Source organism: Nelusetta ayraudi, unplaced genomic scaffold (genome assembly GCF_046127955.1).
Source record: "Nelusetta ayraudi isolate G7.1 ecotype Tasmania unplaced genomic scaffold, CSIRO-AGI_Nayr_v1 ptg000043l, whole genome shotgun sequence".
Lineage (NCBI taxonomy): Eukaryota > Metazoa > Chordata > Actinopteri > Tetraodontiformes > Monacanthidae > Nelusetta > Nelusetta ayraudi.
Genome location: NW_027466093.1, coordinates 1,130,904 through 1,202,992, shown reverse-complemented (window position 1 = coordinate 1,202,992; position 72,089 = coordinate 1,130,904).

The following is a 72,089-nucleotide window of genomic DNA, read 5'->3' as shown; positions in this document are numbered from 1 at the left end:
AAACAGTGTTTATAACCTCGGCTGGGAAGTCATGCTGATTGTCGTCGAATGAAGCACAGCTTGGGGATGACACTGCCCCAAAGATGTGGACCAGCATCCTGTGCTCTTGTAGGTCCTTTGTAATGTCCCCATCTGGCCACCAGAGGAAGCGTAAGAAGTTTACATCCTGGTTGGAAACTCTTACTTGATGAAATGTTCCCTCAATGTCAGTCATGAATGCTACAGGGCCTTGGCGAAAACGAAGCAGCACACCTAGCAGTGTACTTGTCAAATTGGGACCCTGCAGGAGCTCTTTATTTAATGATGTTCGCTCACTTTCAATCTCACAGCCACTAAAAAACCTGATTGTGATTGAGAGGTCCTCAGCAGCCAATCACTGTTGGGAGTCCAGCCTTCAAACACTCCTCCTGAATCCACAGTCACATCTGTGAGCATCTGGAACTTTGGCCCTGATCCTCCACACCACACAACTTGGGATGACAGCGCCACCTACCTGTATCCTTTCAGCAGCCAGTCCATGCTCTGACCCGTTTCCACTGTGGCCTGTTGTGTCATCTGGACCGGAGTCTGGATCATCAGTGTCCAGGTTCATGGAATCTGTCAGAGTGCCGCCGTCCTGTGATGTAATGATAGAGAATCTATTTATCTATTTATACTAATGTGCAGAACCACTAGAGTGTCATTTCTTCACTGCTGTCAGCAACAAGCATTTGGTGTCACACTGGTGTACAACACTTATGGGCTAATTAATAAGAAATGACATATTTATGAATCACCCGCAATGCCCAGATTGTTGCTGCTTATCTGCTGATATGAGACGTCAACTGTTGCAATATAGAACCACTGGCAGGAAATTACAATTAGTGTAGAGTGTATTATAATTTAAAAGTTTACTTACGGTAGTTCTTTAAAGAATTTAGCACTCCCAAGCCTCATTAATTTTTCACTGCAGTTGGCAGTTTCAACAAAAAACATTTTATTAATCAGTAAATGAAATAAACAAAACAACTTAACCGGTGGGCAGCAAAGGCTTCAGGGTGGGCCCAGGCCAAAATAATAAACCAAAGTCCAACTAGCTCGCCTTAAGAACTAACTAAAGAAAGAAAGAGAACCCAAATACAGAAAGGCTAACCTCCCTACATACTTAATAAACAGGAGAAAAGAGGGGACAAAGAAAATGGCAGCCCACCCCTACGGCTGCGTGCTCTAACACCATTTCAGAAGTGACTAACTGCAGAGTTGGGAGCGGAGGAGGGATGACCGTCAGGCTGGTTCGACTGCTCCTCCTTCTCAGTCGTGGCGCGTCCAATCAGCAGCCGACATCCAGGACCGCACCTGCAAGGCGTCATCCAATCTCTCACACACAGACACACACACAGACACAAAGATAGAGGCACCTAGACCCACCTGTGGGTCATAACACCCCCTCCCTGAAGAACTAAACCCTCTTAACATACCTACAAATAAAACTAAACAAGAAAAATCTCACTTCCCCCGAAATAAGAATTCCGCAGCTAGTCCACATGTACACGTGATAATGCACCTGCCAACACATTATCAACCCCCCTTCCTGTGGCAAATCTGGAGATTGAAGTCTTGTAAGAGCAGAGACCACCACATCTTCGAGGGCATTATGGTCTGTAAAAACCTGACCCCAAACATCAAGCTGGGCACTGTCAGAAGGAGCGCCAAAGCGTCTTTCTGAACTTCCCAATATTGACTCTGTGTGCGTGCTGCTTACTTGTGGCATGTCCCTCTACTTTATGTCATGGTGCAAAACTGACGTACGGCGGGGGTGGTCAGAAAACAATAGTGGGTGGCTCTCAATTAATTTAACAATATCATGACGGGCTGATGCAGGCAAATGGGACAAAAACGAGCTTAAATTATTCATAATTTCAGAGTTTCCCAGGCGCGCCGAAGGAACACCGATTTTTTTTTTTTTTTTCAATGAGCCCTCCCTCCGCCAATGGGCACGGAGGGGGCGGAGCCCCAGGCGAAACATTTTTCCGAGCAACGTAACGCCCGGTTCAAACTGGACAGGGAAGCACCACGAAGCGCCGAGCGCTTCCATTCGGCGCCCACGTTAATCAATGTGGTGGTTCACAGTAGACGCGAACAAGCACGCGGCTCGCGGCATGCATTTGTTGTTTCGGCGTCTGCTCTATTTCGTGCGTGAGCCGCGAGTGATCCTCGTCTACAGTACAGGAAGTCGCTCAATAAAAACGAGAAAATCCGGTGAATTTTCAAAATAAACTAATTTCAAAATAAAAACCGAATGACAAATTCGATCATATATCATATTTGTATGTTATATTTGTCAGTACATTGTATCAGAGTGCGAGAGAGATTAAACACACACACACACACACACACACACACACACACACACACACACACACAGGAAGACTTGATCAAAATACGTCTGTTTGAGCCTAGAGATGCCAGTCAATGATCATTATGAAAGAGGTCTTGTCTTGAGATGGACACCTGAGTGCGTGTTTCTATTTATTTACACACACACACACACACACACACACACACACACACACACAAAAGTAAGCTACGGGCTGGCTACGGGGCGAGGGGGGGCGATGATGAAAATGATTTTTTTTATTTTATTTTTTTTAAAGAAAAAAAAAAGAAGCTCAAGTGGGACTGAAAAGAAGACTGCAGCTGAGCAGAAGCGCTTGTCGACCGTCGCGGAGCTGTTGTGAACCAGTTGGAGCCTCGCTCGCGAAATTCGTCGGCGCTCCGCTTCGCGGCGCTTCCGCTTCCATTGAAATGAATGGCACGAGCCGCGCGCCTGTTCGCGTCTGGTCTGAACCACTACATTCAGTGTGTTTACATGGCACTAGAGAAAATCGAATTATTGCCTTACTCCGATTATGATTGGAGTTTGAGAACTCCGATTGGAATCGGAGAACCCCGACTGAGACACCCAGATAATGCGATTGGAATTCAAATTTCTCTGCCATGTATACGCCTTAATCGGACTATTAACTGGACAATGCGAGTGCGCATGCGCCACGCCTCGCTCTCGCAACTCATGACTGCACAACTACGTCGTCTAACAAAACAGACGGCGCGAAACAACCTGGCAAACGCGAATAAAAATGTTGACATTTGGAGAGAGGATGAGACCGGGGCGATGCTTTCTCTTCTAAAAGAGATGGACATATTAAAATAACGCGCAACGGAGACCTTTTTAAAAAGGGTAGCGCAGCAAATGCAGGGCTCTGGCTTTGCGCACCCCTGAACAAATACGTATTCCTTCGTATTTATATTTCTACCTTTTTGTTCACATTTTTTGTAAGTTAGAAGAATTTTAACTTTGTAAATAAAAGCACAGCAAAGACATGTTTTCCTGATTTCTTTTTATTTTGGTAATTTCGCTGTTATTCTTCTGGAAGACACCGTTCCTTTGCAAAACCTGTACACAAACTCTCCCACCAGTCTGCTCCGAACCCGAATCCAACAAGAACGAGAGTTTGGGGTCCGTAGCGACGGCACAAAGCGTAGCATCGAAGTGTTGTTGTAGCCCTCCAACAGCAAACAACGTTCTTGTCTGCCTTTTAAAATAACCAGGAGCACAAGAAATAGGGTACACCTTATCTGCAAAGCAAGTAACACGTACATTATGAACTATCGTTCCATATCATAATAGATTTAATATGTCAACTGAAAGCAGCTGACTGTATATATATATATATATATATTAATTAACCTCTGTCATTGAACTCCAAAACATACATGGTCAATATCCATACTATTATTATGTTGTTGTTTTTTTTTAAATGCTCATACAAAACAAAAAAAAAGTATGACATCCATATGTAGTGCATTATTTTCGCCAGCAAGCTTCTCATGTTACGACTGACTACATTGACCCATATTTTCCATATACTCAACTGAATCAGATGCCCTGCACATCCCCTGCAAGGGTCCCAAGGGGTGACGCACAACCAGCACGTGACCTCTACCATGTGCTTCCACCCACGGAAGTGCCATAGGAGGACACGGCTTAAATAGTATGGCTTGTCCACCAGAAGGCTGTATTATGGTGTACATAATATAAAACTTCGGCCCAGTTCTGCTTGTATTGCAATGGTTGCTGTTCCTGAAGTTTCATTTTTTCCTTTTTCCCTTTTTCTTTTTTACATCCATGTTTGTGATGAAATAGTATTGTGAATCGCTAGCTCGCATTGCATGCTGGGAAACAGCGTCAATCAAGGAAGTTTTCGCTTCGCTGACACGGTCCTGAAGGGAAGTGGGTTTTAGTGCACTGGAATGGGATGAATGTGTTCAATCAAGCAGTACAAACCTGATTAATTGTCTTAATACTTCACTTGGAATGGCCATATTGTTTAGGATTAAAATTAGATGACAACTTCTTCACAATATTTGCAACGATTCAATTTGACCAGCTGGTGTCAGTAGAGGACGAGATTTCATGTTGACTATTTCCTAATGGAAGTGCTCTCTTTACGTTGGATTTTTCTCATAATTATTTGAAGTGTAGGCCTGTAGTTGATGAGGAATCACGGTGTGCTAACGCTACTCAAACAGCTTAGATGAAAAAAAGGGAGTGTGATTTGGGTTTGTGGTACATTATGACAATCTCGGACTTGCAAGACTGAGTCAACGGTTCAATTCCCATCAATGTGTATTATATATGTGTTATTTAGCTCATCTATTCTACATTTTAAATAGATCACATTTGACATCTGACCCACTGAACACTTACTATTGAACATATTTTTAAACTATGGGCTATTTAGTCTTGTTTTAGGATATAATATAATTCATTGCACAAACTGTCAGGCTAAGTATAAGAGCTATAGTCTACTACAATCAGTCGTGCCAAAAAAGAGACATTTTTACATCTTTATTTTTCATTTTTATTTTATTGTGTCAGCATTGAACCATACAAGCATGTAGTGTTGTCCAACAAAAATGCATGGCGAATCAAATCCCAAACAATCTATGAAACAATGAACACGTTTCCATTGCACTTCATTTTATTGAGCACTAGATGACCTCCTCGAGCACTGTGTCATTGAAGCCTCGAGTAATGAACCATTTTTTGAAACAAGTGTCGAAGCTTCAACAAAGCCTCGATCGGCCATCACTACCTACGGCTGCGTGCTCTAACACCATTTCAGAAGTGACTAACTGCAGAGTTGGGAGCGGAGGAGGGATGACCTTCAGGCTGGCTCGACTGCTGCTCCTTCTCAGCCGTGGCGCGCAAGGACCGCACCTGCAAGGCGTCATCCACTGTCAGACACGCACACAGACACAAAGATAGAGGCACCTAGACCCACCCGTGGGTCATAACACTCCGTGTGGATCTTTTCACTCTGGCATTGAAAGGGGGTGCTAGCGCTAGCCATTTGCTAAGCTATGTACAGACAGCACCACCAGCATCAACATTTAAAAATAAAAGGAACAAACAGACCAACACTTAAAACGGAGCTACTGAGCTCCTTATTCTTGGTGTAGAAACTGAGGCTTACCGATGAGGGGGCCAAACGGGGGAGGAACCAAAGAAAACAAGGAACACCCCACTCACACGTGACACACCTGCAAAGAAAGTGAAGTGCAAAAAAAAAGAAGAAAACAACCACAATCCCGGGTCACAGCACGCGAAGGGGCCCACCACCCGGGACACCGCCACAACCAGCAGCTCTCAGCGACTACAAAAGAAAAGATAAACAGTTGGTTACAAAAAGTTCCCTAAAATCTGTCACATGTACTGAAATAGCAAGAAAAACAAACAAACAATGCAATTACACACACACACACACACACACACACACACACACACACACACACACACACACACACACACACACACACACACACACACACACACGTTCCCACCAACCACGCACACGCATACACGCACACACACCACTGTGGCTGGACCGGCGACTTGATAGTGTAACTGTTGTGTCGTAGACAGTAAATAAGTACGAGTAGTCGGGCGAATTCAGGAACACGTTTTTACTTAGTTTTCTTCTCAGGCTATTCACCAGCACAGTCTATATGTTAGATTGCCACCTCAAGGTGGAACACTGTCAATGCAGGCAAATACCACATATCCCCCTTTTTAAGTAAAACAAAGGATATCCATTATGGAACTCAAAGTTAATTTACCCATGCCCATATTACTTAACACGTTAAGTATAAACTGAAATTACACATTCACCTTTTTGCAATAGGGGAACTAAACAACTGTAACGTATTGCATTTATTTTTCTTTTAGTAAACTTGCTGGGCAAACTGGTTGAATGTGAGAAACAGAAATTGAAGAATATAGATTTATGCAAAATATTTAACAGAATGAAAACCACAGTACCAATCAGATAAACATTTCACACTCTCCCCCCAAACCTGCTAGGTTTCAAAATCACCCAACCAAACAGGCGGACGAATCTGCCTGCGACACCTCTGGGACCTGGCAGGTAGTTCAACAGGTGGAAGTGTCTGAGGGGGTACATAAATGTCCTCGGCCCGGACACCATCATTGTCTGAGGGGCCCGCACAAAAAGGAAAATTAGCACGAGACAGGTGTATGGCATTCCATACTTTCCCATCAGAAAGTTCAAAGGTTGCAGGACCTCTCTGAGCAACCACCTGCAGGGGCCTTGTGTATCGAGAGTGTCCTTTCTTTATGATTCCAGGCTTTTTTACCCTGACATAGGACCCACACTGGAACTGGGGAGACTGTGCTCCTCGATGCTTATCGGTGTAGTGCTTGACTTTAGCTTGTTTCAGAACCACCCGGTCTTTCAACCCAGCACGGTGAACAGTAACAGGAGGAGAAGAAAAGTCTCTAATGTTCAACTTAGTGCGGAACGGGCGTCCATGAAGCAGTTCAGCAGGAGAGATTTGAGTCCGGGCGTGAGGAGTGGCACGATATGTAAAAAGGAAATTGGAAACAAAAGATTTCCAAGGTTGACCTTCTATGTCAGCAGTTTGTAAACAGTCCTTCAGAACCCTGTTCCATCTCTCTACTTCACCATTGCTTTGTGGGTAAAGCAATGGTGAAAACTCGGCAGACACAAATGAAGGGCCGTTGTCAGTCACCAACTCCATTGGATTACCTTCTCGACTGAAGACAGTAGACAGAAATGAAATTACAGTAGCAGATGAAACATTGGATGTGAATGCAACCTCGGGCCATTTGCTGTAATAATCCACCAAGGTAATAGCAAAACGGCAGTCTGGCGGAGCAGAGTGGAATGGGCCCACAATATCCATGGCCAGCTTCTCCCAGGCCGCATTGGGCAACGGCACTGGTTGCAGTGGGGCAGCTCGAGTTATTGCTGTCTTGTCATGCTGGGAACAAGTAGTGCAGGATCGAATGGCAGCTTCAACATCAGTGTCCATACCAGGCCACCAATAAAGCTCTCTCAGTCTTTGCTTAGTCCTGACCATACCTTGGTGTGTATCATGGGCTAACTGAATGAGGCGTGGTCGCAAAGCCCAGGGAATCACAACTCTATGAGGACCTCTCACCAAAAACCCCTTCCAGCTCAGCCAGTTCATGTCGGTATTCTGTAAAAGGGCAGCAGGGCAGGATCCAAGCCTTTGGCTGCACGGGGCCAGCCATTTCTGAGATGCATGAGCACTTTCTGCAGAACTGGGCAATCTTGGTAGGCGTTATGTAGCTGGTCAGGAGTAACAGCTGTCAGTTCCACAGTCACCATCGCAATTTCGTCCTCCTCCAACTCCTGCGGTTCAGAAGATGGCAGGGGTAGACGTGACAAACAATCTGCTACAACGTTTTCTCGACCAGGCTTGTACTCCACAGTGTAGTTGAAGCACATTAGACGAGCAGACCATCTTGAAATCCTCATACCTGCTCTTCCGAAGCCTTTTGTGGACAGCAGGGTGGTGAGAGGGCTATGGTCCGTTCGCAGGGTGAAATGCCTTCCCCAGAGGTATGTGCGCCAGCGTTCAGCCGACCACACACACGCCAGAGCCTCTTTTTCTATAATGGAATACTTTCTCTCGCACTCTGTGAGAGACCTGGATGCAAATGCGATAGTTTTTTCACAGTCACCATGCAGCTGAGTTAACACTGCACCTATCCCGTGGTCACAGGCATCTGTAGTGACCAGAGTTGGGAGAGCAGGGTCGAACAGTGTCAGTGCAGGACTTGAAGCAATCAATTCTTTTACACGAGAAAAAGCTACTTGGGCAGCATCAGTCCACGTAAATCCAGAATTCCCTCTGAGCAGCGCACGAAGAGGTTCCACAACAGAGGCATAACAGGGGATGAACTTGGAATACCAACCGGTGAGGCCCAGGAAGGACTGTAGGGCCGTAGCACCACGCGGAGGTGGAGCCTCTGTAATGGCAGTGACATGATCTGGGTTTGGACGGATGCCTGAAGCGGAAACAACGTGGCCCAAAAATGAAAGTTCATTTTGTCTGAACAAGCACTTCTCAGCATTCAGTTTTAGTCCACGGTCATTCAGTCGTTGCATCACAGCTTGAAGTCGAATCTCATGCAGTGCAGGGGTGTCAGCATACACAATTATGTCATCCAAGTAACACTGCACACCCTCCAAACCTGCGAGAATCTGAGACATCATCCTCTGAAATGCACTTGGGGCAGATGCCAGACCAAAAGGCACTTTCGTAAATCGAAAAAGTCCCTCATGAGTAATGAAAGCAGTGAGGTCCCGACTCTCTAGGTGAAGAGGTACTTGGTGATAGGCATTTTGAAGATCAATAGAGGAAAAGATCTTTGCTCCACGAAGCTCATGGAACACTTCCTCTATATGTGGCAGTGGGTGGCTGTCGATTACGACGGACTTGTTGGGCTCACGCAAGTCTGGACATATCCTGAGCCGGCCTGACTTTCGGTTCACCACCACAATTGATGACACCCACGGGGAGGAGTCGATTCGCTCAATAACACCATCCTGCTCAAGTCTTTTTAATTCCTGAGACACTGCATCACGTATGGCAAATGGCAGGCGGCGTAACTTCTGCTGCACAGGCTGTATATCTGGTTTCACCATCACTTTATGTACAAATCCAGAAACTGTTCCAGTGCCTGATTTTCCTGCCACATCAACTGTGTACTGCACTGAGATAGCAGGAGCTTTAGTAGTAACGATGCCATCCCTTATCTCGAGTTGAAGAGCATTAAAAAGATCCATGCCTAAAATCGGTGTGCCTCTTGGAACAATATGAATGTACTCAGATGTGCTTTTTGTCATGAACTTTACTAAAAGTTCCAAACAAGCAAGAACAGAAATTGGTTCCCTTGTGTAAGTAGCCAGATTTTTTCTGGGACTCAGGAGAGGTGTATGGCTAAAATGGGTTTCATACAGGTGCTCTGGAAGAATGGAAACACCTGAGCCAGTATCCACAATCAGGTCAACAGTAACTGGAGAGCCAACAGCAGCCATCAAGGAAACTGTGCATGACAACTTACTGCTTCTTGTATTAGTGTCATTCTCGTCCACCAGCAGCACTGTGACATTTTCACCAGAAACTTCTCCCACGCTGCTAGAAGCATCTCTGCTTTTACACACCCTGGCAAAATGTCCATGCTTAGTGCACAGTCTGCAAGTAGCTGATTTAGCTGGGCACTTGGGGTGATTTGCAACATGTGATGACGAACCACATCTGTAGCAAGTCTTACCAGCAACCTTCTGTCCAACACAGAGAGTAGCAGCTGCCGTCTGTGGCGGCTTGCAATGATAGCTGGAATACCTTTGCTGCTTCTGTCTCCCGCCACGAAAAGTAGTTCCACGGACAACGCCGACGACAGACTCCGCTCCTCCACCTGAGGAAGCGATCGTCTTTGCTTCAGCAGCAGCATTCTCAATCTGGGCAGAAATCCTCAGTGCCTTATCCAGGGTTAACGAATCCTCCAGCAACAGGCGTTCTCTGATCCGTGCATTTGACGTCTTCTCCACAATCTGGTCCCGAATCATGTCTTCAGATAAAGCGCCGAACTCACATGTCGTAACGAGCTCCCGAAGAGTCGCTGCGTACTGAGCCGTAGATTCGCCGGCACGTTGGGCTCTCTGGCGAAACTTATTCCGCTCCGCGACAACATTCAATTTCGGCACAAAAAAATCCTTCAAAGCTTTCAGTGCATCATCGTATGAATCACCGATCGCTGGCAGCGTGTAGAAAATGCGCTGTGCTTCCGCGCCGACCGTGTGAATTAGCAGTGCACGTTTTCTCTTGTCTTCGATTCTGTCGGCCAGAGCTAGCACGTAGTTGTCAAACATGCAAAGCCACGTCTCAAAGGGTACCGTAGGCTCACCCGGGTTTTGCAAAAACGCCGGAGGTGGCGAAATCCCATACAGAGCCATCCTCGTCGCCAATATGTTGTGTCGTAGACAGCAAATAAGTACGAGTAGTCGGGCGAATTCAGGAACACGTTTTTACTTAGTTTTCTTCTCAGGCTATTCACCAGCACAGTCTATATGTTAGACTGCCACCTCAAGGTGGAACACTGTCAATGCAGGCAAATACCACAGTAACGTCTGCTGTCTGACGGTCAGCAGTGGCGACGTAAGCAAACGAAGAAAAACACAACGAGAACGGAAAAACAACAAGTAAAACCAAGGCGGGACGGAAGCAACATGCACCGTCCACCGTCTGTACGGGGCGGCTAGCACAATCAAGTGCGGGCGAAGCGGCAGTGTTCCTGCACTTATCTTATAGGACCGAGTTTTGGGCCACAGGTCTTGATCACCAAGCGTCCTCCAGGTGAGGAGAACAACGAGGAGGCTCTGCGCAGTTTTGTGCTCGCAGGCGGCTGTAGGGTGCCGGTGAGGTGTTCAGGAAGCACTGTAAAAAGAACGGACAGGTGAGGTACTACGTACCTATGCTAATAAGCCATAATAATTTAAATGCTAAAATGTCCGCACCTGATCCTCTTAAAACTCGGGCACACAAAGCGGATGTTCAGTGTCCCATTGACCACGATGGACCACTAAACGAAGCTTTTAAGAAAAATGCGAAATGAAGCCACTGAGAGCTAAAACAACATGCAAACAATGCCACAGTGCAGCTTTTCTCAAACGGGTCAATTTTGAAATCATTTTAATCAACTCTGTCTTCATTGATCAGAAGGTTTTTGCAGATTTGGAATTAAAAAAATTTAACTGCAGGAATCATAAAATCGTCTCATCAGTGACGTTTATAGAGCCATTAAAAAATTGAATATGTGCTGAACAGACAAACGGAGGTGTAAGAGGCCTGTGTGACCAGCAGGGGGCAGCAGAGGACCGACAGCCGCAAGTTCCTCCTCAGAGAGGCCTGAGAAGGTTCTGCACCTTCAGCTCCTCCAGGAGGTCCTCAGCAAAGTGTCAGAGTTTGTTGGGTTTTTTTACCTCGGTCGGCAGAGTCAAAGTATTAAACTTGTAGCCAGGGGGCGCTGCAGCTCACTCAACACCTACAAGGTTTGAAAAGGATATTGAGTGGAATTCATCTGGAATGAAAAGAAAAGCACAACTACAGTAGAAAAACTGAACACAAAGACGCACAAAGTTTGAACTACACACTGATTTTCTTCTTCTGTTGATTCAAATGAATTTGACAGAAATAATATCTGAAAAAATAGAAACCAAATGTTAAATTTCGACATTTAAAAAATGGACAGATTAATTTACACCCAGTAAGATAAGAAGATATTTAGCTCTCAGCCAATTAGAGCTGCTGCTCCTGTGTGTGTGTGTGCGTGCGTGCGTGCGTGCATGCGTGCGTGTGTGTGTGTGTGTGTGTGTGTGTGTGTGTGTGTGGATGTGGTGGTGTGTGTACCTGAATGTGGGAGTGGGTGTGTTTAAGTACGTCACTGGAAGTAGGCTGCCAATTAGTGCGGCCTCCGAGGCCGCAACCGCCCCACGCCAGCGACAAGCCCAGGGCGGGGGGGCCCGGACACGGCACACCCGCCGCAATGCCGGCCAGGAAGAGGCCCGAAGCAGCAGGCCCCCGGACCGGAGGGCACCCGCCCCACGAGGAGCCAGGGCAAGATGACAGGGAGGCAGATACCCCAAGGAGAAGGGACACCACCCGGGGCGAACAGACAGCAGAGCCCGTCCTCTGGACAGTGGCCCCCCAGGGCAAGCGAGACCGGACTCATCCCCATGACAGGACCCAGCCCCTTCACCCACCGGGAGGATCGGTCCCCAAGGCAGGCCCGGGCACCCAGAGGCCCCCCCCTACGGACCCAGTATGGCGCATCGCCGCAAGTGGCGAGGTCCCCATAGGCCCAGCCGGTCTCGCACCCCAGGGGCACCGGACTGCACAGGGCCCATCCAGGGTGGGAAAGATGTCGGATCCCGCCCCCGCTAGCAGGCCGACCCCACTGTGTGTAGGGGTGTCAGTGTGAGCAGGTCTGAGAGGCGGTCATGCCTATCTGAAACATCCGCTGTCCAGTGTCGTGGATCCTGTGGAGTACTTTAAAATGTATTAATTGTAGAATAGGTTGTTTTATCAGTGAAAAGGTGTTCAGGCAGATTGTTCTCCAGAAATTAGAGTGAGGCTGGAGAGACAGGTCTCTTTCCCAATTAACAATTGGGATAGAAATCGTGCGATCTGTATTTGTAAGCAACTCACTCCAATAGAACTGCACTCGTCCTTCTCTCACATTACATTGGATCACAATGACCAAACAACACAAAAAGACAATGATGCCACTGTGCTGCCACATCCAGACTCTGTGTAGGTCTGTAGGCCTCTTGGACCTTCATGTGAACCACTGCGTGTTGACTGGAGGTGAAACATGACTGACTGCTGTCCTCCTCCCTGGACAATGCAATCTCACTTTCAATCTCACAGCCACTAAAAAAACTGATTGTGATTGAGAGGTCCTCAGCAGCCAATCACTGTTGGGAGTCCAGCCTTCAAACACTCCTCCTGAATCCAGAGTCACATCTGTGAGCATCTGGAACTTTGGCCCCGATCCTCCACACCACACAACTTGGGATGACAGCGCCACCTACCTGTATACTTTCAGCAGCCAGTCCCATGTTCTGACCCGTTTCCACTGTGGCCTGTTGGCTCATCTGGTCCAAAGTCTGGATCATCAGTGTCCAGGTTCATGGAATGAGTCAGTGTGCCGCCGTCCTGTGATGTCATGATAGAGAATCACTCTATTTATACTAATGTGCAGAACCACTGGAGTGTGGAAGCAGACAGTTACCATAATCCAAATGAAAAAGCAACAGCAGAAATGCTTTTTCATTTTAAGAACGTGGCTGCATTATTTGACTCATAAAAAAAATCGTTAATAAATAATCCAAACTGCATTTTCATTTTCTTATTCATGACTGCTCATTCTTGTACTTAATTCAAATGAAGGAAAACACATTTGAGATTTAATTTTCAAAACATGCACCAGCAAAGAGTTACCAAAATTCAATATGAAATGTAAAATTCAAAAATGAAAAAGCAATAGCAGAATGCTTTTTCATTTTAAGAACGAAGCTGCATTATTTGACTCATAATTAAAATCATTAATAAATATTCCTATATGCATTTTCATTTTCTTATTCGTGTCGCACTTTTTATGACACAATCAAAAAGAAAACTGAGGGCATTGCTTTTTCATTTTCGTGGTCCTGCCCTGCACAAGAGTTACCACAACTCGAAAACGAAATCGCAATCTCAAAGTTTGATTGTGTCATAAAAGGTGCGACACGAATAAGAAAATGAAAATGCATATAGGAATATTTATTAATGATTTTAATTATGAGTCAAATAATGCAGCTTCGTTCTTAAAATGAAAAAGCATTTCTGTTATTATATTCTTATTTTAATTTGGATTATGGTAACTGCTTCCATATAAAACAAATACATCCATAAATATATACAATGTGAGAATTGTTTCTTGCAAGAGCTGTACTTCAACCCATGACCATCGATAAAAGTGTACACATCAAATCGTAAACAATCTGCTGCAACCTGAATTTCCACTTCTGTGTCTATAAACCAGTCACAGCTTGACTGATGGCTCTGAAGAAGCAGTTTCCATCAGCCTCTACATTCTCATTTGTACACGGCGAACCTAATGGGCCATTGCAATCAGAAATTGGAAAACTTGCACGGTCCAAATGAATCTTCAAGTTCTTGCTAAGGTCTAAACAAACATCAACATCAAGGGGAGAGAAGTTACACTCTTCATTGGTCACAGCACTGACAAACTCTACGTCAGAATTATCCATGTCAAAGTGAGGAGTTTTGCTCTTCTGAAGTGACTCACTGTTGCCAGCTGGTGCTGGAATTTTAAACCGTGACCGGTTTCGCCTTGATGAAAAGAACCATGCAGAACCTTGGCTAATCTAATACCAGTGCCATGATCTGCCACTGCATCTTCACTAGTACTAACTGATGATGGATCACAAATCACATGTGCGAGGTGTAGAACGAGCGGAGCAGTCAGAGGCAACAGAAGAAGAAAGAAAAGCCTCCTTAGCTTAGTTGATCTTCTGTGTTGCCTCCTGGACGGTGCTGGCCTCCTCTGGCTTGGTGCTGGCAACCACGGGAGCCACAGGAACCACGGGCACAGCTCTGGTCATCTGTGGCGTCGCCTCCACCTGATTAAAATAAGAAAGATGTGATTTTATGCCAATAAACATAGAAAGGAAAACACTAGGCTTTACACGATCACGATTTTTGTGCCGATCACCGATCAGTGAGTTTAAATAAACAGATCACCGATCACCGATCCAATCACGTTAGGGGCAATAAATACTTGTTTCTGTACACCCCTTGCCTTCTCACGAGCACCGTCTAAAGTTGTTTGCTTTAGCATCCGTTTCAGAGTTTGCTTTTCTTTTTCTTTCTCCGCGTGTTTCTTAAACTCGACATGCTCCTCCGTGTGTATCTTTTCCAAGCGCCTGATTAAATTTGTGGTGTTGAAATTTTTTGCCAAAGTTCCCCCGCGAGGTACTGTAGCGTTGCATATATTGCAGATTCAAAGAAACTTTATTGTCCGTCACATAGCGACAGTACTCAAAACAGGAAGAGGCACGAAGATGAAAATGAAGGTTTTTGAATCATGAATCATTAGCTCTCGGTGTTATGCCCCGGCCTAGGGGGAACCAGGACACAACATAAAGGCTCCCCCCCTTCTCCCAGCTCTCAAATTAGACAAAGGTGCTTCGTCCACAGGATGGTTTTTATTAAACGTCACCATCATTGCACTGGCGTCAGGGAGGGCATGGCCAAAACAACAAACAAAATGGCTCTCTTATGGATCTTACCTATGAAGAAAACAATCAAATAAATGACAGTCAAACTAACCTCCTTAACTAAAACACAGGAGAAAAGGGGCACAACACAAATGGCTTCCCTCCCCTACGGGCTACGTGGACACAAAGGGAACTGAAATAGATTACAAAACAGAATTGATGGCTGAACACAGAATGCTGCTGCTGCGGCACATGGCCTCTGGTTGGGAGCTGGGAGAAGGACAAAGAGACCGAGGTGTTGAAGTCCTCCTCCTTAAATATTGGCACCAGCCAATCACCTTTCCGCACCTGGAACAAGCAAAAAAAAGGGAACACAGGATCTACTGCGCCATCTAGTGCCCAAACGGACACACAGCAGACAAAAGGAACTGACAACAATGTAAACCCAAATCTATACATTTACATAACACTCGGATACAAACAAATAAACATGTCGATGCTGTGAAACTACTTTGGAGGAAATGAGACAGATTAAAAAAGTTTCAACACGACCATGACGTCATTGATCGGTGATTCATGACATGACGCCCGATCATGAACGTTTCAAAAAATGCCAAATATCGGCCGATCCGATACAGCCGATAAGATCGGTGTAAAGCCTAGAAAACACACACAGGTGATGAAGTGGAAATGAATAAGTACAAACCTGCTGCACTGCTGTGACATTGCTGGAGGCAGACTCAGTCATGTGGACAGTTGAACGTGTTGCCCACACCTGCAAATACAAGGACACAAAGTATCGTTTAAAGAACTGCATTTATTGTCCTATCACAAAGATGCACACAATGAAATACACATATCCCAAATACCAACATGTCACTTGTTTGTTTTGGTTTTTGAGGCAACGCGTGCTGATCGACGTCTCAGGCTGGACATCTGGAAGAACATAAAGAAATTAATTCATAAACAAAGTAACACACTAATTAAACTGTACATGTACTGTACATATGTGATCTTGTGTTGATAATAGGGGTGGGGCGATACGGCTAACCCGCGATTCGATACTGTGACGATATTTGGCCCGCGATAATGACAACATCACCACACACTATATCTTCGATATCTTCGAAATTTTGCAGACGATATGTGACTGAAAAAGAAAAAAATACCCATAAAAAGGAAAATGCCTGTGATCTTGCATTTATTCCAAAACTTTGTATAATGTACAAACAAACGTGCACTGCACAAGCAAACATATTAAAGTGCATGAACATTAATAACTTTCATGTAAACAAGGACAGTGCTTTCTGGTAATGTAAAGTCAGTAGCAACTTATCTTATCTCAACTTGGGGACTTGGGATATACAAACCGACGGGAAGATGAGAGAGGGAAAAAAATCCTTTCACTGCCCCGATTCTGAAAATCAATAAAAAAAAAAAAATGATGCAGACAAAATAAATAAATAAATAACCGCGTCCCCAAAATATACGGGACCAAGTGAAGTGCGTCCCCCATCAGTTCATTACGGGACAGGCTTTTTAGTTGCCAAATATGGGACAATCGCGTATTTTACGGGAGGGTTGGCAACCCTATCTAGACCACAGACGGAAATTAAATGAGGTTTTGTCATTTTCCATAAAAAACGGGACAAATTGTGTCCCGGGAGAGATTTTATCTTTCCCGGGACAGGTGGTGAAAAAAGAAAACAATTCTGGGAAAAACGGGACGGGTGATAGCGAACGAGGCAGCTCTGCAGATTCGTAGTGTTGCCATTGTATTTTACGTTCGCAAAACAGTTGTTGCAGATTGCATATTCTTTATGAAGTTTCCTCCCGTCATCCGTCTCGTAAAAGCCAAAGTGGGTCCACACTTTAGAGTGGTAACTTGCGGGTGGGTCTTTGATTTGTTTTCCGTTGTTGGTATTTTCCGCCGTTCTTGCATGTGCTCTTCCGTTGTTAACTTGTCTTATTCACCGGCCGCTGCTTACGCCTACTTGACTCTTACGGGATTAGCGCCCCCACAAACAGGACAGGAGAGATTAAGCCTTAGCCTAACTGAACCACACGGGATTGGACGGGATGTCTGTGTAAAATGCAGTCTCAAAAGCTGTTGGTACCGTCTATAAAAAAAAAGAGGAGAGGAAATCAGAGTCAACTTAGGATAAGTGTTCATTTTTAAAATAAAAAGTTGCACAGTTTGACAAATACACGAATGGGGGAAAAAAAGAAAAAAGAGGGATGAACAGGTTACCTCAACCTCCTGTCCAACAAGAGTCCATTCAGGAGCAGGTCCATACACTGGCATGTGGACAGGACCTGTCACAACCACTCTGGGAGACACCCTGGGCGATGATTGGTTGTGGCACAACACCCCTGGCCTAGGTGAAGGGGGTGCGAGCTGATGGAGCATGCAGCATGCAGACGCTCCACCAAAATCAGTCCTGAGGTGCACCTAAACAGAAAACAACATGTTAACACATATTTGTCATATCAAATGAAGAGCAAGTAAGGCTGAAGAAGGAAGAAACTTACACCATCATAACACCACCATGTACAGCTGACGAAGGGGGAGGTGATCGGCCATATACACAAATGTTAAACCTGGAAGAAGTGTCACATAATCAATTATGTAATCACACAATTCTAAGAAATATCTGTTAGCACAGTGTCACTGAAGAGAAAAAAATACAACAAAAATATGTATTTTACACACCCATGCGTGCAGCAACACGATGATATACTTGACGTAGCGCTGTTTGTAGTTCTGGCTTGACAGTCAGGCGAGGTGGAAAGTCAAGCACAAACACCTACAAAATAGTTGTATAAAATAAAAAAACCCAAACAAACATAAAAATGCAAAATAAATTCATGAATATTCTTGTTATTGAACTATGGATCATGGAATTACTTGATATTGATAAAACAAAGTGGCGATGACATTCATGTGTTCAAATTTGTTTGTCACAGCAGATAAACAAACCTTGGGCCAGCGGTCCAACACAGTTGCCAGTAGCGCAGCAAAATCCTGGGCAGAGTCTGTTACAAGCCCGTGTTCAAGGTTGTTGCCCGGGGCGAGAACACAAAACCATCCACAAGTGGACAGAGATGTGAGTCTCCCACCACCAGAACAAAAACATAAAGAAACTCGTGGCTTGACAAAATCACGACCCATACCTTCTTGTCTGGTTGCTGGGCCTTAAGAACGAACTTGCACTGTTTTGTCAGTCAGGAGCAAAACGGGCCATCTTCGCACCCAGGTCGCTGACCAGTACCGCGCCCTGTGTAAATTGACAAAAAAGAAAAATCTAAATATGTTTTTGTAAGATTTATTTGGAATACAACATAACAACACAGGCAGAACATGAAATCATGAACGTGGAAGTACTCACGACGTTCAAAGTCCTTCCGAGGCGGAAAAGGTGTCCAATCCCGTTTTTGCTCCAGGCGTCGTTTCATGGCCAGAGAGCGACGGAATGCCTTGGTGTTCGGCATCTGAACAATGAAATGAAAGATTGTGTCATTTTCAATGAAGGACAATGATAACACAAGTTTACAGAAAAAAGTGATGTTTTCTCACACACGACATCAAAACACAGAAAGGTTTCTGTACCTTTGCAGCTGGAGACGATGAGCTTAAATCAAAAAAGCAAAAGAAAATGTGTATGTGTACTCTTGGACCCTAACCCTAATGCCATACAAGTCTATGGGGTGAAATTTCAACTTTGTCCTACAGATATGGGGCCACTTGCTTTTTCATCAGGAGCCCCCAAGAAGCGCCCACGCCAAATTTGGGGCTTCTAGTACTTGAGGAACCCCGAAACCCTAACCCTAATTTCAGCTAACCCTAACCCTAACCCTAGTTTCAGCCTTATTGTTAACCCTAATTCAATGCAAGTCTATGGGGTGAATTTTCAACTTTGTCCTAGAGACATGGGGACACTTGCTTTTTCATCAGGAGCCCCCAAGAAGCGCCCATGCTAGATTTGGGGCTTCTAGCCAATGAGGAAAAATTTGGAGCAGACACGACAGGGTTACAGCTGAGAAGGCACTTAAGATCCTCAAAGGACTGTTGCCACTCACTAGACCAAACAAATGGTTTCAATGGACTGGTTAATTCTTCTCTCGTGGCCGGCAGCTCCACTGCCTTAGTGCTGGAGATGAACGCTCAGGGGTGCCGCCAGGAATTTTGGGCCCCCTGAAAAAAAACAAAAACAAATGGGCCTCCTTTGCGCAGCGCTTGTCAAAAGCTTCACATCACTCAAAAAATACAGTATAGTTCAATAATAGTGCTTGAGTCCATCTTTGACAGTGTCAATGTATTTTTATTGTGAATTCTCCTAAAAAGCAAACTCTTAACATTGATGAATGATTCATGAAAAAAACACTTGATGTTTCTCGGACAAAGTTGAGCTTTGACCTTCATAGACTTGCACTGCATTAGGGTTTAGCGATAAGGCTGGAATTAGAGTGAGGGTTTCGGGGTTCCTCATGGGCTAGAAGCCCCAAATTTGGCATGGGTGTGTCCAGGAGGATCCTGATGAACCTGAAAGTGGCCCCATGTCTCTAGGACAAATTTGACCTTTGACCTCCATAGACTTGCATTGAATTAGGGTTAACAATAAAGCTGAAACTAGGGTTAGCTGAAATTAGGGTTAGGTTTTTGGGGTTCCTCAAGAACTAGAAGCCCCAAATTTGGCGTGTGCGCTTCTTGGGGGCTCCTGATGAAAAAGCAAGTGGCTCCATGTCTCTAGGACAAAGTTGACCGTTGACCCTCATAGACTTGTATGGCATTAGGGTTAGCGATAAGGCTGGAATTAGAGTGAGGGTTTCGGGGTTCCTCATGGGCTTGAAGCCCCAAATTTGGTGTGGGTGTGTCCAGGAGGATCCTGATGAACCTGAAAGTGGCCCCATGTCCCTATGACAAAGTTGACCTTTGACCCTCATAGACTTGTATGGCATTAGGGTTATCGATAAGCGATACAAACCTGGTGAGTTTAAGACTTAGTGACTCTACGTACATGAATGTATGGGGTACCCCGTCCTTACTTTGTTCCAACCTTCCCTCCACAAACCTGGCTGTCCGGTGCAGAAGTCAAAGTGAGAGAGAGAACAAAGAAGGAGGAGGGCCTGTGACGCCGCTGCTGATTGGCTCGTTGGTCGGTTGAATGAGCCAATTCTAGAGCTCCCCTCGGTGTCCACACACTGCAAAATATATCTAAGAAATAAACACTTAAATTGAGAAAGAACAGGCTAGAAACAAGTCAAATTATCTGCCAATGCAGTAAGATATTTAGACTTGGTAAGATTTCTTAAAATAAGACGATATATCTAGGCATTTGAAGAATGGACTGTACTAAGTCAAATAAACTTGATACTAGCTTCTCAATTCTTTTTTCACGTTCGCTTCTTTCTTAATTTGAATGAAAAGATCTTAAAACCAGACCTACTAACAGTGCAATTCTTCTTAATTTAAGTGTTCACAATATTAGCTTTTTTTTCTCAAAATGAGACAAAGCATCCACCCCCCACGCCCATTCCCCCCCCCAAAAAAAGATAATTCAGCAAACAGAATTAATATTGTCAACAACTATTTATTCACTTAAATTGCTGACAGTGCCTTCACTGCCTTGTAATAAAAATGTCACTAAGGCATTGCATCTTAAAACAACCTCAAGCAATCATTTCTAGAACGCAAGTAACAATTGTTACAATATTCACCGTCATCATTATTGAATATTGATTCAGATTCCCTGACACTCAGTTACACAAAAAAAAAAAAAAAACAGTATGGGGACAGCATATAGTGTTGTGTTCCTATCACCACTGATAACATGTTTGTTCCAACAGACTCCCACCCACCCTCAAGTTACAACTACCAGGGGAGTGTATCACTACCTATGCCTAGTACACAGCTCTACTCCCCAATAAAATCTTTCCATTCTGCCATGGTCTTTTTTGTATGAGGCTGTGGTGTCTCACTCATGGATAGTGTCCTGTAGCACTTCTGTCTGAATGACAGAGAGAAGGGTTGCCACACACTTTTGAATATGTGAGGTGCAGGGCATAGTAGTAACCCATCAGATGAAGCAGACCGTCACTCAAGTCTTCCTTGGCAAGCGTGGTGGCGGGAGTGGCTCCAAGACAGATGAGACAGCGGGTCCCATCAAACAGCAACACAGGGGTGCAGAAAGACCTCTTCTGCGAGTACATTGTGGGATCTTCTGTTGGCTAAAGAAAAAGAAGAAGGAAACGCCACATCCATGCATGGAACTATGAAGTGTTGAATGTGAGAAAATGCGAACAAACTTTCACCTGAATGACATGAAGCAGTGCCTCACTGGCATGTCCCAGCTTCTTCGGTGGTGGACTTGGTGAAGGAAAGAGTGTGGGGAGTGGCCTGAGCAGCGCAATGGAATATTCCACTGGAATAGAACAAATCAACTTTGAGTTCAAAGTTAGTCTTCCTAAAAATGAGTCTTATTAGGTTTGTGTTGATCACAAAAAAAATCTTATTTTTTCAGCATGAAGAGTATTACCATTCTGCATCTATTCATTCAGCGCAACATAAACCATCCTATGTCCAAGGAAACAGCTACACAGTCAATTAGAGACACAGCAAAATGACTCACCTACATCCAGCGTTATGCGTGGCTTCATCACTTCATTTTTTTTCCAAACACCATAAAATTACACATTGGTGCAGAAGTCTTCCCATCTCTTTTTTTAGTTCATCAATGAATTTTCTGTTGCCCTTATCCAGAATGCGCCGCAGCTCATTCATCGCCTATAATGCAAGTCAATGTTAAAATCTGCAAAAATGCTTGCTTTTCATCATAAACCAAAACAAGTTAATCACTTACACGATAAAGATCCTTGACACATGAATATGCATCCAGGATCTTTGTTGGCCTTGTCCTGTTCTTTCAGAACATCACTATCAATGAAGGATCTTCTTGCTTGAAACTGCAGGTCAAGAATTTGGGAGACAGCATCTTGGTTGGCTTTTGGTTTCTTGTACAGCTCCTGCAGGGTCTGATAATGTCTGGCCTGTGCTGTCAGACCATCTTTGGCTGATGAAATGGAGGAGACAAATCAGTAAATCAGTCAAATGGATGCAGAATGAAGACACAGTTCCTGGCTTCATTCGGTGCAGTCTTGGTACGGTGGAATTCTCAGCCGAGAGGAAACCAGATCCAAAACATTATGAACAAGAGAGAAACAATAGACCCAATTAGGAAAAAAGAAAAAAAAAGTGTTATGCTCGATGTTTTCAGAGCAAAGTAGGTAACCAATCACATCTACACTAATAAGGGCCCAAATCCATTTCCTCCTGAGAAAGTGTTCTGGTCCAGGAAAAAGGTCTCTCAAATCATCACGATGGAGGGTGTGGAGCAAGACTTCATCGATGTTGGCAGCTATAAAGACAGTCCAATCATTAACAAACCTTTTACACTTAACAACTCATACATTTTTTTAACTAATGAATTTAATTCAACTTGACAAGTCAAACCAAGTTTGTTTTGTGCCAATTTCTGTTATCAGAATTAATTGTAAATGCAATTCAGTTTAGACATTTTGTCTCAAATTTGTAAAATACTTCTTTTTGAAATCAGTGTCAGCATACAGTTATTTTAATTACTTAGTGGACAAATCACAGTAATGGAAATTTTTTCATACCTACACATGACATACCATTTAAAATTGATACTGTGACATCATCCAGCTCATCCATTATTGGCCCCGGTTTGGATGTCCATTTAATTTCTCCTCAATCTGGCAGGGAAAAAAAATCATCATATTAAGGTCACAATTAGGACAAGCTGGCCTTCCGGCTCAAGATCCGTTTTTTTACAATGCCCATCTGCCATGGATCCCAAAGTTCCCATGCAATTAAAAGTTGTGACACCTTATCTGAATGATAACCCTAGACAGCTCAACGGATTGCTAGTCATACAGACAACAATCAAAATTGGAGTGAAACTTGTAACCACAATGCCTGCAACATGGTGGTACTTATGGTAATAATCATCAAATACCAGTGTTCTTTGTGACCAAATGACAACATCTGATAGGATTGTGCCACCTTGAACTGCAATCAACTTAAATTTTGATAAAAACAAGCAAATTGTACCTAAACTACATCTTCAATCAATCCAATTTGAGCACCCTCTACCCCATAAATTGAAGAAACTGCAATACAAACTTGGTAGTACAGTATTTCGTCATGCCACATATAACTAGGAATGATAATTGCTTGTTCACATGACTAGAATTGCAGTACATCAATCCAATACAAAATACACACTTGTGACACTTGTCATCAAGCTCATAAATCCATCGAGTCGAGATGAGCACGTGCAAGGAGTCGGACTCCGTGAGTTCATGTAAACAGAGCATTGCGTTTGCATAAATTATGCACGGCTATCGAGCTAGAAGCCGAGTCCGATTTGGTGCACACAACCACACTATAATGCCTCTCAATGTCCTAACCCATGCCACGCAACACAAATGTGAGGGACCGATTTGAGTTTCTCACGGGACCAGCAGTGAAGTCACAACCGTCGCCCCAAATGAAATGTCGCAGTAGGAGCCTGAGGATTTTCTGACTCAACATGCTGATCATCAGGTAACGTAATGTTGGCTTCCTTGACGACATTAGACAACTCCCTGTTTATATTTTATCCATATTTTAGTACAAAGCCTCCTTGTTTTCTGATCTGCTCCTGTTTGACTTGTTCGGTTTTTGTTTTGACATTATGCTGTTAGTGTTTATTTCAAATTAACAAGAAGTACCGGTACGGATAGTAGGAAATTAATATAACACTTGCGTCAAACAAAGAATAACTAACTGTACATATCATGTCTACAGGAAGGAGCTGGTACATTAAGTGAGAATATTCAAGAATATTAAGAGAAGATATATTCAAGGTTGTCCTGAGGTCAACTGTACCAACCATTGCCAGAGCTTATGGAGCAATTTGATGTTATTGTACAGTAAAAATGGAATATTGGAGCTGTTGGAAAAAAAAAAAAAAAAAAAGCCAACTTTAAGGCTTAATATCTCCAAAATGATACTGTACATATGCTTGATAATGACTGAGGATATAGTCAGGGTGTTCCTCAGGTCAACTGTACCAACCACTGACAGAAATTATGGAGCAAAGCAATGTTACTGTACAGTAAAAAATTGAGTACTGGGCCCTTTTTGCCTGTTTGAAAAGCTAAAAAAAAAAAAGGAAAACAACAACTTTGAGGCTTAATATCTCCAAAATGGTACATTAAATATGCCTTATAATGATTGAAGATATATTCAAGGTTGTCCTGAGGTCAACTGTACCAACCATTGACAGAGCTTATGGAGCAATTTGATGTTATTGTACAGTAAAAATGGAATATTGGAGCTGTCGCAAAACAAAACAAAAAGCCAACTTTAAGGTTTATTATCTCCAAAATGATACAGTAATCAATCACATTTAGAAATCAAATGTTTCTAAATGTCAAGTCAGTAATGTCAAGTCAGTGCTTGATGTGTCATCAGCAGGCGTCGGCGTCAGTAATGGGGCATCGGCGGGTTTCGGGCGGAATCGCCAGGCGTTGGGAAGCGTTGGCGGGTGTCGGGGGCTCGTGGCCAGGTGGCGGACGTCACGGCAGGCAGTGGCCAGGTGGGCTCAGTCCCGCAAACGCTGCTTACAGCTTTAATTTTGTATTGCTTTGATAACATTGTTTAAGTTGAGTTTAAATTTACACTTTTTTTTTTCTTATCTGCTAATTGTTCAAAAATGCTGATGTTAATAGTGTGTTTGCACAGTAAATGTTATGGCACTTTAATTCATATGGCAGTACATTTAAAATAACTGGCCGTCAAGTTCCAGGAACTGACAAACTGCACTGAGTTGAGTGAGATTCTCCAAAGGAACTCCAGTATAAATGTGGACTTTACATTCTAGTCCCCTGTGAAGAAAAACCCAAAAGTGAACGTTTTTGTGCCTCACCCTTTCTAACTGGGACATTTGCAAGGGAACGCAGACTGGTTATGCATATTGAATATTCCTGCCTTTAGTGAGAGATCGGTGAGAAACAAGTTTTTGTGTCGTCCTGATAAAAGAAAAATGTTTCTGCTGTTACCTCAGAAATTGCCCGTTATTATTGTGGCTCAGGATTTTGTAGGTAGATTTTTTTTATTTTTCATAAGGAACAGGATAACAGTAATGCCCTGGCATTGGCAATAAGCTTTAATTTTGTATTTGCATTTTTTTTAACTTTAGATTTACATTAAAAATGTTTCTGTGTAAAGTGCTGATGTTAAGTGTTTGCACGATAAATGTTATGGTGCTTTTGTTTATATGGCAGAACATTTAAATTAAAGTGTATGAAAGACTTCTTTTAAATTCATTATTGGCTTTTGCGTATACAACGTGATTAATCGTGATTGATCAGGTAAATCATGCGATTAATTGCGATTAAAATTTTTAATCGTTGCTGTAGTGCCGCATCTGGGCCTAATCTTCTTTTCACAGGACAATAGGAATTTATTGCAGCACGGCCTTCCGATGAACCACGTTGGGAGGACGCAGAGGTGGTACCCGATTGGCTGTGATGCGACTCTTCTGATGATCAGATCTCATTTGGGGTCAGGAGAGACCGTAAAATACCCACTTTAGGAAAACACTTTCCCCACAAATCACAGGGGGGAGTCAGTCCAAGGGGACCTGGCGCCAGGAACGAGGGGTCCTGCTTGGAACTATCCCCAAAGTTTACGACTCTTATCTGCTCCAGGACATTCCTCAGCTTTGAACAACAACACCAGATGTTCATGAAGGACTCACATTTGCAAAATGTTAAAATGTTAAAAACTGTATTTTCTTCTCCACAGGGACACTTCAAACTCACGTATTCACAATTGTTGTCAAAATTAAAGCACAAATGGACTTTGAATGGTTTCCCTAGCTCAAGGTTTGGCCAACCCAGGATTCCATCCTGAAGGAGATGTACAATGGAACTTCAGGTGGAGCCACAGTGCCTTCAAGAGGCAGGAATAGGAAGTGCCTCTGGGGGGTTGATGTAGACTTGGACAAACGTTTCATCAGTTTATCTCCCTCTGCGTTACACAGTTAATTCTTTCCTTCCCACATTTCTCTTACATGCCCCATGCTACACTCTAACAACTTTCACTCTCATTAGGGTTACAACTATGGCACACTCGTGTCTTAGCTATCTCTAGCATTACACACATATACATATGCACACATATACATATGCACATATGCACATATATATATATATGTGTATATATATATATGTATATATATATATATATATATATATATATACATATATATATATACATATATATATATATATATATATATATATATATATATATATATGTATATATATATATATATATATATATAATATAGATACATACACTCATATACGTTGGTAATCTGTGTTTCATATGTCTATAGTTATGTCGGCAAAAATAAAATAAAGATTTGTTTATGCCTTTGTTACCCTGTTTCATTAAAATCTCATTTTCAGGTATGTGTGTTTAGATTAGGTTTATACATATGTTGATATATTTGGTACTTTATAATTAAGACGGTTCAATATGCTTGTAAAGATAATGTCGTTTCTATCTGCTTAGTTATTTCGTTTTCGTTCTTCCCTTCTTCTTAAGGTTGTCCCAGTTCAAAAAAAAGGGGCTATGTGATTGTGTTTATTCATCCTGTGCTTGTTTCAGTCATTGTCGGTTTTATTGGTTTATTGATTTATCAGCAACGAAACCTACACTACATACATGCTCATCATACGCAACTGGTATAGGCGGACCTACCAGTTTTAGGGTCTGAACGGCCTCTTCATTGGCTCTCGGAGAGCGGGATACCACCCCCGTCCCGAAACTTTAAGCTAGTGAATTTCACTCTGCCGTTCAGAAATTTCTCATCCCTCGTTTTGTGAAGGCCTTGTTTTCGTTTGTTTTCCCTCTCGTACTTAGTTCGTTTTTGTCGTAATTGTTCATTTTTGTTTAAATCATTTTTGCGTCGGCATTAAGCCAACTCTTTGCTCAATTTAAGCGGCAGCTGACAGCCCTGAGACTCGCTCCGAGACCGCTACTTTCATTTTAATTTTTACCTTTTTCAATTTTTCCTTCCACAATCTCGAGACCGATTTTTGTCATTTTTCCTTTTTCTGTTTTTAATTGGCTCAACGTCGCACCATCGAAGTAACCGAGTAGTTTGTTTGATCACCGCACTTATCTCGGATTACGCAAAGAAGAGCGCACGTCGATGTTGAACTGCCAGTGTAGACATCTCCCAGACAACAGCAGAGCGGGCTTCCAGCGTCTGAGCTTGGTGCGTCCATCTGAGCTCCCTGCGCGCTGCCGGACCCGAACGGCCCGGTACGATCTCCCAGGACCACCTTGGAGGACCATCAAGCATCGATCTCCCAATCACCTGCGGGCCGACGCTCATCCAACGTAAGCCTCGTCACTCGCTTTTGTTCTGAAGTCTGGTATGCATCATAATAAATTTAGTCTTAAATTCTAAAGCCCGTAAACAGTCTGGTTGGCTGTTCCAACAGCCGATAGGTCATAATTTTTCTTTCCCTTTTATTTTGCTACTTTAGGTCTCAGTTTAGGGTCCGTTTCCAGTCACACACGCACCCACATGCCCACACAACACACACGCACAACACACATAGATACCTTTCGTTGCTGGTGGTGTTTTGTGGTCATTTTGTGTCATACTGCCTCGTTTAAACTGTTTGGTGTTTGTTGAAATAAATGCATATTGAGCCTGACGTCGTTGTTTGACTGGGTTATTAAAGTGAAGTTCAAATCCCTGCGTACCGGCCAAGAACTCACCATTAAGGTGAAACGGTACTGAGACTGATTCTAGTGTTTCTTGCTCACACTAACAACCAAGAGCAGGTGGTGCTCCGTAAATTTTCATATCAAATATTCTTTCCTCTGTTCCGAGTCGGTCCGTCCGTGGGAGCAGGGACGGCGTCACGCGTCGTCCCTGTCCCCTCGGAGTCCCTCTAGCGGTCAGAGTAAGAATTGCATGTAAAATCCATGTTTATATATTTGGCATTCCGTTTCATTCCTTAGGGAGTTTGATCGTTCAAATTCAACAATCCTCCTCCCTCCACTACATTGCCCAGCCCCAGTAAAAACATTTTTCTGGTGCCAGCATTTCGTGAGGCAGAAGTTGATTCAGACTTCAGTGCCTTGGAGCGAATAGCTTCGCCACTCAACTGGCCAAGAGACATGTGGCCTGTCCTTCTCCAATGCAAGCGGGTGGGAAAAGCACAGGAGTTGGTGTCTGCTCTTTTCTTAGAAGACAGCCTGCAATATGATGTTGTAAAGGAAGCAATTTTCCTGCTTATGAGCTTGTTCCTGAGCCCTACCGGCAAAAATTTAGGAACCATAGAAAATCTAGTGGTCAAACCTTTGTCGAGTTTGCATGGGAGAAAAGCAACCTCTTTGATAAATGGTGTGCAGCTAATGATGTCAAAAATGACTTTGAGTCACTCCGTGAGCTCGTTCTTTTAGAAGATTTTAAAGACTCTTTGCCAGAGAAGGTGGTAATGTTCTTGAATGAACAGAAAGTGTCGTCATTGTCCAAGGCTGCTGTCCTCGCAGATGAGTTTGTGTTGACCCACAAAAATGTCATCTCATCTTCCCCCCCGATCGGACAGGCCTTCTGCTTCTCGTCCCACAAGAGCCGAGTCTAGCCACCTCCCCCTTGAAAAGGCTAGAGGGAAGGGACTTCTGGTTTGGCCATAAAGCGGTAGACTGCGCAACACCAGGGCTCTCGACCGTCTAGGGTAAAAACTCCCCGAAAACTTGAATAACTATTGTCAGATATCATATTAACTACAAAGTGATCAGGGGAACGTTGGAATGGGAAGGAAAACTCCATTCAACCAAAACAGAAACACGGTAACAGACAATATGGCGGAACTACCAGCTTGCTCTGAAACAGAGGGAGATGGCGAAACAAACTCCTCGTGACTAACGACGCAAAAAAGGCCTCGGACATAGAAATTATTGGCAAGGAGATACAGGATTTAAAAATTGAATCAAAAGAAGTCCTTTGCACGTTTGGAGAAACACTAAGGAACAACGTGGAAAAAGACTTGGACGACTTCAAACACAAAATAAATCAACAACTTGCGAAAGTCGTCACCGAACAGGAGCTCCAAACCGGCAAAATCAACGAGGCTGAGTCGCGGATTGAAAAGCTAGAACGTTGGGTACAGGAAGCTAATGACGCTCTGGTCATATCACTGAGAGAACAAAAAGCTCTTCAGGACAAGTTAACTGACCTGGAGTCCAGGCCGAGGAGAAACAACCTACGTATCTATGGAGTCACTGAAGGAGAGGAGGGAGAATCTGTGGCCAAGTTTGTGGAAGACCTGCTGAAAAGCGAACTTCACCTGTCAGCAGATTTTAATTTCCAAATTCAGAGAGCACACCGCTCATTTGCACAGAAGCCAGCGGACGGTGCCCAACCGAGACCAATCAATGTTAACTTTCTGGAATTTACTACCAAAGAGAGGGTCCTGAGAGAGCTATGGAGAAAGAAAATAGAACTGGGGAATAAAGTACCGTCATTCCATCACGATTACGCGACAGAGATGGTCCAAAAGAGAAAGGAGTACAACACTGCTAAAAGAATCCTGAAGGAGAAGGGCATCCGCTTCCAGACGCCATTCACCAAGATGAGGACCCACTGGGATACGGAAACTCGAACCTACAACAGCGCAGAGGAGGTAAAGGAGGAATTGGCGAGACGCGGCCTGGCGGAGAAGACGGCGGTGGCGACGGGTGCGGAGGGGCCTGCGGCACTCGGTGCCCCGCACTACGATTGAGTGGCAGTGCAAGGAGGGATCCTGGAGGGGCTACGCATCAGCAGCGACACGAGCCAGAGAAAAGCTACAAGAGTTTCAAAGATTCTTTGATTAAATTCAGAGAATAAAGGGAAGAAAGCTGGTAGGGACGTTCTAGTATGACCGGTGTTTTTAGTTGACAAATTATTAAAATTGAATTCCCATGTTAATAGAAAAGAGACTGTGGGAAGTCCGGGTCGCTCCTTTTTTTCTAACGTTGGACTCATTTAGAACGACTAAAATACTCATTGCAGGTTCAAGTGTCATTTCTAAGTTAGGTTAGATTTTTGACTGCCTTCACGCGGGCCGGAGAGAGACACGCCGTAGTTTGGCCATGCCTGATCTACAGGAAACACATCTCTCTCAACAAGAGCTAAATCAACATGATTTAAAAGCTAAACTCGACACAACTAATGGCAACAGAAGTCAGACCCGCCTGTCGAAACTTGTCAACGTCTCTCTAGCCGAACTAGGGATGTTTGATGTTTGGAGGGACCTCCACCCGTTACAGAGGACTATTTTTTTTATTAACATTACAGACAGATACAGAATAGAGGAATGTAAAATAGGAATGACTGACTTGTACTGACACAGTATTAATTACCTTATTATTTGTCTAAATAAGAGGAAGAAAAACACACTTTGGAGATTAAATGTGTGTATGCTAAATAATCCAAAAACACTGGAGGAGGTTAAGAAAGAGATTAAATGCTCTATGGAGGAGAACATAGATAGTCCAGTAGACACTTCCATACTGTGGGACACAATTAAAGCTGTGATGAGAGGGAGGTTAATAGCGAGGGCAGCCTATCAAAAAAAGACTAGATGTGGCGAGGGGGAGGGTCTGGCAGAGGTGGAGACAATTCAGATGGTGGGTATAAAGGAAAATTGGGGGGGGGGTGCCTGACAATGCCACCTGGGGAGTTGCAGGAAGAGCTTAATCGGACTAAGCAATAATTTGGTTTTCTCGTCCAATCGGAGTTCACACCTTGTCCCCCTATACATGCAGCTGAGAAATTTGAATTACTGACGGGAACGTGTCCTCCTCCCAACAGTAGGGGGTGGAGTGAGCCTTTTCAGCTGGTCAGCTGCTTTCGGTTGACATATTACATCATTACAATATAGAATGACAGTTCATAATGTACGTGTTACTTACTTTGCAGATAAGCTGTACCCTATTTCTTGTGCTCATGGTTATTTTAAAAGATAACCATGAGACAAGAACGTTGTTTGCTGTTGGAGGGCTAAAACAACACAATGTCTTCGATGCTACGCTTTGTGCCGTCGCCACGGACCCCAAACTCTCGTTCTTGTTGGATGCGGGTTCGGAGCAGACTGGTGGGAGAGTTTGTGTACAGGTTTTGCAAAGGAACGGTGTCTTCAGTTATACACACGCTCATTAAAGTGCCGACCGTGGAGGAAGCTTGTGCCGCTGCACGCCGTTTCCAGCAGAATAACAGCGAAATTATCGAAATGAAAACAAATCAGAAAAACATCTCTTTGCTGTGCTTTTATTTACAAAGTTGAAATTCTTCTAACTTACAAAAAATGTGAACGAAAAGGTAGAAATATAAATACAATGGAATACGTATTTGTTCAGGGCTGCGCAAAGCCGTGCATTTGCTGCGCTACCCTTTTTAAAAAGGTCTCCGTTGCGTGTTATTTTAATATGTCCATCTCTTTTAGAAGAGAAAGCATCGCCCCGGTCTCATCCTCTCTCCAAATGTCAACATTCGTATTCGCGTTTGCTGGTTGTTTTGCGCCGTCTGTTTTGTCTGTTTCGTCTAACAAGACGACGTAGTTGTGCGGTGGCGCGTGCGCACTTGCGTTGTCCAGTTAATAATCCGACTAAGGCGTATACATGGCCGAGAAATTAGAATTCCAATCGCATTATCTGGGTGTCTCAATCGGAGTTCTCCGATTCCAATCGGAGTTCTCAAACTCCGATCAGAATCGGACGAAGGCAATAATTCAAATTTCTCTAGTACCATGTAAACGCACTGAGGGACGCAAAGATTGCACTCCGGCGCAGGTGTGATTGATGACGCGAAGGTGGGGGCAAACCCACCTGCCACATAGTTAATTAATTCAATTAATTAATTAAAGTGCTTTTTGAACCTTTGGCCGCTCCGTAGATTGTGGAAACGGGAAATGAATTGACTCACAGTACACAGTCACACGCTTGAGGCCGGCTTGTAAGCACAACAAAAAAAAGAAAAAGACACTGAGCGTAGATGAGCACTAGGAAGGACTAACATGGCTAAGGCGTCAATTGTAAATGGAAAGTTCCACTTCAAAACCCTGCCAGATGGCAGTCTTGACAGGACAAAAGTGATATGCATTTACTGTAAAGCTGTATTTAGTTTCCACCGGAGTACGAGCAGTCTTACGTTTCACTTGTCTGCGAAGCAAACAGCTGACGCGGAGAGCTCTCCGCCCCCTTCTGAGGTAAAGCAAACCACGTTGGATGGTGTGGCACGGAGACCACTGGCCGCGTCCACCACACGCCAACTTTCAACAGCGGGGGCTAAATGGGTGTGGCTACGGCTTGCAGGCCAATTAATATGGTGGAGGACGAGGGTCTGCGCGATATCATATATATTATACGGACTATGGATGAATATGACACTGACTGGATGATTATGGCACTGACTGTGGATTACTATGGATGCTGAACAGCTGTTATAGGCTATACTGCCTAACTGCACAAGATCAGTTGAGTCCTGTACTGTATTGCACTGCCCCCTGTTTAATGCACACTTTATTTATTGTTTTGATTTAATTTAATTTAATTTATTTTGTGCATCACAGTTTGATGCAATGCATAAGTGTCATCCTTTTGTCTTAATGGCTGCTGAAAAAATGGGATGAATAGTTCAAGTTGGAGTTGAAAAGTAAAATAGAGAAATTTTGGTAGTACTAGTAATCATTACTATGTAATGTTACAGTTATGCCCATCTGTTATCTTTGTTGGGCTTGAGTTTATGATTATTTTTTTTACCCTGTGCATCTTTTGTTTTGTTAGTAGTACTTGTCATTGCTCCAACACGAATAAACATGCTGCATCCCACTAGATGGCGCATTTGCCTTATTTACAAGCACCATGGTCATCGGAGCTGATTGCTGCCACTCTCAGCAGCGTGCGTCTACTAAGGTCTACTAAGATTCCACAATCTATTACACCTCGTGAGCAAAACAGGCTACAGGTAAAATTAAACATCTTCAGTTGAGCAACTCAGGCAAGTTAAACTGATTTAAAAACAAACAAACACTATAATACTCGGAAAAGAATCCTCTATATGTCAATAAATACAACAGATTGAGTATTCATAAAAAAAAAAAAATGCTTACTTTAAATAAGAAAATCCAACAAACCAACAAGTGCAACACTGAAAAGCAAACCAACAATCAAAATAATGCTGAATTGCCTTAGTTTCGTCCCACACTTATCAGCTTAGCTACTAAGAATAACTCACATTATTCACCTGGACAGAAGGAGGTTCTGAGGAACGTGTTGGTCCTGGAGCTTCCTGGTCAGGATGTTCGGGAGATCCCTCTGGCTCAATGTCTGGAGCGCCAACATATTTTAGAATTGCTCCTGCAGAGACAAAGCTCATTAGATCATCAAGCAAAACAGATCAGAAGCGCATTTTCCTATTTTATTATTACAGTGATGTTGCAGTAATATAGGAAAATTAAAAATTCATTTGTTTTTAAATTAAACATTATGGTTGCAGTGTCCCTTTAAAGCTTTTACCCAATTACAAAACTGTCATTTTTAAGAGTTTTTGGCATTACTTTACACACTGTACTAGTTAAAGTAATAAAACTAAGATAAATGACCCACTGCCACAACAGTCTAAAATAGTCAACACCATGCCAAATAAAGTATTTCCATAAAATATTTCTTTGAATTATAAAACAGTAGCACATTTCTAATTAAGGGCCTACAAAATACAAACTAAGCTTAGTAAATTCATCCTAAGTTAAGGCTAAAATAACATTAAGAGTCAAATATGTGAGAGACACCTTCCACTGAACGATAACAGGGGACTGACTACAACAACAAAATGCCCTCCTTCACTCCCTCCCTCCCTGTTAGAATGTGAATAAACGGGTGTGGAGTCAATCACTCATTCCCATGGCAGGATAGGCCAACTTGGCAGGACATGGTCAACTTTCATAAAACAAACAAAAACGCTGATTCATGACGAACAAATATTAGCCAGCCAGCTAACATTTATCCGACGCTAGCTAGCAGGACAAATAAACAAACTTGGGGGGGCGACAACAGCGTTTCCCCTCCACCTCTCCAGCCCACATCACAAACAAATAACTTACCTTTCCCCTTTGCAAGTTTTTCTTGATCAGTTTTCTTTTCCTTCCGTTTTTCCGCACCGCTGGGATAACTCCTTTTTGATGCCATTATGGTGTCTGTTTGTTTTTAATCCTCTCGCTAACGGGAACGAATGGTAGCTGTCAATCATTCACGTCATACCTGTGCGTCGCCGGCCCGCTACGTCACAACCTGCGTGACAGTGCGGCAAGCCCCCAGAGTCCAAGATGGCGTCCCATTGCTTTCAATGAAGTTGCTCACCCAGCGCATGGCTCCCAAAAACTTTTTGACTTCCGCATTGATGAGATAATAGAGCATGCGCAGTTGTGTCAGTGTGGAGACCGTCACTGACAGACGTGCGCGCTCAAGAACCGTACAAAATTCAACATGGAAATCAATGTATTTTTTACGGAACAACTGACGATTGTTGTTTGGAAATTTTATAAATAATAATGATGATGATGATGATGATGATTATTATTATTATTATTATTATTATTATTAAATTAATAAAATAGTATTATTATAATAATATACTATTATTTGTGTATTAAACAAGTGAGCAATGTGCCACTGAATAATAAATGATAATTCTTTGAAGCAACTCTCTATGGACCATAACAGCACTGCCACACATATTTTTTTTAATTAATAACCTCTTTGGAAAGCAGACAAAGGAATGAAATGATTGGTCTATTTATTTCATCAGAACTAAAAAAAAATAAAAAACAAAAACTGAACGATCTTGAAAGTTCCTCCCTGAAAGTTCCTCCCTTTCTCTTGCACCTGTCGATGTGTGTAGCTAACACAAATCTGCAAATATTTTGTCGTTCTCATGGAATTAAACAGCACACCATGTTAATTTATCAGCGAGTGCTCTCTCTTTTCATGCAATTCATCACGCTTAACATGTAATGCTGAATCATGAAAGCTATGGAGCAAAAAATAATAATTACATAAACCACGAGTGAAATAAAATGTGTCATTCATTCAATAAAGATTTCATTCATTCATCTTCTATACCCGCTTATTCCTATTCAGGGTCACGGGGGTCTGCTGGAGCCTATCCCAGCTGTCTTAGGGCGAAGGCAGGGTGACACCCTGGACAAGTCGCCAGTTCATCGCAGGGCCACATAGAGACAAACAACCATTCACACTCACATGCACACCTACGGACAATTTAGAACGTTCAATTGACCTCACATGCATGTTTTTGGAGTGTGGGAGGAAGCCGGAGAGAACCCACGCAGACACAGGGAGAACATGCAAACTCCACACAGAAAGGTCCCAGGTCCAGGCCCCAGAATCGAACCCACGACCTTCTTGCTGTGAGGCGGCAGCGCTAACCACTGCACCACCGACTATTTTATTACTTAGTTGAAAATGACATTTTATTTTATTTAACAAAGCATATCATTATTTCATCATGCATTTAATTGTTTTGTGGTCCTGTGTTTTAGTGCTTCATAATTGTATTCTGTTGTCAAATTTGCCCATCAAAGTCAGATTAGTAATCCTGTACATCAGTTTAAGGAAAACCAATTCTAGGTAATGGATTGCAGATCTTGTAGTGACCTGTTACAATGGAAAGAAATGTATACATAATAAGTACGTCTGTGTGCCCGATATTTTAGCTAACACTAAACTTTCTGCACAACTGTCTGCATTGTGCTTTTTCTTCGGCCACAGAGAACAGAAACGTCTGTAGTTCTTTGTTCACCCATGGTACAGTTTCATAAGCTTTTCAGTTTTTAATACGTGTTAATGTAAAAATCCACACGCGAGGCATTTAAAAATGGCGGTTTTGGTCTTTCGTGAAAGACTGCCTTTGGCCAATCAGTGTCCTGAACGTTGCTACGTCACCCTTATGGTCTCAGCTCTGCTCGCTTCAAAACCCCAACGAGGCAGGTACCAAAATCCTAACCCCTGGGAACGTGACAATTGTTTTTTTCAATTTAAGTTTTTGTTATTTTGTTCGTTTTCGTTAACTATTATAACCGTGGTCAGGACCTCCAGTGAGAAGATCCATTGGAGGACATTTAGAGCAAACAGTCAGACAACAGCAGCTTCACCACATCAGCTGAAAAATGGAGTTTGGATGCTTTCAGCTTCAAGTCGTGGACAGAAAATGATGCTCACACTGTCACACTGATGTTTTCTTCTCCAACCTTCTCTCAGCTCCAGAGGTTGGTGGTCTGCAGGAGCTTCTACAGCAGCAGAAGATCAGTCTGGAGAGGAGATGTGAACGTGTGACTGAAGGTGAAGAAGCAGGAAGTCAAACTCTCCTCAACAGCATCTACACTGAGCTCTACATCACTGAGGGACTGAGTGAGGAGGTCAACAGAGAGCATGAGGTCAAACAGCTGGAGACCAAGAAGACCAAGAAGACCAAGGAGATCCTCCACGACCGTCCAATCAGGTGCAGCCAGATCTTTGAAGCCTCACCTGAGCAGCAGGGACTCAGGGAGTCAGAGTGGTGCTGTCTCTGGGGGTCTCTGCTGAGGCTGCTGCCCCCGAGACCTGACTCCAGATACGGCAGTAGAAGATGGATGGATGGATGGATGGATGCCAGGTGATAGAACATTTCATAAAAACAGACTCTGCATTATAACTTCTATTACACTCTAAAAAACTCACTCCAATATAACTGCACTCGTCCTTCTCTCACATTACATTGGATCACAATGACCAAACAACACAACAAAGACAATGATGCCACTGTGCTGCCACGTCCAGACTCTGTGTAGGTCTGTAGGCCTCTTGGACCTTCATGTGAACCACTGCGTGTTGACTGGAGGTGAAACATGACTGACTGCTGTCCTCATACCTGGACAATGCAATCTCACTTTCATTCTGCTGCAGATGGCCATTTTCATTTTACACCGTCCAAATTTACAGCTCAGGGCGCTGGGACGAATTCCAAATTGTGTGCAGATACAGGCCTACATTTCAAATAATTATGAGAAAAATCCAACGTAAAGAGAGCACTTCCATTAGGAAATAGTCAACATGAAATTTCTTCAAATCTTCTACTGACACCTGCTGGTCAAATTGAATAGTTGCAAATATTGTGAACAAGTTGTCATCTAATTCTAATCCTAAACAATATGGCCATTCCAAGTCAAGTATTCAGACAATTAATCAGGTTTGTACTGCTTGATTGAACACATTCATCCCGTTCCAGTGCACTAAAACCCACTTCCCTTCAGGACCGTGTCAGCGAAGCCAAAACTTCCTTGAGTGACGCTGTTTCCCAGCATGCAATGCGAGCTAGCGATTCACAATACTATTTCATCACAAACATGGATGTAAAAAATAAAAAGGGACGAAAAATGAAACTTCAGGAACACCAACCATTGCAATACAAGCAGAACTGGGCCGAAGTTTTATATTATGTACACCATAATACAGCCTTCTGGTGGACAAGCCATACTATTTAATCCGTGTCCTCCTATGGCACTTCCGTGGGTAGAAGCTCATCGTAGAGGTCACGTGCTGGGTGCTCGTCACCCCACCAACCACCTCGGGGAAGGTCTAACAGGAGAAGCTTGCTGGCGGAAATGATGCACTACAAGTGGATGTGACGCTCATGAGTGCGATGGATGAGGTAGAGCAATGCTCCAGAACCCGATTCAGACTACTCTCCCTCCACTTTTTTTATTTTGTGTGAGCGTTTAAAAAAAAACAACATAATGATAATCGAATAAGCTTTAGTTTATTAATCAGAATTAAAACAAGTAGGTTTTGCCCTTACAAGGTTGTAGTTTTGTTATAGATGAGTTCCTTTGTTGTAGTTTGGCGCTTGAAAAACTATATATGGGATGTACCACGACCTGAGGGATTTCCTCATCCCATCCCAGCTTGGTTCTGATACTGAATGTGAATGTATCTTGCTGTACATCCCACTGAGCTCCAAGGGCCCTCTCCATAGGGAGCTGGTCTCTGTCAAGGTTAATTGTTTTTACCTCTTTAGCTCTCTGCTCTTCAGGAATGGCGGCCAGCACCGAGCGATGATTGCTCACCCACTTATTGAGCTTAAATCCACCTCTACCGCACAGGTCTGTTAGCTGCTGGTACAGATGTATTGCTTGTTCCACCGTGCTGACGGCCTTTAGACAATCATCCACGTAGAAATTTTGACAAACAGTGTTTATAACCTCGGCTGGGAAGTCATGCTGATTGTCGTCGAATGAAGCACAGCTTGGGGATGACACTGCCCCAAAGATGTGGACCAGCATCCTGTGCTCTTGTAGGTCCTTTGTAATGTCCCCATCTGGCCACCAGAGGAAGCGTAAGAAGTTTACATCCTGGTTGGAAACTCTTACTTGATGAAACGTTCCCTCAATGTCAGTCATGAATGCTACAGGGCCTTGGCGAAAACGAAGCAGCACACCTAGCAGTGTACTTGTCAAATTGGGACCCTGCAGGAGCTCTTTATTTAATGTTGTTCACTTACTTTCAATCTCACAGCCACTAAAAAACCTGATTGTGATTGAGAGGTCCTCAGCAGCCAATCACTGTTGGGAGTCCAGCCTTCAAACACTCCTCCTGAATCCACAGTCACATCTGTGAGCATCTGGAACTTTGGCCCTGATCCTCCACACCACACAACTTGGGATGACAGCGCCACCTACCTGTATCCTTTCAGCAGCCAGTCCATGCTCTGACCCGTTTCCACTGTGGCCTGTTGTGTCATCTGGACCGGAGTCTGGATCATCAGTGTCCAGGTTCATGGAATCTGTCAGAGTGCCGCCGTCCTGTGATGTAATGATAGCGAATCACTCTATTTATACTAATGTGCAGAACCACTAGAGTGTCATTTCTTCACTGCTGTCAGCAACAAGCATTTGGTGTCACACTGGTGTACAACACTTATGGGCTAATTAATAAGAAATGACATATTTATGAATCACCCGCAATGCCCAGATTGTTGCTGCTTATCTGCTGATATGAGCCGTCAACTGTTGCAATATAGAACCACGGGCAGGAAATTACAATTAGTGTAGAGTGTATTATAATTTAAAAGTTTACTTACGGTAGTTCTTTAAATAATTTAGCAGGGATGGAACAGGCTAATGTGACGACGTCACCTCTAACACGGTAGGAGCTCAACCTGCTGTCACGGCGAAAACTCTGTGTTACGTCCCGTCTAGGGGGACCGAGACGCAACATGTGGGACACCTTCCCCCACTCCCAAGCCTCATTAATTTTTCACTGCAGTTGGCAGTTTCAACAAAAAACATTTTATAAACCAGTAAATGAAATAAACAAAACAACTTAACCGGTGGGCAGCAAAGGCTTCAGGGTGGGCCCAGGCCAATATAATAAACCAAACTCCAACTACCTCGCCTTAAGAACTAACTAAAGAAAGAAAGAGAACCCAAATACAGAAAGGCTAACCTCCCTACATACTTATTAAACAGGAGAAAAGAGGGGACAAAGAAAATGGCAGCCCACCCCTACGGCAGCGTGCTCTAACGCCATTTCAGAAGTGACTAACTGCAGAGTTGGGAGCGGAGGAGGGATGACCGTCAGGCTGGCTCGACTGCTCCTCCTTCTCAGCCGTGGCGCGTCCAATCAGCAGCCGACATCCAGGACCGCACCTGCAAGGCGTCATCCACTCTCTCACACACACACACACAGACACAAAGATAGAGGCATCTAGACCCACCTGTGGGTCATATCACCCCCTCTCTTAAGACCTAAACCCTATTAACATACCTACAAACAAAACTAAACAAGAAAAACAGCTCAGTTCCCCCGAAATAAGAATTCTGCAGCTAACTTTTCAACATTTTGACGTGGCAGACGCGGGACGATCGTTTTCTATCAGCAGTGTGCACTACATAATCTGTATCGGAAAGTTTGCGCTCCACGACATACGGACCAGAAAAATGAGCCTGCAAACGGGAACCGGGTAACGGCAACAATACCAACACTCGGTCGCCTGTCTCAAAAACTCGAGCCACAGCTTTCTTGTCAAACTGCCGCTTCATTTTAGACTGGCTGGCGACAAGAGTTTTGTGAGCAGTTTCACAAGCACGATGCAAGCATTCACGAAAAAAAAAAGACGTAATCTAACACATTTACTACTCATTTAACATCGGAAAGCCACTTACCCCTTAACAGACGCGAGGGTCCTCTCACCGAACACTAAATCAGCTGGGCTGAACCCGAGGGACTCCCACACATACAATCGACGACTGAAGATACACTTTATGCTGCGGAACCATCACTGTGCTCATTTTAACCACCCCCCCCCCCCCCACACACACACACACACACACACACAACACACACACTAAAATATACGAATTGCAGTAGGTTGGTTTTGTTGCTCTTGGTTGTCCGTTAGTAGAGTAGTAGAGTTAGTAGTAGATAGATCCCGAGATAGTAAGTTTGATAGATGGATAGAAATAGATAAGTTAGTTAAAGTTACACACACACACACGCACGCACATATATATATATATATATATATATATATATATATATATATATATATATATGTATATATTAACCTCTTTCAATGAACTCCAAAACATACATGGTCAAAATCAAATCCATATTATTATGTTGTTGTTTTTTTTAAATACTCATACAAAACAAAAAAAAAGTGTGACATCCACTTGTAGTGCATTATTTTCGCCAGCAAGCTTCTCTTGTTACGACTGACCACATTGACCTATGTTTTCCATATACTCACCTGAATCAGATACCCTGCAAGGGCAACGATCGCTGGAATGACGCGGAACCAGCACGTGACCTCTACGATGAACTTCCACCCACGGAAGTGCCATAGGAGGACACGGCTTAAATAGTATGGCTTGTCCACCAGAAGGCTGTATTATGGTGTTCATAATATAAAACTTATATAAAACTTCGGCCCAGTTCTGCTTGTATTGCAATGGTTGGTGTTCCTGAAGTTTCATTTTTCGTCCCTTTTTATTTTTTACATCCATGTTTGTGATGAAATAGTATTGTGAATCGCTAGCTCGCATTGCATGCTGGGAAACAGCGTCACTCAAGGAAGTTTTGGCTTCGCTGACACGGTCCTGAAGGGAAGTGGGTTTTAGTGCACTGGAACGGGATGAATGTGTTCAATCAAGCAGTACAAACCTGATTAATTGTCTTAATACTTCACTTGGAATGGCCATATTGTTTAGGATTAGAATTAGATGACAACTTGTTCACAATATTTGCAACTATTCAATTTGACCAGCAGGTGTCAGTAGAAGACGAAATTTCATGTTGACTATTTCCTAATGGAAGTGCTCTCTTTACGTTGGATTTTTCTCATAATTATTTGAAGTGTAGGCCTGTAGTTGATGAGGAATCACGGTGTGCTAACGCTACTCAAACAGCTTAGATGAAAAAAGGGAGTGTGATTTGGGTTTGTGGTACATTATGACAATCTTGGACTTGCAAGACTGAGGCGATGGTTCAATTCCCATCAATGTGTATTATATACGTGTTATTTAGCTCATCTATTCTACATTTTAAATAGATCACATTTGACATCTGACCCACTGAACACTTACTATTGAACATATTTTTAAACTATGGGCTATTTAGTCTTGTTTTAGGATATAATATAATTCATTGCACAAACTGTCAGGCTAAGTATAAGAGCTATAGTCTACTACAATCAGTCGTGCCAAAAAAGAGACATTGTCTTTATTTTTCATTTTTATTTTATTGTGTCAGCATTGAACCATACAAGCATGTAGTGTTGTCCAACAAGAATGCATGGCGAATCAAATCCCAAACAACCTATGAAACAATGAACACGTTTCCATTGCACTTCATTTTATTGAGCACTAGATGACCTCCTCGAGCACTGTGTCATTGAAGCCTCGAGTAATGAACCATTTTTTGAAACAAGTGTCAACAAAGCCTCGATCGGCCATCACTACCTACAGCTGCGTGCTCTAACACCATTTCAGAAGTGACTAACTGCAGAGTTGGGAGCGGAGGAGGGATGACCGTCAGGCTGGCTCGACTGCTCCTCCTTGTCAGCCGTGGCGCGTCCACATCAGCAGCCGACATCCAGGACCGCACCTGCAAAGCGTCATCCACTCTCTCACACACACACACACACACACACACACACACACACACACACACACACACACACACACACACACACACACACACAAACATAGAGGCACCTAGACCCACCTGTGGGTCATAACACCCCCTCTCTTAAGAACTAAACCCTATTAACATACCTACAAACAAAACTAAACAAGAAAAACCTCAGTTCCCCCGAAATAAGAATTCCGCAGCTACTCCACATGTACACGTGATAATGCACCTGCCAATGTAACGGATGTGCAGACTGGAGAGTTGAGTTTTTCACCTCTTTATTTTCTGCAGAAGACAGTAAACAAAGGTTTTTAAAGTCTTCTGGCTTTGTTGTCTCCTCACTCATACAACGTAGAACTGAGGGATAGTTCCGCTTCGCTCCTCAAACCCGGAAAATACGGCAAGAGATTAGAGACAAACTTAAATAAAATAATAATAAAATAAAATAACATTGAAATAAAATTCACAATATATATCAAAATAAACAAATAACAAGTAAAGTCCCCACATATGATTAAATGAATTTAATCATTTTCTTTGTTTCTTTTCTTTTTTTTAACTCTGAATTTTATCGAAATGGACTCCCGACAACACACTATCCACCGCAAGAATACATTGCAAAGTAACAAAGCAGATAAACCAAAAAGGGTCAATAATAAAACCAACACTAAATGCTCCCCACGGGGAAAAAGTGGGATGAGAGCAGCGCTAAACCCTCAATCCAACAACTGGTAGCAGGGCACCCTGTACACCCCACCAGACCCAAACACATTACGAAGGGCAGATACACGACAGAGAAAAAGAAAACAAAATTGTGCCACAGGCCACACTATACCACAACATCGGAAAAAAAAAAACATAGGCGTACAGCCTGAGGCTTCAGTTAGTTAGAGCCTGGAACACAGACTTGCAAACAGCTTTAACATCGAACTTGTCCTGAACAACATCCTGCCTAGACATGGTTTGTATGAGTCTGTTCACAGGATTGACAAAACGACCAAATCTAGACCTAACCCGTGAACGTGCATCAGCATGACTACAGAGCGCATTCGAGGATCGACCAGCAGTGTTAGAGTCCGGTGTGGTGTCTGTCATGGTCACAGCATCAAGAGCAGGGACTGCCCGTCTCACACCCCCTACTAGAGTCTCAGCTTGGTCAGTCAAGGCACTTGCAGGCAAGACTGCAGACGTCTGAGAGTCATAGGTCGAACTAGTCACATCATCACCAGACGTTTCAGACAGAGCTGGCGTGGATAGCTGCGTGATCCAATCAATTGTCCTCTCTTCAGAGTCCACAGGTCCAAGGCCAGTTAAGGGGACCCGGTCACTTTCCACATCCACAGGCGAGTCATCATTGCTCACAGCCTCAGGGCAGGCACTAGGTCCACAAAGAGCCACACTCCCTCTCCCAAGCAGGGCCTCTCCTGCCTCCTCAACATTAGACGTTGTGAGAGTTTGGTGACCCGAGCCAGACGGGGATGAAGCAAGGTCGGACATGTTAACTGTGCCCTCCAGAGGAAGGAAATTGACCAGCATCAACAGGTTTCTGTGAACCACCTTTTTCCGTCCAGTGAGTGTGTCACGAATCCTGTATGTGTGTGTCGCCGGGGTCACATCCACAACAGTGTAGATCGTTGACTCCCACCTATCTGCAAGCTTCTTCTTACCCCTGTCCTTCCTGTTGGCCAGGAGCACCCTGTCACCCACCTCGACCTTGGACCCTTTCACTCTTCTGTTGTATAATAGAGCATGCCTGTTTTGCTCCTTCGCAGCATGTTCCTGAGCAACCTCCATTGCTGCTTTCAAATCATCGGCAAGGCGGGCAACATATTTGTCAAAACACGTCACACTAGAATCATGGAGGACAGCACGAAAGATGATATCGACCGGCAGGCGGGGAACCCGGTCGTACATGAGATAAAACGGGGCGTAACCAGTTGTCTCATGTGCCGTACAGTTGTACATAAACGTCAGAGTCTGCAAACGCCTTGGCCAATCAGCTTTTTCTTCAGGAGACAATGCACGGATCATGCCACCCAAGGTCCGATTGAACCTCTCCACACTCCCATTTCCCATTGGGTGGTAGGGCGTCGTATGAGATTTCTTGACACCAGAGACCCTGAGAAGCTCTCTAATCAGCTAACTCTCAAAGTTGGCACCCTGGTCGCTGTGGATCCTCTCTGGGAATCCAAACACACAGAAGTATCGGTCCCAAAGAACCCTGGCCACCTGTTTAGCCGTCTGGTCTTTACAAGGAAAAGCTTGCGCCATCCTTGTGAAATGGTCTGTTATCACCAAAACATCAACAGATTTGTTCCTGGAGTCCTCAGCAGACCAAAAGTCTATACAGACAAGCTCCAGTGGCCTGGTCGATGTAATGCTCTCAAGGGGAGCCCGCCCCTCAGGCTCAACAGTCTTGCTGACATTTACGTACATAATCTCTCACATCCCTGTCAAGGTCTGGCCAGAAAAACCTCTGTCTGGTTGAGTTAAGCGTCCTGGCCTGAGCTTGGTGGCCAGCTTTGTCATGGACTCCCTGCATAACCTCAGCTTTCAGTGAGTCAGGGACGACATATTGGAAGCGCTTCATTCTGTTTTTGTGGTCTCTCGAAATCCTGTACAACACACCATCAAGCACAGTGAGCCTGTCCCAGTGCTTAATGTACCGTGCGACAGAGACAGCCTCCTTAAATCTCTCTCTTCTTGAAGGTTTCCGATGCCTCTCAACATAGAACAGGACTCGAGAGAGACATCTATCTTCCAGCTGTTTATCACGGAGGTCCCTTTCAGAGTAGACAGGCAAGGTGTCCTGGCCAGGCTGGACCAACTGAGGTAGGAACGGCAGCACTGCAACAGCACGGGTGCGTGGACCAGTTTCCCAATCAATGTGTGACTGGTGCACAGCAGACACATCCTCCGACGCAACAGACTGTGCCTGCATAATTAGTGGACTGCACGAAGACTGGGCAACGTCACTCGCCGGAGAGTTGATTTTGTGACCACTGGATGACCGGAAAGCACCTTGCACTGAATCAGTGGACACATTTGTGATCTCAGCAAGCAGACTTGCATATGGCTCTGCAAGCAGCCGCCGACCAACACGCTCCTTGACAAAAGGCGTGCGAGCGACTTAAAGCATCAGCCACAACATTCTGCTGACCTGGGACATACTTGATATCAAAGTCGTAGCTGGCCAATTTGGCAACCCAGCGCTGCTCACAACAGTCGAGTTTTGGTTTTGTCAAGATGTGAGTCAACGGATTATTGTCTGTCCAGACTGTGAATTTGTGGCCTTTCAGCCAGTGACTGAACTTGTCACAGACCGACCACTTCAGAGCCAGAAATTCTAGGCGGTGAGCTGGATAATTCTTCTGTGACTGAGACAATGACTTGCTAGCAAAGGCAATGGGCCTGGCTCGTGTCTCGCCCTCCTGGACTTGAGACAAAACAGCCCCTATGCCATCCAGAGATGCATCAGTTGACAGCGTAAAGGGACGGGTGAAGTCAGGATGAGCTAAAACAACACTGTGAACAAGCGAGGATTTGAGGCTTTCAAAGGCCCGTTCCTGCTCTGATGTCCAGTCAGACGCACTGTGGAAAATCCCCGACCTCCTCCTTGCACCTTCATACTTCCCCCTCCTCTACCTGCATCCATCATGGCCAAGGAGGGCGGAGCTTAAGTTATATAGGAAGCCAGCTCGACAATGTCACACCCCTTTTCCCTGAGAACAAAGGAGCTGGCTGGCCGCATGTCAGGAGCCACAGCGTAGATGTCTGTACTGAGTCCGTGAAATGTGAGTTTATGTTATATTTCTGTATTTAGAAACTGATTATGTGCGGCCTGTTTATGTTCAGAGCGTTATTCCTTATTTTCAAGAATGTTTGTTTAGAATAGAGGCCCTGTGTTGATTGGCTCAATATTTACCCTTTATTTTATTTCCTTCCATCAGAAAAACCTGTACAAACAATACCCTTTACAATAAACTATTGGATCATCACCTCATCTGCCTCCATCTGACTGTTTTAATAGACAGACCCATTGAGTTGATCACCCCCTGGAACCAGACTGTTAACTAGCCTTACATCTACAAAGCAAATATTTTACACGCACATAGCTTCCTGCCAGACAGTTTCCTTTTGCGCTGGCCACGTTTCCATTGTGCACCCTTCAAAAGATCAAAAAGTGGTTTGGCAATTGCAGAGTACCTGGGCACAAAGTGCTGATAGTAATTAACCATACCCAAAAAGGACCTCACACGTTTCTGGGATGGAGTCGCGCCATCAGACTCCATGAGGTCAGCACTGGACATGTTGGCGATGTTCTCGACCTTACTGGGATCAGTTGATACACCAGCCTCATCCACAATGTGGCCTAGGAACCTAACTGATCTTCTGAGGAAAAAGCACTTTTTAGGGGCCAACTTCAAGTTGTGGCCACGCAGCCTGTCAAACACCATCTCCAGACGCATCAAAGCAGTCTCTTCATCAGGTGCAAACACCAGCAGGTCATCCAAGTAACACAACAGGCTCAGGTAGTTTTGATCTCCAAAAATGCTGGTCATCATGCGCATAAAGCTCCCAGGGCTGTTGCAGAGACCTTGTGGAAGACGATTGTACTCATAAAGGCCCATGGGAGTAGTAAAGGCTGAGTACTTCCTGTCATCCTCATGAAGCGGCATGTTGTAAAAGCCTGACGTTAAGTCCATCGTGCTGAAGAGACAGTTGCCTCCGAGCGCCGCCAGACAATCAGCTTGATGAGGAAGAGGGTGAGCATCCTTAAAGGTCCTCTTGTTCAGCCAGCGGAAGTCTGTGCAAATGCGAAGGTCTCCATTTTTCTTCCACACAAGCACCAATGGTGATGCATATTCACTGGTTGACTTTCTGATGATCTCCTTTTCCTCCATCGCATCAAGAACCTGACGAAGCTTGTGGTACTGGCTAGGGGGCACTCTCCCGTATGGGAGCCTGAACGGTCTGCTGTCTGACAGCTGTATGCGGTGTAAAAAGCCCTTCGCCTCCCCACAATCGAGATGGTGGCGCGAAAAGACATCCTCATACCGTAAAATAAGGTCGGCGAGTCTCCCCTTACAGTCCTTCGACACCTCACACGACTCAATGTCAACAGCACCGAGCAAAACCGAACTGAGCCCGGCCTGGGCAGAGCCGGCAGCAGCAGCAGGTGGCACAGCAGATTGGGGGCAGCTGACCAGATGGAGCTGTGAGCGATCAGCAACATCCATATCTTCAATGGCCACGCAAGAATAGACATCAGCCAGCTTCGCATTACGTCTCAACAGCACTGGTTTGTCCGACGTATTGATCAGCTTCAGTGGAACCCACCGGTCTCCCCACAGCGGCGTGACAATCCTTGCGACCAAAACATTTCTGGGGGCAGAACGGGAAGATGTGGGCTCCGTCATAACAGTGCTTCCTGGGGAGAGAGTGGAGGTCTTGGGCAATTTTCCCCAGAGAAGATACTCACGGCCCGGCTCAAGGTAGGTGGCCGAATTGCACTTGACTGTGCCAACCTTGTCAGGAGCATCATCACCTTTCCAGGGGCACAGACCAGACAGCATAGACAAGAAATGTTCAACCTCTGGGTCTCTGACTGGGCAGGGGCCTGACACGGTCTTCCAGTATGACTCACACAGCTTAGACTGACGTAAGACGTGTTTGATCACATTAGTCCCCAGGATCAGCTCATCATGTTGCCCTGGGACAACAAGAGTGGGGACCACCATTTTACAGCCATACACTTCCATCTCCACTTCAACAGCACATTTTGGTTTAACACAAAGACCCCCACATCCCACGAGGACCACATTGACATCAAGCCGCCTTTGATCAGTTATTACCCCAGCCGCTCTCATCTTCATCTCGGCAACTTCACTGATGCTGCATGCCATAGAGCCACTGTCCAACATTCCTCCCATCACCATCGTCCCACCCAATCCCACTGGAGTGTAAAAAAGACTGTCACTATTGCCAATTCTGTGAATATTCTGATACACAACCTCAGCGTCACTACAAGAGTCTCTCACAGAGGTGTAGATTGTCTCAGCATCAGACATGTCATCAGTTTGGGAGTTTGTCATGAGACCTGTACTGCCCCCCTCCGAATACAGGTCGGCTAGTTTCCCTCAGACTGGGGCTGGGAAGAGCAGGGCAATCCAGTCTGACGTGGCCTGGGTTGAAGCAGGCGAAACAGAGTCTCTCAGACATGCAGTGTGAGATGGTGGTGTGGCTTGCGTCATTACACACTCTACAACTTGCTTCTCGGGGACGTCTGTCACGAATAGGACGCTGGAATCTCCCACCTCGGGTCGGGCGAGACGCATCGCGATGCTGCATTCTCTCCATCATATCCTGAAACATGTCGACCATACGAGCCAGAAGCCTCTCTTCCGATTGTTGGAGGTTCTGCGCCACAGCAGGTACAGAGGAGTAGTCCAGAGCATGGTGAGACTGACCTTGAGCTGGGGCGGCTGCAGGAGAGGGACAGGGAGGGAGACACACAGGATGCTGTGTCTGCAGAGGAGAGGGTGAGGGCTTCAGGTCATGATGCTGTTCAAACGCTGCCAGGCAAGGTGATGGCGGGCTAGGTCGTTCAGACGTGATGGATGCAATGTGACTCTTCAGCTCCGCAGCTCCACCAGACCTGCCACGAGCCCTCAACTCACTCTGATAATCATCAATCCTCAGCTGAACATCATGTGAGGTCCACTCGTGGATCGGCTTACACTTGAGAGTGTAGGATAACTCCTGGTCAGGACAGTGTTTGACAAACATGAGGGCTACCTCATCACTCATGTTCTCCGTCCTCTTGCCTTGTCTGTGCAGGCCCTCAAGAGCCAAATCTGCTGCTTTGTTCAGTCTTATCCAGTAGTCGACAGGGTTCTCCCTGTGTCTGGGCAGAGTGGCATAGAAATCTGCGAGTGGGAGACACGAGGGCGCTTCACTAAAATAGTGGAGAAGGACACTGTAAATCAGTTCAGGCTTCCGTTTCACATCAATAGTAGGATCACTACGTAAGGCAATCTTGACAACATCTTTGGCTTTCCCCATTAGATGGCTCATAATTTCTTCAGCTTGGTCATGTACAGGTACGTCTTGTTTTCTAAGATGAGTCCTGGTCAGGTCAATCCAGTCCTGGACTGAGTATTTGTCAGTTCCGTCACCCCTGAACGTCTGGAGTCCCTTATCAGGTTTAACATGAACAGTTACATGAGGGGTTTGAAGACCTTCTACATTGCTATGCACGTTCTGGGCGGTAGAGGATGTCTGAGAAATACCACTCGTATTCACAACACCAGCTGACAATAGCTTCGCAACAATAGATTCCCCAATCTGCGCACCTAATTGTCCCATGATGTCAGTGAGCTGGTGGATGGCATTATGTTCACTGTTGGGCGTGGAAGTATGAGGAACCGATCTCGTGGACCCACGAACAGGTGAACTATCTGGGCTCAGACCCAACCCTGCAACAGTACGACATTCAGCCATGAACTGAGAATGGCCTACACCCCTATTAACAGAATCATTATCAAACCGAACACCCCTACCTCTTGACAATGAAAAGGTGTTAAACTCATCCATTATAACTTCTTCTTCTACCAATCGTCAAAAGTACTTGCGTTGTGTGTATTTTTTTTTTCTTACTTCCCTTACTTTCCCAAGAAAAACAAAACAAACTCCAACTGTACTCCCAGGTTTACACATCCATTATAAATCTGACCACACAAAGACCCTGCTGAATGTCGACCAGGAGAGCAGCAGAGCATCCACGGCGATGAGCATCTAGCTGATCTGGAGATCCAAAGGGTCACGGCACCAGTGTAACGGATGTGCAGACTGGAGAGTTGAGTTTTTCACCTCTTTATTTTCTGCAGAAGACAGTAAACAAAGGTTTTTAAAGTCTTCTGGCTTTGTTGTCTCCTCACTCATACAACGTAGAACTGAGGGATAGTTCCGCTTCGCTCCTCAAACCCGGAAAATACGGCAAGAGATTAGAGACAAACTTAAATAAAATAATAATAAAATAAAATAACATTGAAATAAAATTCACAATATATATCAAAATAAACAAATAACAAGTAAAGTCCCCACATATGATTAAATGAATTTAATCATTTTCTTTGTTTCTTTTCTTTTTTTTAACTCTGTTACACCAACACATTATCAACCCCCCTTCCTGTGGCAAATCTGGAGATTGAAGTCATGCAGGAGCAGAGACCACCGCATCTACGGCTGGTTTGATTGCGCATCCTATCCAGGACCACGAGGGCATTATAGTCTGTAAAAACCTGACCCCAAATTAACATCAAGATGGGCATTGTCAGAAGGAGAGCCAAAGCTTCTTTCTTAACTTCCCAATATTGACTCTGTGTGCGTGCTTGCTTAGTTGTGGCATGTCCCTCTACTTCTATGTCATGGTGCAAAACTGACGTACGGCGGGGGTGGTCAGAAAACAATAGTGGGTGGCTCTCAATTAATTGAACAATATCATGACGGGCTGATGCAGGCAAATGGGACAAAAACGAGCTTAAGTTATTCATAATTTCAGAGTTTCCCAGGCGCGCCGAAGGAACACCGATTTTTTATTTTTTTTTTTCAATGAGCCCTCCCTCCGCCAATGGGCACGGAGGGGGCGGAGGCTCAGGCGACACATTTTTCCGAGCAACGTAACGCCCGGTTCACACTGGACGGGGAAGCGCCACGAAGCGCCACGAAGCGCCGAGCGCTTCCTTTCGGCGCCCATGTTAATCAATGTAGTAGTTCACACCAGACACGAACAGGCGCGTGACTCCCCTCGCGGATCGCGTCATGCATTTAACGTCAGTTCACTGGACGTGGAAGCGAAGCGCCGCCGAGCGCTTCCATTCGGCGCCCACGTTAATCAATGTGGTGGTTGCGCGGCTCGCGGCATGCATTTGTTGTTTCGGCGTCTGCTCTATTTCGTACGCGGGCTGCGAGCGATCTTCGTCTACAGTACAGGAAGTCGCTCAATAAAAACGAGAAAATCCGGTGAATTTTCAAAATAAACTAATTTCAAAATAAAAACCGAATGATAAATTCGATCATATATCATATTTGTATGTTATATTTGTCAGTACATTGTATCAGAGTGCGAGAGAGATTAAACACACACACACACACACACACAGACACACACACACACACACACACACACACACACACACACACAGAGGAAGACTTGATCAAAATACGTCTGTTTGATCCTAGAGATGCCGGTCAATGATCATTATGAAAGAGGTCTTGTCTTGAGATGGACACCTGAGTGCGAGTTTCTATTTATTGTCATCAGGACCCAGCCCCTTCACCCACCGGGAGGATCGGTACCCAAGGCAGGCCCGGGCACCCAGATGCCCCCCCCCCCCTCCAACGGACCCAGTATGGCGCATCGCCGCAAGTGGCGAGGTCCCCATAGGCCCAGCCGGTCTCGCACCCCAGGGGCACCGGACTGCACAGGGCCCATCCCACCGCGTACGATCCAGTGCCAGTCCCCAGACGCAGGGACGGACCAGCCCTCCCACCAACAAGGGGGCCCCCAGACCAGAGCCAGGGACCGCCCCCCCCCGGAGCACCACCCCCGGAGCACCACCCACCCAACCCCCGACCCCCCACCAACCCGCAAAGCAGCCGAATCGTGCGATCTGTATTTGTAAGCAACTCACTCCAATAGAACTGCACTCGTCCTTCTCTCACATTACATTGAATCACAATGACCAAACAACACAACAAAGACAATGATGCCACTGTGCTGCCACATCCAGACTCTGTGTAGGTCTGTAGGCCTCTTGGACCTTCATGTGAACCACTGCGTGTTGACTGGAGGTGAAACATGACTGACTGCTGTCCTCCTCCCTGGACAATGCAATCTCACTTTCAATCTCACAGCCACTAAAAAACCTGATTGTGATTGAGAGGTCCTCAGCAGCCAATCACTGTTGGGAGTCCAGCCTTCAAACACTCCTCCTGAATCCACAGTCACATCTGTGAGCATCTGGAACTTTGGCCCTGATCCTCCACACCACACAACTTGGGATGACAGCGCCACCTACCTGTATACTTTCAGCAGCCACTCCCATGTTCTGACCCGTTTCCACTGTGGCCTGTTGGCTCATCTGGTCCAAAGTCTGGATCATCAGTGTCCAGGTTCATGGAATGAGTCAGTGTGCCGCCGTCCTGTGATGTCATGATAGAGAATCACTCTATTTATACTAATGTGCAGAACCACTGGAGTGTGGAAGCAGACAGTTACCATAATCCAAATGAAAAAGCAACAGCAGAAATGCTTTTTCATTTTAAGAACGTGGCTGCATTATTTGACTCATAAAAAAAAAAATCGTTAATAAATAATCCAAACTGCATTTTCATTTTCTTATTCATGACTGCTCATTCTTGTACTTAATTCAAATGAAGGAAAACACATTTGAGATTTAATTTTCAAAACATGCAGCAGCAAAGAGTTACCAAAATTCAATATGAAATGTAAAATTCAAAAATGAAAAAGCAATAGCAGAATTAAACATTAGAATTTACACATAACAGGAGGCAAATGACACTTGGCGTCATACCGCCATACCCACAGCGGAGGTGGAGAGCTGCTGACGTCACTTTCCTGCGCCGCGCGCTTACTTTGAGATTGCGATTTCGTTTTCGAGTTGTGGTAACTCTTGTGCAGGGCAGGACCATGAAAATTAAAAAGCAATGCCCTCAGTTTTCTTTTTGATTGTGTCATAAAAGGTGCGACACGAATAAGAAAATGAAAATGCATATAGGAATATTTATTAATGATTTTAATTATGAGTCAAATAATGCAGCTTTGTTCTTAAAATGAAAAAGCATTCTGCTATTGCTTTTTCATTTTTGAATTTTACATTTCATATTGAATTTTGGTAACTCTTTGCTGGTGCATGTTTTGAAAATTAAATCTCAAATGTGTTTTCCTTCATTTGAATTAAGTACAAGAATGAGCAGTCTTGAAGAAGAAAATGAAAATGCAGATTGAATGACTTATTAACCATTTTAATTATGAGTCAAATAATGCAGCTTCGTTCTTAAAATGAAAAAGCATTTCTGTTATTATATTCTTATTTTAATTTGGATTATGGTAACTGCTTCCATATAAAACAAATACATCCATAAATATATACAATGTGAGAATTGTTTCTTCCAAGAGCTGTACTTCAACCCATGACCATCGATAAAAGTGTACACATCTAATCGTAAACAATCTGCTGCAACCTGAATTTCCACTTCTGTGTCTATAAACCAGTCACAGCTTGACTGATGGCTCTGAAGAAGCAGTTTCCATCAGCCTCTACATTCTCATTTGTACACGGCGAACCTAATGGGCCTTTGCAATCAGAAATTGGAAAACTCGCACAGTCCAAATGAACCTTCAAGTTTTTGCAAAGGTCTAAACAAACATCAACATCAAGGGGAGAGAAGTTACACTCTTCATTGGTCACAGCACTGACAAACTCTACGTCAGAATTATCCATGTCAAAGTGAGGAGTTTTGCTCTTCTGAAGTGACTCACTGTTGCCAGCTGGTGCTGGAATTTTAAACCGTGACCGGTTTCGCCTTGATGAAAAGAACCATGCAGAACCTTGGCTAATCTAATACCAGTGCCATGATCTGCCACTGCATCTTCACTAGTACTAACTGATGATGGATCACAAATCACATGTGCGAGGCGTAGAACGAGCGGAGCAGTCAGAGGCAACAGAAGAAGAAAGAAAAGCCTCCTTAGCTTAGTTGATCTTCTGTGTTGCCTCCTGGACGGTGCTGGCCTCCTCTGGCTGGGTGCTGGCAACCACGGGAGCCACAGGAACCACGGGCACAGCTCTGGTCATCTGTGGCGTCGCCTCCACCTGATTAAAATAAGAAAGATGTGATTTTATGCCAATAAACATAGAAAGGAAAACACTAGGCTTTACACGATCACGATTTTTGTGCCGATCACCGATCAGTGAGTTTAAATAAACCGATCACCGATCACCGATCACCGATCCGATCACGTTAGGGGCAATAAATACTTGTTTCTGTACACCCCTTGCCTTCTCACGAGCACCGTCTAAAGTTGTTTGCTTTAGCATCCGTTTCAGAGTTTGCTTTTCTTTTTCTTTCTCCGCGCTGCGTTTCTTGAACTCGACATGCTCCTCCGTGTGTATCTTTTCCAAGCGCCTGATTAAATTTGTGGTGTTGAAATTTTTTGCCAAAGTTCCCCCGCTAAGTACTGTAGCGTTGCATATATTGCAGATAGCTTGTGCTATGTCTGTTTCTCTCACTTTGAAAAACTTCCACACTCCCGACACGTTTGTTTGTGTCGCCCATGGATGTTGCTGTCGTGAAGATTCAAAGAAACTTTATTGTCCGTCACATAGCGACAGTACTCAAAACAGGAAGAGGCACGAAGACGAAAATGAAGGCCTTTGAATCATGAATCATTATGTCTCGGATACAAACAAATAAACATGTCAATGCTGTGAAACTACTTTGGAGGAAATGAGACAGATTAAAAAAGTTTCAACACGACCATGACGTCATTGATCGGTGATTCATGACATGACGCCCGATCACGAACGTTTCAAAAAATGCCAAATATCGGCCGATCCGATACAGCCGATAAGATCGGTGTAAAGCCTAGAAAACACACACAGGTGATGAAGTGGAAATGAATAAGTACAAACCTGCTGCACTGCTGTGACATTGCTGGAGGCAAACTCAGTCATGTGGACAGTTGAACGTGTTGCCCACACCTGCAAATACAAGGACACAAAGTAACGTTTAAAGAACTGCATTTATTGTGCTATCACAAAGATGCACACAATGAAATACACATATCCCAAATACCAACATGTCACTTGTTTGTTTTGGTTTTTGAGGCAACGCGTGCTGATCGACGTCTCAGGCTGGACATCTGGAAGAACATAAAGAAATGAATTCATAAACAAAGTAACACACTAATTAAACTGTACATGTACTGTACATATGTGATCTTGTGTTGATAATAGGGGTGGGGCGATACGGCTAACCCACGATTCGATACTGTGACGATATTTGGCCCACGATAATGACAACATCACGACACACGATATCTTCGAAATTTTGCAGACGATATTGTCATAACCCGGCTCAAGAGTTATGACAATAACGGAAGGGACACTGCGGATTGCAATTAATCAAAAGGTTTATTATAACAAAATAGATAATTGTAAGCAAAATAATGAAATATATGGTGTGTGTTTGTCAGTATTCATCAGTAATGTAAGTGTGGATGAGTGAATAATAGGATGTGGGGTGTTGTCAGGTGCAAAACAGAACAGAAGAAGCTGAGAGTCGGCCAGACGCCCATGGCTGCTGGATGGAGAATGGGGAAGAGACCGAGCGGCACACGCAGTCGGCCTTTTATCCTGCGGGGGGCATCGGCACAGGTGTCCTAATCGGAATATGCCACTCCCACATGCACCGCTACCTAGAAATGGGAAAACAGCTGGGAGCCACAACAAGTTATATAGAGACAGGGTCGTCACAATATGTGACTGAAAAAGAAAAAAATACCCATAAAAAGGAAAATGCCTGTGATCTTGCATTTATTCCAAAACTTTGTATAATGTACAAACAAACGTGCACTGCACAAGCAAACATATTAAAGTGCATGAACATTAATAACTTTCATGTAAACAAGGACAGTGCTTTCTGGTAATGTAAAGTCAGTAGCAACTTGTCTTATCGCAACTTGGGGACTTGGGATATACAAACCGACGGGAAGATGAAAGAGGGAAAAAAATCCTTTCACTGCCCCGATTCTGAAAATCAATTAAAAAAAAATGATGCAGACAAAATAAAGAAATAAATAACCGCGTCCCCAAAATATACGGGAAAAAGTGAAGTGCGTCCCCCATCAGTTCATTACGGGACAGGCTTTTTAGTTGCCAAATATGGGACAATCGCGTATTTTACGGGAGGGTTGGCAACCCTATCTAGACCACAGACGGAAATTAAATGAGGTTTTGTCATTTTCCATAAAAAACGGGACAAATTGTGTCCTGGGAGAGATTTTATCTTTCCCGGGACAGGTGGACAGGTGGTGTTTGGAAAAAAATATTGATATTTGCCGTCAGTGTATCGATTATTTATTGCGACAGAAAGCACAACAATATATTGCAATATTGATTTTTTTTTTCACCCACCCCTAGTTGATAAGTGTATGAATAATTGTGTGAATGTTACCGTGGCAGCTGGGGAAACCCTGCCAGATGACTCCACGACGGTCTCCATGTGGTCCAGCAGCACAGCCTCACTGAACCACACGGGATTGGACGGGATGTCTGTGTGAAATGCAGTCTCAACAGCTGTTGGTACTGTCTATAAAAAAAGAGGAGAGGCAATCAGAGTCAACTTAGGATAAGTGTTCATTTTTAAAATAAAAAGTTGCACTGTTTGACAAATACACGATTGGGGGAAAAAAAAAAAAAAGAGGGATGAACAGGTTACCTCAACCTCCTGTCCAACAAGAGTCCATTCAGGAGCAGGTCCATACACTGGCATGTAGACAGGACCTGTCACAACCACTCTGGGAGACACCCTGGGCGATGATTGGTTGTGGCACAACACCCCTGGCCTAGGTGAAGGGGGTGCGAGCTGATGGAGCACTGCAGCATGCAGACGCTCCACCAAAATCAGTCCTGAGGTGCACGTAAACAGAAAACAACATGTTAACACATATTTGTCATATCAAATGAAGAGCAAGTAAGGCTGAAGAAGGCAAAACTTACACCATCATAACACCACCATGTACAGCTGACGAAGGGGGAGGTGATCGGCCATATACACAAATGTTAAACCTGGAAGAAGTGTCACATAATCAATTATGTAATCACACAATTCTAAGAAATATCTGTTAGCACAGTGTCACTGAAGAGAAAAAAATACAACAAAAATATGTATTTTACACACCCATGCGTGCAGCAACACGATGATATACTTGACGTAGCGCTGTTTGTAGTTCTGGCTTGACAGTCAGGCGAGGTGGAAAGTCAAGCACAAACACATACAAAATAGTTGTATAAAATAAAAAAACCCAAACAAACATAAAAATGCAAAATAAATTCATGAATATTCTTGTTATTGAACTATGGATCATGGAATTACTTGATATTGATAAAACAAAGTGGTGATGACATTCATGTGTTCAAATTTGTTTGTCACAGCAGATAAACAAACCTTGGGCCAGCGGTCCAACACAGTTGCCAGTCGCGCAGCAAAATCCTGGGCGGAGTCTGTTACAAGCCCGTGTTCAAGGTTGTTGCCCAGGGCGAGAACACAAAACCATCCACAAGTGGACAGAGATGTGAGTCTCCCACCACCAGAACAAAAACATAAAGAAACTCGTGGCTTGACAAAATCACGACCCATACCTTCTTGTCTGGTTGCTGGGCCTTAAGAACGAACTTGCACTGTTTTGTCAGTCAGGAGCAAAACGGGCCATCTTCGCACCCAGGTCGCTGACCAGTACCGCGCCCTGTGTAAATTGACAAAAAAGAAAAATCTAAATATGTTTTTGTAAGATTTATTTGGAATACAACATAACACAGGCAGAACATGAAATCATGAACGTGGAAGTACTCACGACGTTCAAAGTCCTTCCGAGGTGGAAAAGGTGTCCAATCCCGTTTTTGCTCCAGGCGTCGTTTCATGGCCAGAGAGCGACGGAATGCCTTGGTGTTCGGCATCTGAACAATGAAATGAAAGATTGTGTCATTTTCAATGAAGGACAATGATAACACAAGTTTACAGAAAAAAGTGATGTTTTCTCACACACGACATAAAAACACAGAAAGGTTTCTGTACCTTTGCAGCTGGAGACGATGAGCTTAAATCAAAAAAGCAAAAGAAAATGTGTATGTGTACTCTTGGACCCTAACCCTAATGCCATACAAGTCTATGGGGTGAAATCTCAACTTTGTCCTACAGATATGGGGCCACTTGCTTTTTCATCAGGAGCCCCCAAGAAGCGCCCACGCCAAATTTGGGGCTTCTAGTACTTGAGGAACCCCGAAACCCTAACCCTAATTTCAGCTAAGCCTAACCCTAACCCTAGTTTCAGCCTTATTGTTAACCCTAATTCAATGCAAGTCTATGGGGTGAATTTTCAACTTTGTCCTAGAGACATGGGGCCACTTGCTTTTTCATCAGGAGCCCCCAAGAAGCGCCCACACCAAATTTGGGGCTTCTAGTACTTGAGGAACCCCGAAATCCTAACCCTAATTTCAGCTAACCCTAACCCTAACCCTAACCCTAGTTTCAGCCTTATTGTTAACCCTAATTCAATGCAAGTCTATGGGGTGAATTTTCAACTTTGTCCTAGAAACATGGGGACACTTGCTTTTTCATCAGGAGCCCCCAAGAAGTGCCCACGCTAGATTTGGGGCTTCTAGCCAATGAGGAAAAATTTGGAGCAGACACGAAAGGGTTACAGCTGAGAAGGCACTTAAGATCCTCAAAGGACTGTTGCCACTCACTAGACCAAACAAATGGTTTCAATGGACTGGTTAATTCTTCTCTCGTGGCCGGCAGCTCCACTGCCTTAGTGCTGGAGATGAACGCTCAGGGGTGCCGCCAGGAATTTTGGGCCCCCTTCAAAAAAACAAAAACAAATGGGCCTCCTTTGCGCAGCGCTTGTCAAAAGCACATCACTCATAAAATACAGTATAGTTCAATAATAGTGCTTGAGTCCATCTTTGACAGTGTCAATGTATTTTTATTGTGAATTCTCCTAAAAAGCAAACTTTTAACATTGATGAATGATTCATGAAAAAAACACTTGATGTTTCTCGGACAAAGTTGAGCTTTGACCTTCATAGACTTGCACTGCATTAGGGTTTAGCGATAAGGCTGGAATTAGAGTGAGGGTTTCGGGGTTCCTCATGGGCTAGAAGCCCCAAATTTGGCATGGGTGTGTCCAGGAGGATCCTGATGAACCAGAAAGTGGCCCCATGTCTCTAGGACAAATTTGACCTTTGACCTCCATAGACTTGCATTGAATTAGGGTTAACGATAAGGCTGAAACTAGGGTTAGCTGAAATTAGGGTTAGGGTTTCGGGGTTCCTCAAGAACTAGAAGCCCCAAATTTGGCGTGTGCGCTTCTTGGGGGCTCCTGATGAAAAAGCAAGTGGCTCCATGTCTCTAGGACAAAGTTGAAAATTCACCCCATAGACTTGCATTGAATTAGGGTTAGCGATAAGGCTGGAATTAGAGTGAGGGTTTCGGGGTTCCTCATGGGCTTGAAGCCCCAAATTTGGTGTGGGTGTGTCCAGGAGGATCCTGATGAACCTGAAAGTGGCCCCATGTCCCTATGACAAAGTTGACCTTTGACCCTCATAGACTTGTATGGCATTAGGGTTATCGATAAGCGATACAAACCTGGTGAGTTTAAGACTTAGTGACTCTACGTACATGAATGTATGGGGTACCCCGTCCTTACTTTGTTCCAACCTTCCCTCCACAAACCTGGCTGTCCAGTGCCGAAGTCAAAGTGAGAGAGAGAACAAAGAAGGAGGAGGGCCTGTGACGCCGCTGCTGATTGGCTCGTTGGTCGGTTGAATGAGCCAATTCTAGAGCTCCCCTCGGTGTCCACACACTGCAAAATATATCTAAGAAATAAACACTTAAATTGAGAAAGAACAGGCTAGAAACAAGTCAAATTATCTGCCAATGCAGTAAGATATTTAGACTTGGTAAGATTTCTTAAAATAAGACGATATATCTAGGCATTTGAAGAATGGAAAAACTCTTGAAATAAACAGTAAAGCACTCATTCCAAGGACTGTACTAAGTCAAATAAACTTGATACTAGCTTCTCAATTCTTTTTTCACGTTTGCTTCTTTCTTAATTTGAATGAAAAGATCTTAAAACCAGACCTACTAACAGTGCAATTCTTCTTAATTTAAGTGTTCACAATATTAGCTTTTTTTTCTCAAAATGAGACAAAGCATCCACCCCCCCTACGCCCATTCCCCCCACCCCAAAAAAAGATAATTCAGCAAACAGAATTAATATTGTCAACAACTATTTATTCACTTAAATTGCTGACAGTGCCTTCACTGCCTTGTAATAAAAACGTCACTAAGGCATTGCATCTTAAAACAATCTCAAGCAATCATTTCTAGAACGCAAGTAATGTTGTGTTGTTACAATATTCACCGTCATCATTATTGAATATTGATTCAGATTCCCTGACACAAAAAAAACAAAAACAGTATGGGGACAGCATATAGTGTTGTGTTCCTATCACCACTGATAACATGTTTGTTCCAACAGACTCCCACCCACCCTCAAGTTACAACTACCAGGGGAATGTATCACTACCTATGCCTAGTACACAGCTCTACTCCCCAATAAAATCTTTCCATTCTGCCATGGTCTTTTTTGTATGAGGCTGTGGTGTCTCACTCATGGATAGTGTCCTGTAGCACTTCTGTCTGAATGACAGAGAGAAGGGTTGCCACACACTTTTGGATATGTGAGGTGCAGGGCATAGTAGTAATCCATCAGATGAAGCAGACCGTCACTCAAGTCTTCCTTGGCAAGCGTGGTGGCGGGAGTGGCTCCAAGCCAGATGAGACAGCGGGTCCCATCAAACAGCAACACAGAGGTGCAGAAAGACCTCTTCTGCGAGTACATTGTGGGATCTTCTGTTGGCTAAAGAAAAAGAAGAAGGAAACGCCACATCCATGCATGGAACTATGAAGTGTTGAATGTGAGAAAATACGAACAAACTTTCACCTGAATGACATGAAGCAGTGCCTCACTGGCATGTCCCACTCACCTACATCCAGCGTTATGCGTGGCTTCATCACTTCATTTTTTTTCCAAACACCATAAAATTACACATTGGTGCAGAAGTCTTCCCATCTCTTTTTTTAGTTCATCAATGAATTTTCTGTTGCCCTTATCCAGAATGCGCCGCAGCTCATTCATCGCCTATATTGCAAGTCAGTGTTAAAATCTGCAAAAATGCTTGCTTTTCATCATAAACCAAAACAAGTTAATCACTTACACGATAAAGATCCTTGACACATGGATATGCATCCAGGATCTTTGTTGGCCTTGTCCTGTTCTTTCAGAACATCACTATCAATGAAGGATCTTCTTGCTTGAAACTGCAGGTCAAGAATTTGGGAGACAGCATCTTGGTTGGCTTTTGGTTTCTTGTACAGCTCCTGCAGGGTCTGATAATGTCTGGCCTGTGCTGTCAGACCATCTTTGGCTGATGAAATGGAGCAGACAAATCAGTAAATCAGTCAAATGGATGAAATTGTTTGGAGCATCAAAATATATCAAATGACAATTCAAATGTAAAAATGCCTGTGATATATCATGATATCCAAAACTATCAAAACATTGCCTAGCTTTCATACATTATCATTATTATTAAAATGGACATGTTTCTACTTATGTGAAGTGTGGCCATTATCAGAACTGCGCCCTGGTGTGTGACACAAAATAATTGTTGATCCACCAATTGAGTCTGCATCATGATCTTCTTCTTGGTCACTTGCTGAGAAGTCAATGCGATGCCTTTTCTTCTTGTGGCCCCTCTCTGGTGAATCTCTTGTGAAGATTCTTGTAAGTGCTCGCTTGGTAAATAAAATTTCACTCATTGAAAGAACAAATAAAGATGGAAAGTGAACATGCACAGATAAAAAAAGTATCAGCCAAAAATAACCACACGCTTCAAAATCTAAGTGCGCAAAATAATATAATCACTTACATGTTTCATTGTTTTGTCTTAATCCTTCAGCATGGGATAATACTCCACTAGTCTTTGAGACATTGCAGTGACTTCATGCTTAGAAGGGTACCGGACCCCCTCTCCTTGCTGACTGGCTCTCAAGATAGAAATCATGCTGGTGACAGTGTTTCTCACCAGCCTGCGTCTCAGCTCTTTGAACATGACACATTTCCCCTCACTGGCAGTGCGGGCCATCTGGAAGTAGTGCTTACGAGCTTGTGAAGAGAGAGAGAGAGAGAGAGAGAAAGAGAGAGAGAGAGAGAGAGAGAGAGAGAGAGAGAGAGAGAGAGAGAGAGAGAGAATTTCGTGTATACAATATAATACAAAGTACTGTAAATACGGCAGGGATTGACAGAAAAAAAAAGATAACCTTAATCAACCGATGTAGTTTGTCCTAATAGAGTTGCCGTATGTGACGTTGTTGGCATTCGCCCACTGGACAGAGGCGACTGCCAATTACATCACATACGGCAACTCTATAAACGTACCGCGATCTATCCATATATCACGTTCGAACGCGATGTAGAGGTATGTCCCAATGGAGTTGCCGTATCGGCAGTCACTTCTGCCCGGAACGATTCTGCACCCGGACTAATTCTGTACCTACACCTCGTTGACGGGGGGGAAGCACGCTATCGCTATCGCGCTACACTAACTCGGCAAAGTTACGTGCCAACAAAGTTTCGTTGGGGGGTGCGGTGTTGGGGGGTTATGACTGGCTTCACGCGGGCCGGACAGAGACACGCAGCGGGCCGGATGTGGCCCGCGGGCCGGGGTTTGCCCATGTCTAGTATAGACAACATATTGTGGAGGAGCAGGAAGCTGTAGGGTCCTCTTTGGGCTGCTTTTCACCAAAGGAGTGGATGTCTGAGGACAGATTGGAGATGTTCCTCCTGGTGAAGACACAGTTCCTGGCTTCATTCGGGGCAGCCTTGTCTGGTACGGTGGAATTCTCAGCCGAGAGGAAACCAGATCCAAAACATTATGAACAAGAGAGAAACAATAGACACAATTAGGAAAAAAGAAAAAAAAAGTGTTATGCTCGATGTTTTCAGAGCAAAGTAGGTAACCAATCACATCTACACTAATAAGGGCCCAAATCCGTTTCCTCCTGAGAAAGTGTTCTGGTCCAGGAAAAAGGTCTCTCAAATCATCACGACTGAGGGTGTGGAGCAAGACTTCATCGATGTTGGCAGCTATAAAGACAGTCCAATCATTAACAAACCTTTTACACTTAACAACTCATACATTTTTTCACTAATGAATTTAATTCAACTTGACAAGTCAAACCAAGTTTGTTTTGTGCCAATTTCTGTTATCAGAAATAATTGTAAATGCAATTCAGTTTAGACATTTTGTCTCAAATTTGTAAAATACTTCTTTTTGAAATCAGTGTCAGCATACAGTTATTTTAATTACTTAGCGGACCAATCAAAGTCATGGAAATTTTTTCATACCTACACATGACATAACATTTAAAATTGATACTGTGACATCATCCAGCTCATCCATTATTGGCCCCGGTTTGGATGTCCATTTCATTTCTCCTCAATCTGGCAGGGAAAAAAAAATCATCATATTAAGGTCACAATTAGGACAAGCTAGCCTTCCGACTCAAGATCCGTTTTTTTACAATGCCCATCTGCCATGGATCCCAAAGTTCCCATGCAATTAAAAGTTGTGACACCTTATCTGAATGATAACCCTAGACAGCTCAACGGATTGCTAGTCATACAGACAACAATCAAAATTGGAGTGAAACTTGTAACCACAATGCCTGCAACATGGTGGTACTTATGGTAATAATCAACAAATACCAGTGTTCTTCGTGACAAAATGACAACATCTGATAGGATTGTGCCACCTTGAACTGCAATCAACTTAAATATTGATAAAAACAAGCAAATTGTACCTAAACTACATCTTCAATCAATCCAATTTGAGCACCCTCTACCCCATAAACTGAAGATACTGCAATACAAACTTGGTAGTACAGTATTTCGTCATGCCACATATAACTAGGAATACTAATTGCTTGTTCACATGACTAGAATTGCAGTACATCAATCCAATACAAAATACACACTTGTCATCAAGCTCATAAATCCATCGAGTCAAGATGAGCACGTGCAAGGAGTCGGACTCCGTGAGTTCACGTAAACAGAGCATTGCGTTTGCATAAATTATGCACGGCTATCGAGCTAGAAGCCGAGTCCGATTTGGTGCACACAACCACACTATAATGCCTCTCAATGTCTTAACCCATGCCACGCAACAAACGTGAAGAACCGATTTGAGTTTCTCACGGGACCAGCAGTGAAGTCACAACCGTCGCCCCACATGAAATGTCGCAGCAGGAGCCTGAGGATTTTCTGAGTCAACATGCTGATCAACAGGTAACGTAATGTTGGCTTCCTTGATGACATTAGACAACTCCCTGTTTATATTTTATCCATATTTTAGTACAAAGCCTCCTTGTTTTATGATCTTTGACTTGTTCGGTTTTTGTTTTGACATTATGCTGTTAGTGTTTATTTCAAATTAACAAGAAGTACCGGTACAGATAGGAGGAACTTAATATAACACTTGCGTCAAACAAAGAATAACTAACTGTACATATCATGTCTACAGGAAGGAGCTGGTACATTAAGTGAGAATATTCAAGAATATTAAGAGAAGATATATTCAAGGTCAACTGAGGTCAACTGTACCAACCATTGACAGAGCTTATGGAGCAATTTGATGTTATTGTACAGTAAAAATGGAATATTGGAGCTGTCGCAAAACAAAACAAAAAGCCAACTTTAAGGCTTATTATCTCCAAAATGATACAGTAATCAATCACATTTAGAAATCAAATGTTTCTAAATGTCAAGTCAGTAATGTCAAGTCAGTGCTTGATGTGTCATCAGCAGGCGTCGGCGTCAGTAATGGGGGCATCGGCGGGTTTCAGGGCGGAATCGCCAGGCGTTGGGAAGCGTCGGCGGGTGTCGGGGGCTTGTGGCCAGGTGGCGGACGTCACAGCAGGCAGTGGCCAGGTGGGCTCAGTCCCGCAAACGCTGCTTACAGCTTTAATTTTGTATTGCTTTGATAACATTGTTTAAGTTGAGTTTAAATTTACACTATTTTTTTTTTCTTAGCTGCTAATTGTTTAAAAATGCTGATGTTAAAAGTGTGTTTGCACAGTAAATGTTATGGCACTTTAATTCATATGGCAGTACATTTAAAATAACTGGCCGTCAAGTTCCAGGAACTGACAAACTGCACTGAGTTGAGTGAGATTCTCCAAAGGAACTCCAGTATAAATGTGGACTTTACATTCTAGTCCCCTGTGAAGAAAAACCCAAAAGTGAACGTTTTTGTGCCTCACCCTTTCTAACTGGGACATTTGCAAGGGAACGCAGACTGGTTATGCTGCTCCCTGATAAAAGAAAAATGTTTCTGCTGTTACCTCAGAAATGGCCCGTTATTATTGTGGCTCAGGATTTTGGAGGTAGATTTTTTTTATTTTTCATAAGGAACAGGATAACAGTAATACCCTGGCATTGGCAATAAGCTTTAATTTTGTATTTGCATTTTTTTTAACTTTAGATTTACATTAAAAATGTTTCTGTGTAAAGTGCTGATGTTAAGTGTTTGCACGATAAATGTTATGGTGCTTTCGTTTATATGGCAGAACATTTAAATTAAAGTGTATGAAAGACTTCTTTTAAATTCATTATTGGCTTTTGCGTATACGACGTGAATAATCGTGATTGATCAGGTAAATCATGCGATTAATTGCGATTAAAATTTTTAATCGTTGCCCAGCCCCAGTAAAAACATTTTTCTGGTGCCAGCATTTCGTGAGGCAGAAGTTGATTCATACTTCAGTGCCTTGGAGCGAATAGCTTCGCCACTCAACTGGCCAAGAGACATGTGGCCTGTCCTTCTCCAATGCAAGCGGGTGGGAAAAGCACAGGAGTTGGTGTCTGCTCTTTTCTTAGAAGACAGCCTGCAATATGATGTTGGAAAGGAAGCAATTTTTCCTGCTTATGAGCTTGCTCCTGAGCCCTACCGGCAAAAATTTAGGAACCATAGAAAATCTAGTGGTCAAACCTTTGTCGAGTTTGCATGGGAGAAAAGCAACCTCTTTGATAAATGGTGTGCAGCTAATGATGTCAAAAATGACTTTGAGTCACTCCGTGAGCTCGTTCTTTTAGAAGATTTTAAAGACTCTTTGCCAGAGAAGGTGGTAATGTTCTTGAATGAACAGAAAGTGTTGTCATTGTCCAAGGCTGCTGTCCTCGCAGATGAGTTTGTGTTGACCCACAAAAATGTCATCTCATCTTCCCCCCCGATCGGACACGCCTTCTGCTTCTCGTCCCACAAGAGCCGAGTCTAGCCACCTCCCCCTTGAAAAGGCTAGAGGGAAGGGATTTCTGGTTTGGCCATAAAGTGGTAGACTGCGCAACACCAGGGCTCTCGACCGTCTAGGGTAAAAACTCCCCGAAAACTTGAATAACTATTGTCAGATATCATATTAACTACAAAGTGATCAGGGGAACGTTGGAATGGGAAGGAAAACTTGATTCAACCAAAAGAGAAACACGGTAACAGACAATATGGCGGAACTACCAGCTTGCTCTGAAACAGAGGGAGATGGCGAAACAAACTCCTCGTGACTAACGACGCGAAAAAGGGCTCAGACATAGAAATTATTAGCAAGGAGATACGGGATTTAAAAACGGAATCAAAAGAAGTCCTTCGCACGTTTGGAGAAACACTGAGGAACGATGTGGAAAAAGACTTGGACGACTTCAAAGACGAAATAAATCAACAACTTGCGAAAGTCATCACCGAACAGGAGCTCCAGACCGGCAAGATCAACGAGGCTGAGTTGCGGATTGAATAGCTAGAACGTTGGGCACAGGAAGCTAATGACGCTCTGGTCATATCACTGAGAGAACAAAAAGCTCTTCAGGACAAGTTAACTGACCTGGAGTCCAGGCCGAGGTGAAACAACCTACGTATCTATGGAGTCACTGAAGGAGAGGAGGGAGAATCTGTGGCCAAGTTTGTGGAAGACCTGCTGAAAAGCAAACTGCACCTGCCAGCAGATTTTAATGTCCAAATTCAGAGAGCACACCGCTCACTTGCACAGAAACCAGCGGACGGTCCCCAACCGAGACCCATCATTGTTAACTTTCTGGAATTTACTACCAAAGAGAGGGTCCTGAGAGAGCTATGGAGAAAGAAAATAGAACTGGGGAATAAAGTACCGTCATTCCATCACAATTACGCGACAGAGATGGTCCAAAAGAGAAAGGAGTACAACACTGCTAAAAGAATCCTGAAGGAGAAGGGCATCCGGTTCCAGACGCCATTCACCAAGATGAGGACCCACTGGGATACGGGAACTCGAACCTACAACAGCGCAGAGGAGGTAAAGGAGGAATTGGCGAGACGCGGCCTGGCGGAGAAGACGGCGGTGGCGACGGGTGCGGAGGGGCCTGCGGCACTCGGTGCCCCACACTACGACGGAGTGGCAGTGCAAGGAGGGATCCTGGAGGGGCTACGCATCAGCAGCGACACGAGACAGAGAAAAGCTACAAGAGTTTCAAAGATTCTTTGATTAAATTCAGAGAATAAAGGGAAGAAAGCTGGTAGGGATGTTCTAGTATGACCGGTGTTTTTAGTTGACAAATTATTCAAATTGAATTCCCATGTTAATAGAAAAGAGACTGTGGGAAGTCCGGGTCGCTCCTTTTTTTCTAACGTTGGACTCATTTAGAACGACTAAAATACTCATTGCAGGTTCAAGTGTTATTTCTAAGTTAGGTTAGATTTTTGACTGCCTTCACGCGGGCCGGACAGAGACACGCCGTAGTTTGGCCATGCCTGATCTACAGGAAACACATCTCTCTCAGCAAGAGCTAAATCAACATGATTTAAAAGCTAAACTCGACACAACTAATGGCAACAGAAGTCAGACCCGCCTGTCGAAACTTGTCAACGTCTCTCTAGCCGAACTCGGGATGTTTGATGTTTGGAGGGACCTCCACCTGTTACAGAGGACTATTTTTTTTTATTAACATTACAGACAGATACAGAATAGAGGAATGTAAAATAGGAACGACTGACTTGTACTGACACAGTATTAATTACCTAATTATTTGTCTAAATAAGAGGAAGAAAAACACACTTTGGAGATTAAATGTGGGTATGCTAAATAATCCAAAAACACTGGAGGAGGTTAAGAAAGAGATTAAATGCTCTATGGAGGAGAACATAGATAGTCCAGTAGACACTACCATACTGTGGGACACAATTAAAGCTGTGATGAGAGGGAGGTCAATAGCAGCCTATCAAAAAAAGACGAGATGTGGCGAGGGGGAGGGTCTGGCGGAGGTGGAGACAATTCAGATGGTGGGTATAAAGGAAAATTGGGCGGGGGGGGTGCCTGACAATGCCACCTGGGGAGTTGCAGGAAGAGCTTAATGGAATCTTAATCCAATCGGAGTTCTCACCTTGTCCCCCTATACATGCAGCTGAGAAATTTGAATTACTGACGGGAACGTGTCCTCCTCCCAACAGTAGGGGGTGGAGTGAGCCTTTTCAGCTGGTCAGCTGCTTTCGGTTGACATATTACATCATTATGATATAGAATGATAGTTCATAATGTACGTGTTACTTACTTTGCAGATAAGCTGTACCCTATTTCTTGTGCTCATGGTTACCTTAAAAGATAACCATGAGACAAGAACATTGTTTACTGTTGGAGGGCTACAACAACACAATGTCTTCGATGCTACGCTTTGTGCCGTTGCCACGGACCCGAAACTCGTTCTTGTTGGATGTGGGTTCGGAGCAGACTGGTGGGAGAGTTTGTGTACAGGTTTTGCAAAGGAACGGTGTCTTCAGTTATACACACGCTCATTAAAGTGCCGACCGTGGAGGAAGCTTGTGCCGCTGCACGCCGTTTCCAGCAGAATAACAGCGAAATTATCGAAATAAAAACAAATCAGAAAAACATCTCTTTGCTGTGCTTTTATTTACAAAGTTGAAATTCTTCTAACTTACAAAAAATGTGAACGAAAAGGTAGAAATATAAATACGAAGGAATACGTATTTGTTCAGGGGTGCGCAAAGCCGGAGCCCTGCATTTGCTGCGCTACTCTTTTTAAAAAGGTCTCTGTTGCGCGTTATTTTAATATGTCCATCTCTTTTAGAAGAGAAAGCATCGCCCCGGTCTCATCCTCTCTCCAAATGTCAACATTCTTATTCGCGTTTGCCAGGTTGTTTCGCGCCGAAGGCAATAATTAAAATTTCTCAAGTACCATGTAAACGCACTGAGGGACGCAAAGATTGCACTCCGGCGCAGGTGTGATTGATGACGCGAAGGTGGGGGCAAACCCACCTGCCACATAGTTAATTAATTCAATTAATTCATTAAAGTGCTTTTTGAACCTTTGGCCGCTCCGTAGATTGTGGAAACGGGAAATGAATTGACTCACAGCACACAGTCACACGCTTGCAGCCGGCTTGTAAGCACAACAAAAAAAAAGAAAAAGACACTGAGCGTAGATGAGCACTAGGAAGGACTAACATGGATAAGGCGTCAATTGTAAATGGAAAGTTCCACTTCAAAACCCTGCCAGATGGCAGTCTTGACAGGACAAAAGTGATATGCATTTACTGTAAAGCTGTATTTAGTTTCCACCGGAGTACGAGCAGTCTTACATTTCACTTGTCTGCGAAGCATACAGCTGACGCGGAGAGCCCTCCGCCCCCTTCTGAGGTAAAGCAAACCACGTTGGATGGTGTGGCACGGAGACCACTGGCCGCGTCCACCACACGCCAACTTTCAACAGCGGGGGCTAAATGGGTGTGGCTACGGCTTGCAGGCCAATTAATGTGGTGGAGGACGAGGGTCTGCGCGATATCATATATATTATACTGACTATGGATGAATATGACACTGACTGGATGATTATGGCACTGACTGTGGATTACTATGGATGCTGAACAGCTGTTATAGGCTATACTGCCTAACTGCACTATATCAGTTGAGTCCTGTACTGTATTGCACTGCCCCCTGTTTAATGCACACTTTATTTATTGTTTTGATTTAATTTAATTGATTTTGTGGATCACAGTTTGATGCAATGCATAAGTGTCATCCTTTTGTCTTAATGGCTGCTGAAAAAAGGGGATGAATAGTTGGAGTTGAAAAGTAAAATAGAGAAATTTTGGTAGTACTAGTAATCATTACTATGTAATGTTACAGTTATGCCCATCTGTTATCTTTGTTGGGCTTGAGTTTATGATTATTTTTTTTTTACCCTGTGCATCTTTTGTTTTGTTAGTAGTACTTGTCATTGCTCCAACACGAATAAACATGCTGCATCCCACTAGATGGCGCATTTGCCTTATTTACAAGCACCACGGTCATCGGAGCTGATCGCTGCCACTCTCTGCAGCGTGCGTCTACTAAGGTCTACTAAGATTCCACAATCTATTACACCTCGTGAGCAAAACAGGCTACAGGTAAAATTAAACATCTTCAGTTGAGCAACTCAGGCAAGTTAAACTGATTTAAAAACAAACAAACACTATAATACTAGGAAAAGAATCCTCTATATGTCAATAAATACAACAGATTAAGTATTCATAAAAAAAAAATGCTTACTTTAAATAAGAAAATCCAACAAACCAACAAGTGCAACACTAAAAAGCAAACCAACAATCAAAATAATGCTTAATTGCCTTAGTTTCGTCCCACACTTATCAGCTTAGCTCCTCAGAATAACACACATTATTCACCTGGACAGAAGGAGGTTCTGAGGAACGTGTTGGTCCAGGTAGTTTCCTGTTCAGGATGTTCGGGAGATCCCTCTGGCTCAATGTCTGGAGCGCCAACATATTTTAGAATTGCTCCTGCAGAGACAAAGCTCATTAGATCATCAAGCAAAACAGATCAGAAGCGCATTTTCCTATTTTATTATTACAGTGATGTTGCAGTAATATAGGAAAATTAAAAATTCATTTGTTTTTAAATTAAACATTATGATTGCAGTGTCCCTTTAAAGCTTTTACCCAATTACAAAACTGTCATTTTTAAGAGTTTTTGGCATTACTTTACACACTGTACTAGTTAAAGTAATAAAACTAAGATAAATGACCCACTGCCACAACAGTCTAAAATAGTCAACACCATGCCAAATAAAGTATTTGCATAAAATATTTCTTTGAATTATAAAACAGTAGCACATTTCTAATGAAGGGCCTACAAAATACAAACTCAGTAAATTCATCCTAAGTTAAGGCTAAAATAACATTAAGAGTCAAATGTGTGAGAGACAACTTCCACTGAACAATAACAGCGGACTGACGACAACAACAACGACAACAACATGCCCTCCCTCCCTGTTAGAATGTGAATGAACGGGTGTGGAGTCAATCAGTCATTCCCATGGCAGGATATGGTCAACTTTCATAAAACAAACAAAAACGCTGATTCATGACGAACAAATATTAGCCAGCCAGCTAACATTTATCCGACGCTAGCTAGCTGGCTAGCAGGACAAATAAACAAACTTGGGAGGGGGGGGGCGTTTCACCTCCACCTCTCCAGCCCACATCACAAACAAATAACTTACCTTTCCCCTTTGCAAGTTTTTCTTGATCGGTTTTCTTTTCCTTCCGTTTCTCCGCACCGCTGGGATAACTCCTTTTTGATGCCATTACGGTTTTTGTTTTTAATCCTCTTGCAAACGGGAACGA